Consider the following 72,089-nt stretch of genomic DNA (forward strand, 5'->3'; position numbering starts at 1 on the left):
TGAGTAGCTACTCTTTACTGAGTGCTTTCACTGTGTCAGGCACGGTGATGAGTTCGTTTTATTTTCATTTTATTTTTACTTACTTTATTTTTAAAAAAAGATTATTTATGTATTTGAGAGAGAGGGAGCATGAGCAGGGTGAGGGGAAGAGGGAGAAGCACACTCCCCACTGAGGAGGGACCCTGATATGGGGCTTGATCCCAGGACTCCGGGATCATGACCTGAGCCAAAAGCAGACACTTAACTGACTGAGCCACCCAGGTGCCCCCATTTATTTTTTTTTAAAGACTTATTTATTTGTTTGAGAGAGAGAAAGAGAGAGAGTAGGGGCAGAGGGAGAGAATCTCGAGCAGGATCCACGCTCAGTGGGGCTCGATCCCACGACCTATGAGATCATGACCTGAGCTGAAATCACAAGTCAGATTCTTAACCAACTGAACCACCCAGGTGCTCTGAGAAGTTTGTTTTATACATATTTGTCCTTCTAGGTTAAAAATTCACATGGATGTATTGTGGTTAGTGAAAAACAAACACATTTATTTAAAAGTATTACTGTATTCATAATATTATTTTTTAATCAGTGGATATTGAAAATCCATTACTATCTGCAAAAATTTTTGGATGTAAAAAGGAGGTCTCCATGTTTACAAAGGTGGAGGGGCACCCAGCAATAAATGGAGCTTGGGACAGAACCTCTCTTACTGAGGATTGACATAAGAATAAAAGTGTGATTGACGGAGGGTAAGTTTCAGGAATTCAGATACTGACACGTCAAGCTTATTCTCCGTTTCCGGCCCGGAACTTGAACCTATCACATAGTCTTCATTTTTGCACCCAGTGTTAGTTCCCAGTCCTGGTAGGAGGAGCAGATTTCCCACTGGGGGACCATGGGTCTTTTCTGGAGGCTGCTTTGGGGTATCTGGTGGCTCACTCAGTTTGTGTGGGCTCTTCTGGACATTTAGTGAGGGTTGGGTAGGAGCTAAGAGCCAAGCCAAAAGTGAGTATGAGAGGAAGGAGCACATTTGGGTATCTGCTAATCACCTTGTCCCAGTGGGAAAACAGTCCTGGTCATCCTTGTTGGCCCTCCCTCCTTTCCTCCTTGCCCTTTGCTCGCCCAGGCCTGGGACTCTAGGCCACAGGAAACCACTCAAGCCGTCGTGGACCTAAGTACTCCTGATGCCTTAGTTCTCCGCCACATCCTCCACATCTCCTCATCCTGGTGGAGTCGGAGAGTTTAGGAAAAGGACACATTACATTGTTCCACACAGTGGAAGGCAAGAAGGGAACAGCGTTGACTTTTCTTCCCCATCACCATCACGCTTTCAGAGTCCTGTAAGAGTTCCTTGCAGAAAACAATGATAGATATGACTTTTGGAAAGTTTCTTCATGCAACTATTGAACATGAACAAGGATATTTTTTCCCTCCTTTATGGGTTTTCAAGTGCATTTGAAGTTGAGAAAACACTGAATACATCCAAAAGCAAGTTGAACGCTTTCAGACAGAAGATACTGTTGTCATCTCAAAAAAAGAAATTGCAATGTGATTTGAAGTAAATCTGTTAGAATCATCTTATTTATTTTTTTTTAAAGATTTTATTTATTTATTTTGACAGCGAGACAGCCAGCGAGAGAGGGAACACAGCAGGGGAGTGGGAGAGGGAGAAGCAGGCTCCCAGCGGAGGAGCCCGATGTGGGGCTCGATCCCAGGACTCCGGGATCATGCCCTGGGCCTAAGGCAGACGCTCAACGACTGCGCTACCCAGGCGCCCCAGAATCATCTTATTTTTTTTAAATTTATTTTTACAGTGAGAAATGCCTTTAGCTATGTTACAAAATTTTGGTGAGTCTGCTCAGTCCTTCTACATTGATTGAAGAAATTTGACCTAAATCAGCAATGCTACGTTTAGTGTTTGCTGATCACTGGCCGGTGAGTCGGGACAGCCTCCCACGGTAAACGGAGTTTACAATTACAATAATCAGTGTTTCCTAACATCTCACCAGTGAGGTTTCTGTAACAAACATTCCTAGTTAAGAGTTCTTAGAAACATTAGGATGATATTTTCAATATTAGAGGAAAAGCTCTTTGTTCTTTATAGGAAAGTTCTTTGCTCTTCTCGGTGAACAGATAAGCAAAACCCTTTGTTATCAATATAAAGTACAAAGCACGGATTTTGCTTACATTTTATAGTCATTGGTATATAACTATGCATTAACTGCTTCTCTCATCTACCTATATGCAAATAATAATTAGCATTCATTGAACACTTATTATGCGCCAGGTTCTAGGAACCCTATGAGGTACGTGTTATTTACTATCCCAATTCTTCCAAAAGATCGAAGCAAGAAGTGGAAAAATTTGTTCAAGGTCAGAACTAAAATATGAAAGATCTGAATGCAGATAGTCTGTACCTAGAGCCTGTGTTTCTTATCTCTCTCCTATGCTATAAATTTGTTCCACTAAACAAAAGCTTATTGTTAACCCAGAGTTTTTCGGTCTCAAAAGTCATGGTGTTGATAATTTCTTAACATTTCTGTCAAATTTCTTTCTTTCTTTCTTTCTTTCTTTTCTTTCTTTCTTTCTTTCCTTCTTTCTTTCAGTATTTAGTTTTAACTTGACTTTTAAACGGGGTCAAATCAAGGATGTTTTGGGCTCATAAAAATTCATTTCCACAAAGAGCTGCTGGAAGAAAATATACATCTGTTCACTGAGACATTATTTCAAAACTTCCAGAATATGTGCAGGCTGGGTCTTTTCAACACTTCACTAAAACATAACTCAGTGTGATGAGATCAACAAGGAGCTTACATATTAGTAGGTGACAACAGGGAATAAAAAAAGACGCCATTTTCCTATTAAGCTGTTCTGTACTTGGGCTTGGTGACACCTGCTGATTAATGATCTCCTGCTGGCGTGGCCTATTCAGCAAAAGGACCGACACAGATGTGTACAAACAACGCGGGGAATGGGGACGTCCAATCTCTTTTTGAAATAATGCAGTTTTGGGGTTAGATTTATGATGTTTTTAATTGGCCACAGTGGCTCCTAGGAGGTTTCTAAGAAGGTGGAGAAGGAGTGTTTGCTAGGCCTTGAAAGTCAATTGTTCAGAAATTTCAAAACATATGCTGGTCAATGGGTTTGCTGTCAAAACAGAGAAGATGGATAGAGAGGAGGACATTTCTTTAGAAAGCAGCATGCAGTCCTAGCCTTTGAGTGCCCTTAAGGGAGACCAGTTTGCAAGGCTGGTATTTACTCTTTCATTTGGCTTAGCTGTGGCATTTACACAGTAATGTTTTCAGTTTAACTTGGGAATGTTATTTTAAGTCCTATACATGCTGCATATAAAAGTGTCCAAATGAATTATCTTATGTGTTTACTGTTTTTCAATGTTTGTTTATGTGCCTCTTTGAAAGGACTGCTTGCCAATCACCCCCTTCATTCTTTTCACTGTCAGCAGGGTCCCCTAACAGGGAATATGTCTTCCCTCCCCCCCCATCTCTAGTAACAAATCCTCATATTTCAGGGTGATACCAAATTCCATACTAACCCAAACTATTTCCTTTAGTAAGTATTCAGGATACTGGTTTTTTAGCTGTAGTGTTTTGGTTTCCTGGTCTTAGAAAGAGCACATAACTTTTGGTAGGCCCTGGAGCGGGCGGGGGCGGGGGGGATGTAATACACTTGAAAGCCATTTGTTATTTTTGTAGGAGCGGAGAAGATACTGAATATGGCTGATCTGATCAATAGAGATGTCGTGGCTAAACATTTTGCCATTGACCCAGATATACAAAACAGGACAGCTTTCTTTTCTATAACAACTGAATTTCTAATCCAGCAACCATTTGCCTGGTATCCGAAAACCTATATTAAGCAAATAGAAGGTTTTCACAATTAAATCCTAATTTTTGAAATCTGGTCAGGATTTTCTCCACCAGTTCGAGTCGCCCCCAGCTCCCACCTTCTTGGAATGACAGAAGTTCTGGAGGGTTTAATGATCCTGGCATTGCTTGGGGGCACCCGGCCCCACTGGCATGTGGGTGCAGTGCATTGGGTCATCCGTCCAGGTGCCTGAGTCCCTGTAGGTTTCTGGTTGTTGATCCACATGTTCCATGTCCTTTTTATCATAAAATTGAGGCCACTCCAGATTCACTGAGGCTCTCTGAGTTATTTTCCATGCTTTTTGTGTACGTGTGAAAATTCATCTGCCATAACATCAGTCTAGCAGAAGCAGGCTGTCTTGGGTTCTCTGAGCCCTTTGGCACTACTGCACAGCCATCTCTGGAAACTTACAAGGATATTGTCACCAAGGCGTTCTGATAGGAACTGGTTGTAAGTCTTCTACTCTCAGATTCCTACAAACTTCCTTGGGGCTCCATGACTGCCCCTTCTACCCATTGGCGGGAGATGGGTAAGGAGGTAGGGCACAGAGATTGTCGCCAATGTCTTACTTCTTGCTTTTGTCTCCATCACCCTTAGCAATTTCCACAGATCAGAAAGTTTGCATTAAATCTAGAGCTGCATTTAATTGGTCTTTGTATCAATCTAGATTCCCAGAGATCGTTCTAAGGCATAGATTTTTTTTTAACTCAAAATACATAACCCTAACTCAAACCCCTTTCTTTCATTATACTGTTTCTAGAGAAAGTTTCCAAATTTTATTTTGAAGTTTGAAAGCAAAGAATTTACTTATTCTTTTTTCTTTTGTGCTCATCGTGTTCTCCCTCCTCCAGTACGAGAAGTCAGGACTTCCTGCCTAACACGAAAGGGATCAAAGGGCAAAAGGGGGTTATCAGAAATAAAATACGCATCTGCTCATATGCAAATCTTACTTTGTCACAAAGACAATTAGGATTGGAATTAAGATAACCAGTTTATTAACACCTTTCTATAAGATCAGAGAAAATATCAGTGATTACCTACTGAGAAACCATATGGGGGCACTGGTAAGAGCATGAATTAAGGAGTCAGATGGTTTGGATTCAAATCCTGGGAGGATGTAACCTAGGGCAAGTTATTTAGCCTCCTTCTGCCTCCCTTTCTACAAACTGGGCTGATAACGTGGGTCGTTCTGAGAATTAAATTAGTTAATATACGTAGAACATTCAGAACAGAAACTTTCTATAGTAAACGCTTAACAAATACTAATTATTATTATTATTAGACATTGCCAACGCATGTGTTGAGAACATTTAAAAGTAATTACCTCATATATACACGTGTTCCAAACAACATGCACAGACATTTACTTCCATTTCCAGCTGCTTTGCCCATACTGTCAACTTAACTTTTTTTCCCTCTCTGTTGTTATAACTGATTGGTTGCTTAAGAATCAGAGAGATACACCCTATTTTACCCACATGGAATTGCTCCATGCAAAACGTAGCCACTCAGAGTTGGTCACACAGTGAGGCTGAGGGCATAGACCTCCGGACTGACAAGTCTACCCAGAACTGGTGACCCCGATTGCAAGGAGTTAGGAGTCAACTATAAAGCTAAAGGAAAGCATCTACGCAAGTCCGTCCTTACTTCTGACAACTACACATTTAGGAGTTTCCAAAAACTGCCTTAGGTTCCAGAATTCACTAGAAAAACTCACAGGATTCTTTGAAATGTATGATACTCATGGTTACTTTTATTACCAGAAAAGAATATGTTGAAACATCCAAGGTAAAAGATGCATGGGAAAGTCTGGAAGAGTTCCAATTCGAAGTTTCTGCTGTCCTCAGAGGCAGGTTACCCTCTCAATATCAATATGTGATAAATAGTCACAGAGTATTGCCAACTCAGGAGGCTTCCCTGAGCTTCGGTGTCCCAAATTTCTATTGGGACGTCGTTATGTAGGGATGATTGATTGATTGCCTACGTGGTTGACCTCAGTCTCAGGGTTAATGGATATTGTGTAACCCAAAGCCTCCACCATAAATGATACGCTCGGTCTTTTTGGTGCACGGTCAACTCCTTACCCTGAGACTCTTGGGTGACACCAGTCCCATGCTGAGTCGTCCTGTTAGCAGAAACTAACGGGTGTGATCCAAGAGGCCCACCATTTACGACAGATACTCCTATGATTCGGTAAAATCCAAGAATTTATAAGTTATGTCCCAAGAGCTGGGACGAACTCCCGTCTTCAGGCAAAGCATACTTACTGCACTTACTTCCCACACTTAGTGGAGCGGTAAGCAAATCTCATTGCCAGTGATCCAAGTTTTCCCACCGTCTCTCAGGGCCTGGCCCATTTGGGTCTCTCATCTGAGCCTGGTTCAAGTTTGGAGATGGGCCATCAAATGTTACTGTGTCCACTCTCCATACAAACATACTCTCTGTGGTTTTCCATGTTGACATTTACTTGTAGGTGAATTCTCCTTAAAGTCTTTATTTTTTATCTTCACTCATATTGAACTACAATCTCACTCCCAGAAGCACTGTTTTGTGTGCTTCCAAGCCTCTTTGGGCATTTGAATATTTGAGTTAATGGATGTGTCCCTGCGAGCATCTGTAGTATGCAACAGTCCAGGGCAGAGTAAGATAGATGCCTGGTGGCTCAGATTCATTCATTCATCAGCCATCCCATTCCTTCGTGGCAGGCACTAGTCTGAACATGGGCCATTCACGGAACTGAGAGGTTAATGGGAAAGACAGATATTTATTACACAGATAATCACACAGAAATACATAGAAATTGTTATAAGGCCTATAAAGTCAAATCTGTGTTACTATTTCATAGAAATTACAGGGTTCTTTGAAACAATAAAACAGAGGGAACAAATTTAGATTGGGGGCAGGAAAGTGCTCATCGAGGAAGTGACATTTAATTCAAGATTTAAAGAATGGGTACAGATTAGCTAAGTGACAGGAAACTGATTTGATAGGAGCTGGTAAGAAAGACATGAAGTAAGCTTTAAATTTAGTCTTGGACCTGCCTCCCCACTCCCACCACATGAGGAAAATGTTCCTTAGTTTAAATTGAAATTCAAAGATCCTTTGTATCTGAGATCCTGACTGACTCTGGGGGGTCAGGAAGAAATAGAATGACGATATTTAGTGAGGTGGTGAAGAAACACTGCAAGAAGAGAAGGCTGTAGAAAGTTTTCTGTTTGTCTCATTCCCACATTGGTAGCATTGAAGGCTCTTTGTAATGTTCAGGGGGTTGGTTCCTGTGGAGTCTAGCTTCTGAGATCTACTGTGCATTCATTCCATGACATATCCTGGGCCAACCATCAAAGTCGACTTTGTTCCCATGCATAGCCACAGTTCTGCCCGGGAAAGGAACCGGAAATCCTTGTAAAGTATTATGAACTGTTCCTTGTTGGGAGGAGTCGAGTGTGCCCCGGTGAAACAGTGAAAAAGCTCTTATACTCAACGTGAAGTATGTTGGAATGAAAGCCATGATGGGCCTCGGACTAAACACTGTGAGACGTCTGCGTGATAAATGACAAGAAAGAAAGAGTAATTGGCTTTACTTTGGCTGAGCAGCTGAGGATTTGGGGAGGGATATTAGATGACTCACAGAATCATCATGCAAGTTGGAGAAACTCTGGGCCTGACTTCTAGGAGCGATGACCAGAGCCACTCATCCAGCTGGCCTGGTAAAGAGGCCAACCCCCCTCCCCTCACCTGCTCCAGCAAGAAAAGGGATGTCCCTGCCTAGACTATTCTTCATGTGGCTCTTCTCCCAGTTAAAGGCTCAGGTCCACACTCCAGCTGCAAGGGATCCTGGGAAATTGTTATTAAAAACATTTCTACCTCGGGAAGGCAGAATTCACAGCATGTGGAACTGTCAATGTGGGGATCATGTTTGAACCTTTTTGGAAGCCATTACTGCTAGTTGTTCTTCAAAGTAAAAAAGAATGCCCAAAGAGATAAAACAACAAAGATGATTACAGGAATAAAAGAAAGATGCTAAAGAATTAAAAATTCTCAGTCTAACAAGATAAAGAATGAGAGAAATTATAGAAAGTATTTAATAATTTAATAATGTCACAATAGATAGTATAATGAACTTGATCACGAAAAACTGAGTAAAGCTGAGGTTTGAAGTTGATTTAACTATAAGGGCTTTACATCATACAAAACCACATTCTTACAAGTATCAGCATGGTTTGAATTTATCCTAACTTGATACTTATATAAATGAATTCAGGGGTTAGAAATAAGAACTAGTTTTTTAAAGACAATTGTACTACTGATATCAGAAAAAAACAGGCTTACCGGTAACTGTTCTTGCCAATGCCATCCCTGGGTATCATTTATTTTTATTTATTTATTTTTTAAGATTTTATTTATTTATTTGAGGGAGACAGCATGAGCAGAGAGAGGGAGAAGCAGACTCCCTGCCGAGCAGGGAGCCCAATTGCGGGGCTCCATCCCAGGACCCTGGGAGCATGACCTGAGCCGAAGGCAGATGCTTAATCGACTGAGCCACCCAGGCACCCGGGGTATCATTTATTTTTTTCACTCTTTATCTCAAGCAGACAGGGCTGTTTTCTAAATATTTATATGAAATGATTCTTTTATTGTTTGAAATGACCAACAATCATTAGTGACTAGAGCCAGAGAAAAGGAAACGTATGAAATTCTTCATCAAAGAATTGAGAGATACATAATCAGTTACCTTCCTTCTAAATTCTAGATGCACTTGAAGAGGCAAGTTCCCTCTAATCCTTTTGGATGGCTTTTTCTCTGGCCGTGGGTAGTTCCTTCCTGTCTCAAGAGCACCCTGCTGAATACGTGAGGGGATTTACTGCGGCTCTTCAGGTTACTTCTCTCGGCACACCTCTCTTTTCTCTGGTGTTCTGTCCTATGAACGGTAGCTCTTCCCATCTCAGCTCTGTCTCCTCAACTCAGGGAACCACTGCGTCCTGCCTCACTTTCTCCTCCTTGTGCCATGGTCTGGAGACTCTCTCAAGGCAATACTCTGGGGCAACAGTAGGGCTTACCTCAGTTCTCATCTCTCGGGATCACTCTCATTCATCACTGGTAGATGGTGTCTTAAAAACTGCTGTCTCATCGAATGTGTCTGGGGCTTTTTGGGATTGTTTCAGATGGAAAGGTAAATCTGGTCTCTGTCATTCTGTCTTGGCTAGAAGCAGAAATCCAGGCAACATGATTTTTAGAGGTTGTATCCATTATACAGATGTGCCAAAAAATCAGTTTTTCTGTTGTTGGACATCTAGGTTTCTCCTCTTTCTCCTTTCTTTTAAAAGAAGTTCTCATAATCATTTTAGAAACATAAATCTTTGTACATGATCCAACTTATTACTGCTTCTATTTTTTGATAAAAGTAGAGTGTTGATTATTATCCTAGTTTTCCAGGTGATGAAAGAACTGGAAGTGGTAATGTGGTTTCTCTAAAGTGATGCTCCCAGGTCACTGGGACCAGGATTCCAGGGTTTTGCCTACTAAACCCTGCAAAAAGGTTTTTTCAACAGGAGCCTAGAAATAATTATTCTATTCACTTACTCCTAAAACCACTAATTGGGCTCCTTCTAGGTATCAGATATTAGGCTAGTTACAGGAGACACATCAGCGAGCAAGAAACACATGGCTCTGTCCTTATTTATATTCTCCCTGGGGCAAAAAGACAATCAGCAAGTCAGCAAACAAAGAGGCAACACAGGGAGGCATAGAAAGAAAATCAGAAGGAACAAGTCAGTCACTTGAATGCAATGTAATGTAATTCCACACAATTGTTTTTTTCAGTTTCTACTTTTGGCAAAGTAAAGTGCTAATCATTCTGCAGATATGAAAATGAACAACACATACTCCTGCCATGAAGAAACTTTCATTATCAAATCAGATGACAAAGCCGGGTGGATCAATGAGAACCTTCCTCACTCCCGGCCCTGTGCGAAGCACTAGGGACACAGTAATGACCAAGACATGTGGTTCCTGCCCTCATGGAGCGTGTACTCTTTCAATTCCAGGAACAGCCTGATTCATGGAAATGAGGGTTCAGGTAAGACACATTGGGCCAAACTGATTTCCTCTGAAGAGGGGTCCAATGTTCCCTGGAGTTGGTGCGTGGTAATTGCTCCCCAAGAACCTACTGATTTAGTGACGGAAGACCAGATACAGGAGAGAAAAAGCTGACCAAGCCAGCTTCTTGACGGACCAGTTTCCACCAGTTCATTCATTTGACTACAAGAAGATATTGATTTCTATCAGAAATCATTGGATACAACTGTCAGCTTCGACATCTTTACACTCGAGACTCACTCTGTGCTCATATCTTCCACACAGTGATCAGTGAGGATACTGAGAAAGTTGAGACCCAGGAGTCTGTCTCTGTGGATGATCTTGTCCACTCTAGGAGGCAACTTTCATCCATGTTTGTGTTTTCTCTTTATTGTTACTTGTGGGTTTATTAGATGGAAAAAATCTTTTGGTTCTAGGGAAGGACTAATGGACCATCAAACAGATATGATATTTCTTACAAGAATAGTTGTTTTGGCTTTTCCTCTCTGTTAGGGCCAGCATCTTCCCTCTGTCTCACTGTATAATTTCACTCACTTCCACGCTCTACTTTCTTTCAGCAAAGTGACTTAGGTGTGTCCAGTCCTTCAAGCTGGGAACATGTATCGTGACATGGAGGCTACTGCTGGTCGCCACTGGGACAGCTACACAGGCCAGCACCTATGGATTTTAAAGGGGAAGAGGCACTCCTGAAAGCACATGGGAAGGAGCTGCATGCCTTCCTGCTCTGTCCTGTCTCTTCAGTGGAAGAAAAAGCAGTGTCTTAGGCTTTGTTTTCTTAAGAGCAGAGATGGAGACCAAGGTTTATGTGCAGGGCATCTATTTGGGAAATGATCCCCAGGAGCAGGGGTGCAGGATAAAGGAAGTGGAATTGGAGAGCAAGGAAAGACCACACCTTCAGTGGAGCTGGCTACCATTGTTACACCAGTGCTTGATCCTGCCGGGACCTTCTGAAGAGCCTTATGGAATGTGCTGCAGACTTTTCTATCTGTGGGGGTGGGGATTGGGGTGAAGGTGAAGCCATGTATTTTTTGGTTTTTCCCCATTGTTCAAAAGTAGTCCTGAGAGCATTCATTCCCCTGCACTTCTCGGTTTTGTGATAAGAGTGTCCAGCAGGTTCCTAATGTATCCTACACCTTGATTTCAGAGAAGTCCCCGGTCAGGAAACAAGAGCTACACCGCTCGGGCCAGCTGAGGTGAGACACTGACATGTTGTGCATGCATCCAGCTGGAAGAAGCTTGCAGAAACCTGGTTGTCACCAGAGCGACAACAGAAAAGGTGGGGTTGATGGGCTATGAAGTTATGTTCAAAAGGATCTGATTTAAGCCACTCTTTCCTTTTTCCAAAGTATTTGCTCCTATTTGGTCCCAAACCATGGGTCCTAGCTGTTGCTTATTTTCCTGCAGTCTACGTCTAGGAACCATTTTTGGTTCTTCGACTTCAGCTTCAATTATCCACTCCCCAAGACATCACTGACAAAATCTCACTGTTTCTGCTTTCTACCATCTCAACTGTCAATAAAACCGAAGGTGTTCTAAAAGTTTGTTCACACCTCATGGAATTTCAACATTGGTTCCTTACCAGGAATGGGGACTTGAAATTAGAATTGACTTGATATGGCTACATAATAAGGCTTTGGAAATGGAGCCGGGCCTGAGGCTAGTAGAGATTGTTGGGCTTTTGGAGAACACTGTTGGGTCTCAAGGAGAAATAGAAGAGGAGGAAAGAGGGGAAAAGAAAGAGAAAGAAGAGAGAAAGCATTATTAAGGTCTGGTGGTGCGTGGTAAAAGGCCTTTGATGGATTCCTCCAGGCTGCGTTTGATACTTTTGCTCCTACTGGGGTCCTATTTTGAAAGTTGCCTACTTGTTTAAAGTTGATCCTCTTTTGTGTCTTTTCCCCCAGTTGGCATCCCTGGAGCATGGTCTCAGGGCCATCTTTGTGACTTACTGCCTTTGTCTGAACAACTTGCTATAAAACTCCCTCTTTCCCAGCAGAAATATGTGTAAGATTCATGACCTTAAGACTTCACTGAAGAGATTTAAACATTTTACTGGTAGTTGAAATAGTGGAAGATTTAAACAAATGAAATGAAAATATGTCTGATGGATGATGGTTGACTGTCCTTAACATGGAAATGGGGTTTAGAAGGTGAGTCTTGTGTCTTTCTTTAACAGGAGAAGGGAGCAATATTTCACAACTCGAGAAGACCTGCCAAGTTTGAAAAGAAAGTGGAGAGTCAATTAATGTCAATTAATGTGCCAGGGCAGAGCAAGAGCGATAGCTGAAACTATTCCTAGAAGCAAAAAAATCATATTGCCCCTGGAAACCAAATGGCCTCTGTAAGTGGTATGTGAGGCAGGATTAGAAACCTTTAGCGCTGAAGATCCAGCCTTGTTCCCATTGACTAGCCTGTGCCCATGGAGGGAGTTGTGTTGCTGTCAATGGACTTTAACCTGTAATCCTTCCGGTGTCCAATCCTCTGAAATACAAAGGTTTCATGCTCTCATGATTGAGTTCAGAGCAACCCGGGAAGAATCAGGGACACCTGGAATCATGTAATTCGTAGGACTGCTGGATGGGAGGGTCTTTTTTCTGATCCTTCTGACCGTGGCCAGTTGTCCCTTTTCTCCCTCACCGATCCATATGCTCCTTATGGGATAGGTCAGCTTCGTGAATAGGATCTCCACAAAGAAAGGTCATAAAACTAAGAAAATATATATTGTCCTTCCCAGTAGCAGAAAATGTCCATGATCTCCAGGACTGTAGTATGGAATAGTGTCCCGTGACTTTTTTTTTTTCCCAATACCATAGCCTCTTTGGAAGATGCTCTTATTTATTGCCTGACAGGACCCATTTATCTCAGGTATAGTCTGAATAAATGGAGTTGCAACATTTGTTCATTCTTTTTCTTTGTCTCCTGAGTTTAGATCTTTAGCAAATAACTTCTTCGTCTTCCTTTTTTTTTTTTTAAGGTATTAATACTATCTATATGCTTTCACAAACTCCACAACCATCCTGCCTAAATGAAAAACACTGCTTGTTCATTTGTGCTTTGAATTTGATTCCAAGTCCCAGGGATCACAGAATCTTTGGTCTCATCCTTAGTTGATTTATTTTTAAGTGTTCACACTTGAGGCCAAATGTAGGATCTCAGGCTGGGAGAGGTTGTTAGGGATCATCTAGAATTTCCCAGCATATCACAGACTGTGGTGTTGGGGTGTGTGTAATGTATGAAGTCTCTGACTCGTGACTAACAGACAAATTTAAGGGTCATCCTGTCCATTCTGCAGCTTTCAAGCAGTGATGTTCCTAAACTTTATAATGACAAGACAATCCTATAAATGAATTTTTACATTCTCTGATAGCCTGATTTTTCTACATGAGAGTACACTGTGACTTTTAGGAGAGGGATGAAATAAAGATACTTAATCCAGTCATCTGTTGAAGGGCATTAAGAAGCTGTGGTCCATATATACAATGGAATATTACTCAGCTATCAGAAAGAACGAGTTCTCAACATTTGCTGCAACATGGAAGGCACTGGAGGAGATAATGCTAAGTGAAATAAGTCAAGCAGAGAAAGACAATTATCATATGATTTCTCTCATATATGGAATGTAAGAACTAGGAAGATCGGTAGGAGAAGAAAGGGATAAAGAAAGGGGGGGTAATCAGAAGGGGGAATGAAGCATGAGAGACTATGGACTCTGAGAAACAAACTGAGGGCCTCAGAGGGGAGGGGGCTGGGGGAATGGGATAGACTGGTGATGGGTAGTAAGGAGGGCACATGTTGCATGGTGCACTGGGTGTTATACGCAACTAATGAATCATCGAAATTTACATCGGAAACCGGGGATGTACTGTATGGTGACTAACATAATTTAAAAAATTAAAAAAAATAAAATAAAATTGTTCCTGGAGGTTTAAAATGTAAAAAAAAAAAAAGAAATAAAGATACTTCATTCATAAAACTTATTTCCTGATCAGAACCTTTTTAAAAATCAGAACGGAGAGGGAATTTAATGGTCATAAAATATCACCGAATCTCACATATACAGGCACACAAACGTGCTGCAGGCATCACAAATTTCTGTTTTGAAAAAATGTTTTTAAAAAAAATAAGCATCTAAGTTATCAGTAATCTAATCCAAACCTGGACAGGAGTCAGTGGGAAGGAAAACACAAACTGAAATTTGTGGGTACACACCCATGCCACAGATTTTAAGGATCTTGTTCGGACTTGTGGGCTATGTTCTTAGGGTAAACACTGGCTGGCTGACTTGGCCTTTGTATTGCAAAATTCTAGAAGGCACCATCACATAGAATAAAGCATGAGTGGTGCCCTCCAGAGCAATACAATGGGGCGGTCCCAAGACTCTGGGGTTCTTGCGTCACCTGAGTGACAGACGCCAAGGTAGCTGTCATTGCTTAGGTCATGATTTCTTTACAGATCTTTCCTTCCAACTGCAGGGATTTCAAAGAGGGTAAATATAATGCAGAAGTGCTGCCTTGAATTCAGTTAGACAAAGAGAGGAATGTCATGAGATTTTTGGGAAATGATTGAAAATTCTCCTTTCCCTTCAGTACTTCACTTTGGCTGACACAACGTTAGGCTTTCCAGAGTCATCTTTTAGTTTTTCATACATTTGTTACCCTACCAGAGATTCAGGCCTTGCCTTAATAATGAATGTAACCAGGCCAGATGCTAATTCAACTCAAAAGTCTTAAACCTGAGTTGCTCAAACCTCAGGGCTGATGCTGAAAAATACATTTAAATTGGAAGGAAGAATGTTAGGCAATCCCCCAGAGGTCACTTTTCTGCAAGTGAATCATTTGTATTTATTTACTGATTTAATCCTGAATATCCACTGTTTTATAAATTCGAGATGAGTTTCTATCACTAGTAACAATAAAGTAGCACCTTAAACTACCTGCGTCTTCTGAAAGCATACCGTGTCGTCTACTGTTTTACAAACCAACCGACCAACAGAACAACAAATTGCTGCCTCACCACTGATTCTTCCTCAGTGAGTATTCCACTTCTCTGTTCCTTTCCCAACAAAACTTCGGAAATGAATGATTTTTTTCCTCCTTCTATTTCTTTGCCTTCCATTAGTTCCTCAACCAATTTCAATTCATCTTCCATTCCCACCACTCACTGAAACTGTTCTTGTTAAATGCACTAGAAGCTTCTCGCAGCAAAGCCAATGGTTACCTCTCTGTAATCGCCTTACTCAACCTTTTGGCAGACCAGTACCCTCTCACAGTTAAACATTCCCCTCTCTTGACTCTCCTGGCTTTCTCCTGCCTTATGGCCACTCCTTCCAGGCCCCTGTGCTGCTCTCTCTCTTCTCTGCTCACCTTCTTCCGGAGTGCCCAAGTCTGACCCAAGGTCTCATCCCTTCACTATATTTCTCCCCAGCAAATCTACCTTAAATACCACTTACACGTCAATGACGTCTGAGGCTTTATCTCTATCCCCGACCTCTCTATTACACTCCAAACTAATTTATCTAACTTCTCTAGGACACCCTTACTTGGGTTTCTAATGGGCATCATAAAACCAGCACAGCTAAAACACAAATCTTGATTTCTCTTGGAACCTGTTGCTATTCCAGTCTTTTCAAGAACTCATATCAAGGTGTACTCAGTTGCTTAGGCCACATAGCAAGAAGTCAACTTGGTTCTAGTCCTTTTCCTCTGCCCTACCCCTCATTTAATCTATGAGCAAAACCTGTTAATTTCACTGTCAACTATATCTTATATTTGAATGTTTCTCTTCATCTCCACTGTTCCCATTCTAGTCTAACCCACCATCATTTTTGCATGGATTATTTCAAAAATCTACTAAATGTTCTTGTTTTTTGTTTGTTTGTTTTCCTATTCTTTTTCCTCCTCTCCTCTCTCCTTATCTACTTTCCACACTGGAGCCAAGTAATGTTGTTTAAAAAAGCAAATCAAAGGTAAATGTCACAGGACTATTTGTAGTTCCCCAGTGGCTTCTCAGTATACTTGGTATAAATCCCAAATCCAAGTCACCATGGTTTTTATAAGGCTCCGCCCAACGCCTCTAGGAGTCTCTTGTACTTGCCTCATTTACTATGTTCTGACTTCTCCCTTCTTATTCCTGTACCTGGAATATACGGACCCTTTCTGCATTTGAAGGCTTTTGTATGTTCTTTCCCTATGCCTGGAACATTTTCCCCATATCTTGGTGAAACCTGGTCTTTATTTTCCTTTGAGTTTCAGCCCAAATATCAGCTCAGAGAATTTTTTCCCTGACTACTTGATGCAAGTATTCCCCACTCTGAGTCCATCATAACAGCCTCTTTTATCTTCCTCTGAATACTTACAATATCTGGTTTACCTTGTTCATTGATTCACTGGAATATTGATTCCGCGTGAGTATATATTTTTTTCATTTATTTTATTCACTGCTATACCTTCAGGACTTAGAACACACCTGGTAAATAGTAGGTGCTCAATAAATATTTGTGGAATTATTGAACTTATTTGTTTATTTCTGCATTTTTATATCTCTGTGTATCTTATCGATATAAGCTTCACGGTCAGAGGGATTTTGCTTGTCTTGTTCATTCGCGTGTACCCAATGTCTTGAATAATGTCTGGCCCTTCATAGTCCCTCAATAAATATTTATTAACAAATGAATAAAACAGTATGATGAATATACCCAGCATCTTTGAGAAAACGGTACGTTCCCACTCCCATTCAGGGAAGATGGTTCAACATCACTTTTCTTGGCTTTTTAAGGAAGAGAACCCTCCTTTAATGTTGAGGAAATATTTTATTCTTATCAATTATTTATAGATGTGATAGACTCAGAAAAGCAAGTTGTGTCCTTGGCGACAGTCTCATCCAGGGCAAGGAATGTGGACATATATGAAGTGAACATAACTACGGATGAACGGTGGATAGTACCAGGTTATAAGCTCCTCTGAGACACCTCAGCGTCTCAGACATATTATATACATGCAGCCTAGAAATGCTTTCTACCTAGTTACTCATATATATTTGCTAAATTGGAATTTTAGACTATCAGGGGAAAAAGACAGAATCCTAAACCTGTCCAGAGAGAATAAAAAGATCATAAAAGAGAATGATTCAAAATGGCATTACCCTTCTTAACAGCAATCCTGGATATTAGGAAATCGGGAATGATATATTCAAAATACTGAGGGAGAACTCAGTGCTCCCCACAGTTTTTCTCAAAAAAAAAAAAGCCAATAAAAATACTTTTGCTGTCCCAATACTGGAAATGTTGAGGGCGTTTCACCCTATAATTTTATATTCAGTGAAAATAGCAATCAAGCATGAGGGTAGAATAAAGATATTTTCAAACATGCAAAGACTGACTGAAAAAAAATCTTATGCATGCTTTATTACAGAGGTTTTGGAAATTGTGTTGTAATAAAACAAAGGACTAAACCAAGAAATGAAGATATTTGAGATTCAAGAGGCAAGACAGCAAAAACAGCGAAAGGTCCCAGAACAACTTTTGTGCACCGGGCCTGAAGAACAATCAATGCACACAGGCCAAGGGGTAGATGTCTGGGGACAGGAAATCACTAGGGCAAAAAGAAAAAATGGATAATCAACTTGATGTGTTTGGGGGAAATAATCAACAAGTTTTTAGAACTCTGCTACAGAACTCAGAAAAAAAAAAAAAACCGAGGATAAGAATATAGAAGAAATGAAAAAACGAGGCAATTATTAACTAAAAACAAAGGGTACCAGAAAGGAAATGTAATCGTAATACGCATTTTGGCTGGAGAGTGACAGTATTTACATGGTCATGGTCATGTACATACTGACGACTGATCTAACTCCGTGCTGTATGACTACGTGTGGAAGGGGAGAGTGTGGTGCGTCACCATAAAAGGGAGTAAATAGATAAGGTCTAATATTGATAAATCAACATTTATCAGACATTTGTAAAACGAATGGCTTTTTAGAAAAGTGCAGGTGGTTCTTAAACAACAACAACAGCAAACCCTTTGCTTTTAAAAGAAGAAGACCTCGTCGTGAGTTAATATGTGCAATTCATTTTGCTAAGTAACAAGAACCATGTGAACAGTAATACTTACGCTTCAACAGAAGAATTCCAGTGGGGTGAGGAGTAATAATGGTAGGAATCCTTGGGGAAAGAAAGGTAGAGACCCCGTGATTAAGATCCACTGGGTTTGATATTTCGTTTCATGAATTTCTAGAAATGCAAGTTTCCATGAGGGATCTCCAGGTGAGAAAATTAGAACTGTATTTTCTCCAAAAGATGTCCCCGAGCTTCCCCAGGAGCACTCTTCCCTGTCTAGCTCCACACACAAACCAGGCCCTCATGTCACCCTTCTACCAGGTTTTCTAAAGCCCCTCTCTGTTTTTCTTAATCCAATGTTAAAAGGCTGATGACTACTGGGCATTATGAGGAAATAATTTGGAAACCAAAATTACTATCAGGGGCTTGTTATTTATATCCCATTTATTTCCCCAAAGATTTAAGATATTAACCCCTCAGTGAGTACTAGCAAACTCATGGTCCATCTAAACCTAATACTAATTGTAGTTAGCGCTTAACCTGGTTCTAGCTCTGTGCTGGGACTGTTTTAAGCGCTTTGCCTGTATTACTTCATGTAACTCCCACACATAGGAGTTACGTACACGATTTTCTCTCTTTTGTAGTGGAGGGAAAACTAAGGCACAGAGAAAGAGTAATTTGGCCAAGATCACCCCGTCAGTTAAGTGGCAGAATCAGGGTTTTCGACCTTGGCAATTCAGCTCCAGAGTCTCTACGTTCTACGGCCAGAACGATAGATCATGCGTTATTCCGGTTAAAGTACTTGGAGCTGTGGCTCTGTGGGTTAGAGATGGTGGAGAGGACGAAGAATATTACATTTTCACAAGGTAAAAAATCTGACCTCATCTGTCCAACGAGAGAGACAGACACGTCTCAAAGATGAGAATGAGGGGAAGTGATGTCTTTGAGCTGCAGAGTTTGGGTACGGGCTCCAGGTACCTGGGGAGCACTGTGTCCCACAGCACAGAGGTAGGTGGCAGAGTCCCTGGGCTGGGAGGCTGTGATGTCCAGAGTGCTGTGGAGTTCCTCTGTGTTTATCGTGGCCCTCACTCTTCCCTTCGTCTTCATCTCTAGGCTCAAATATCACAAGGACACGATACCCCCTCCGGGATTCTGTTGCAACCAGTGTAGACTGGTCATTCCTATGGAGTAACTGCAGTTGATAGTGACAGAGTCTCCTTCGTGGGCAGTCAGGTACTGGGGACGGTGCTCCACTCCCGTTTTGCCACTTACCCCTATTCTCAAAGACATCGTCAAACACAGAACAGCACTGTTATTGCAATACTTCCACAAAATTCTTTCCTTTACACATTTCCCAGTGGGTACTCCAGGTTAGCCGCTTGGAGCCCCTTATGCCCCTCCTCAGAATTTTGAAAAATAAGAGCTTCGGGGTGGCTCAGTCAGTTAAGTGTCTGCCTTTGGCTCAGGTCATGATCCCGGGGTCCTGGGATCAAGTCCTGCATCAGGCTCCCTGCTCAGTGGGGAGCCTGCTTCTCCCTCTGCCCCTCTCCCCTGCTTGTGCGCCCACACGCACGTGCTCTCTCTCTCTCTGTCAAAATAAATAAAATCTTAAAAAAATAAAGAATTTTGAAAAAATATCCACTTAGTCTTCCTGTGCCCATATCCCGGAACTCCCCAACTTACAGCTTAACTGAAGCCACAGAGTAGCCAACAAAACTTGCTGGGTCTTCACCATTATTCCTGCAGCTAAGTCTCACACGGTATCTCTCTTACAGGGTTTGGAATATATGTTAGTTGGTCAAAGGAGTGTTTTGTTATTATAACTTCTGTACGTTTACTTTAGAAATCAAATGGGATCCCCAGCCCATCAGAGACAGCACAAATGCACGGGTTTGCACTATTTATAGGGCTGGCTGCACAATGAACAGTTCCAGATCTTTTAAATAAAATGCCCACATTGCCACCTAGTGCCACGATGTGCAGCCATTTGTTATGTAGGTCAAATACTCGGGGGGAAACCAAGACAAATCTAGAACCAAAGTTAGCATCAGCCAACTAGGAGTCCCAGGGGGTGGGGTAGGGTGGGGAAGAGACATCTGATGATTCTTTGGTTTCAGCTGGTGGTTCCAGATCAACCAGAGTAGATGACAAGCTGTCCATGCCACATTGTACTGTTCTAAAAACCCAAGGACAGTTCTGTTCTATTGTTTAAAGGTATTCCTTATAAATATCTCTGGTTTCTTCACCTGACATCCCTGTTTCTCCATATCATAGGATTGTAGACTTCTTTCCTAGTCTTCTTTTCTTTTTTTGTCCATGCCTCTCCAAAGATGTTTCAAACGTTGTTGCCCTGCCAGAGTATTACTTTATTCATCTGGGTTCCACTCATCTATGAGTGTTCCCTATGATCGTTTCAGTGGTTTTATCACCATGTTGAATTATTTTGAGTTTGTAGTCATTTTCTAATTTTGGGACTCCTTTCCAGCCCCTCCATCGGAGGTGTCCCTTAAGGAACACATCCAGAGGTCACATTTGTACCAAGTGACCTCCTTTCCCTGGCTATTGCTTACTGGATCTGAGTAAACATGGGGCTTATTAATTTGAGACTAGGTATACTAACAGTTGTTAGATAGCGTTAGTCATTAGAGCTGTAAAATCCTATGGGGTTTGAACCAGGGTTATCCCTTGGCAAAGCTGGGTTATGTTCAAACTCGGGTTATTGAGGAGTAGAAACTAACAGGCTTACCATGAAATCTGGTCTCCTAAGAGGAGAACCGATTATATATTCAGAGAGAAGTCGGTTCAGAAAGAATAGCCAATCGACGATGCTCTTCTTGTAAGGCTCGGCTGTACTTGTCACAAATAGATTTTACGAGACTCCTCTGTATCCTTTGAGCAAATCTCCTTTTCCTCCAGCTAGTTTGAGCGAGTAACACGCCCACATCATTTTCACAAAGAATACTGTAAAATCATGGTCCCCCGTAGTATCTCTCGGAATTGAGTTTTATAAAACTACATGCAGAAATACAGAGTTATCCCCATTAAATTCCATTTTGGCTGTTTCAGTTCATCTAATATGACCTAATATATTAACTACCTACCTCAATATTGTGCTAGTTGCACATTTGATGGACATACCTTATGAGAATTCACATAAAATGAATACGAACAGGTCAAGATGAAAGATCAAATCATGTGATACAACAATAAAGATGGTTCTTTCCATTGCATCTTTATCTAGGCCATTCCTTCAGCCCAGGACCACGGACTGTAGCATTATGCAGAGGGGCAGTGCAAAAAGTGAGTCAGATTTGGAGAGCCAAATAGACCTCAGTTTGAGTCTCAGCCCTGCCACTTACCAGATACTGGGTCTTGAGAAGTAATCTCAATGCTCCAGTCCTCAGTTTCCTGTAAAATGGGGATAACAACCCACAAACTTGTGGTTTGTGGTGAGGATCGCAGGTAATACTGGGAGTTAACAAAGTCCAGCAGTTAAGAGTGCAGGCTTTGGGCTAAACTCCCTGTACTGTACGCCAGCTCTCTTCTTACTAAGTGTTCATGGGCGAGTTAGGTCATTTCTGTGAACCTCAGTTTCCTTGGGACTAATGATTGTACCTGCTTCCTGGGGTTGTAGTGAAGATGAAATGAAAGAATACATATGATGCATTTAAAACAAAACTTCATACCTATTAGGCACTTGATAAATGCTAGCTATTATTATTATTGATAGTACCATAGGACCTGTGATAAATATATCATTCAACAAGTGACATATGATATTACTTATTTTCCTAATGATATAATGAGAAACAAACTAATCAAGTGACTTGCAAACATTTGAGACAATTTTAGACTAGAGAAGTACCTTGGATTTAGCAGGCTTGTTTAAAAAATATCTCTAGTGAACTCATTCTAGCTCATTCTAGCTCCTGCTGGTTACTGCATTATTTTCTAAGAACACACACATTATCTGTTAATAATATGCTTGAAAGCGTTGCTGGATATCAATCCATTTCTTCCATGTTTTATGCATTTGGTATTTCCTTCATTCCCCTTAGGCTTTTAAAGATATGGCCCAATATCTCTCAAATTATGCCTGAAAATTCTTTTTGTGTTTTGGAAATTAATTTAAATGATCCAGAAGACTTGATTATATTGAAAGCATCTATGTCTTCATATCTTCTCACTTATACTTTCCTATTAGTTCTTTCCAGTTCAAAAATTATTCTGCTTGATGGAATAATTTCCCTTTCCCCTCACCTCCTTTTTCAATGAAAGAACCGCTATGCCCCTGGAATTAGATGGAGTTGCAGCTGATTTTGCTTTTCTTCGTGTTCTAACAATGTTCCAACAGGACTGTCTACGAGAGAGAGAACAGGGCTCCTCAGCTTGGGGGTCCCAGCCCGACTACCTCCCTCAGCCAGGCCCCTGAGGTTTTTGTACCCCGCCACGCCCTTGGCACTGTGTGTATCTCTCAGAAGACAGTACATGGCCGAGTCTGATACCTGGACTGTGGATTTTGTAATAGGGGAGTTTTTGTCTTTAATATTTCTGGCTCCAAAGTTCTTGCTGTTTTCCATTGTCTCTTTCTGAAGAAATTGCAGAGCTTTGTTGGGGTATTGGACATACCAGAAAAGAGTAGGTACCGTGTGGATGTGTATATGCAATTCTTAGTCACAGATTCTCCTTCCGAGACAGTAATCTGGTCTGTCTGTTGGACTGAATTGCCACTGGTTCCTCCTGCAAGGAAAAGAAAAAAAGGTGTGTGTTTCATGAATTTGGCCAGAGTTACAACTTTTGGAGAAAGTTTTCGGTATTTTGAAATAATAAATAACATTTCAGTAAGGTGTACTTACCAAACATTAAGATCAGAATTAGTCCAGAGAAGAGTTCATGTTAGTGTGTCTGGTCTACTGGAGGGAAGGATCGCTGTTGAAATGAAGAAACAGAGATCACCGCTGTGCTCAGAATTCAGGCAGAAGTGATGACTGTCTTGGTAAACAGCGCCCCCATGTGACAAGTTAACGAACAGGTTATAAAATAATCTTTCGGATTCAAAAATCGGCTCTTTGTCCTCACTACTTTTATTATTTTTTAAAGATTTTATTTATTTATTTGAGAAAGAGGGAGAGAGGACAAGCAGGGGGAGGAGCAGAGGGAGAGGGAGAAGCAGACTCTCCGCTGAGCAGGGAATCCTGACTGGGGCTGCTTCCCAGGACGCTGAGATCCTGACCTGAGCGGAAGGCAGACGCCCAACCAACTGAGCCACCAGGTGCCCCGCTGTCCTCATTCTTAAGGAACCTATAGGGTATAAACTGGCTCTTTGGTGCAAAAGGGAGCTAATGCATCCTTAATAAATCTGGTGTTTCTAGGACACATATTCTATGGGAGAGTAACTTCCACCAGAACTTAGACAAACTTCAATATTTTAGATAAAGTGGCTTCCATTTTTTCCCCAGTTTTTATAAACAATGCCATGATAAATATATGCTTACATAAACTTTGTTCGCACATCCCATTATTCCCTTAAAATATGGCGTACTGGAAATACATTTTGACCAGGTGCTCAACATTGAGGTGTTAAAAGTCACTATTCGGCCAAAGCTACAGGTTAGTCTGAATATCAACAAAGTAGAATTAACTTCAGTAATACAAGAAGTGAAGCAAAATTTTATTCAAAATTTAATTATTATTATAATTGTATTATTAAAGGTCTTAGCATCCAAATTTTAAAACTTAGCACTACAGTAGAGGAAGAATAACTTTTTAGGATCATCTATTGTTTGCTCCTGTTATCACTCTATTTCACATTTGCAAAACTTTGTATTGAAAATGTAGTAATGCAAGTCATTTTTTGGCTCGCTCTTTTAGGAGAGGGTCATGCCAATGGCACGTTCATCCCCTTTGCACCTGGACTTGACTGATGCAGCCTCACTGAAGGTGTCCTTCCTACAAAGTGGTTTGTTCACTTGACGTTGCTCTGGTTTTCTTGCTCGTTTCCCCCCCCCCCCCGCCCCCGTTTTTTCTTCCTCGGCCCTGGTGTCATTTAATCTAGTTTCTCAGAACTGGAAAAATTGTGCTTTGGGTATACAAGCCTGCACTGAGACTAGATGTGATTGGGCTTAAGAATTGAGTATTGGTAGCGTTTATTTCTGATTATAGAGTGGGCGACTCAAGGCAAGTGGTGCCCATTTGGGGAGAGGTTGGGGAGGTTCTTGGAATAACAGAGAAGGAATGAAAAGAAATTCCATGATCGTGTGTGTGTGCGTGTGTGTGTATGTGTGTGTGTGTAATCTCCACTATTTTGATAGGTGAAAAAATGAATCACATTGTAATTTTTTGTTTCTTTGGTGGCTAAGGAATTTGTAAACCTCTTTATAAATTGACTGGCCATTTGTACTTCTTTTTGTGAAGTACATTTCTACTCTCCCTCCAGGGATATTAATTGTTTTTTTAAAAATCATTGAAGTATAGTTGACATTCAATGTTATATTAGTTTCAGGTGTACAACACAGCAATGCCATCATAAAACATTATTACAATATTATTGATTATATTCCCTATGCTGTACTTTTCATCTTAATGTTTTTATTATTGATTTATAAGGACATTTTAATTACAAGGATATTATCAGAAAAGCTCACGGTACACATTTTAAAATAATGTATGGCAAAGAAACTTCCTTCAGTGCATAGCTAGGCTTGTAGTTTCGATCAATGAGCTAACATTAAACAACAATTTGTTTCCTGCCTGACCTGGGCAGGATTTTGAAAATCTTTCCCTTCCCCATTCCCAAAAAGCAGTCTCACAATGGTTCTTTCCCAGGATAGCCAGTCATGAGATTTGTCTGCCTTCCTGGAAATGCCCCCACGCTACTGGGCTCTGTCCCAAGGGAAAAGGAAGCTGCTCACCCAAGGCTTCGCACACCTAGCCGCTGCCATATTCCCTTGGGATTTACACTTGGCTGCTCCTCTGGTCCCTCTCACTGTGTCATTAGGAACACAAAGTACATGGTTCTGCCTGTTCCTTGGATGTAGGATTTCTGTATCTAGAAGGTTTTACCCCTAACCTGATGGACCTAAAAATCTTTGTGATCTCTCTCTTCATTTTCCCTGTTGCATCAGAGAAGGCACTGTAAAGCCTCTTGGGATATTGGCCATACCCAAAGAGGAAGAGGAAATCACTGGCTTTGTACGCGCCGCTCATGTCAGGTGTATCCCTTAAGAGAGTGTCACATGGCCCTTTGTCTGGGTCACTGAGTCTTCAATGGTTCTTCCTAAAAGAACCAAACCTTTTTTTCCTTTTCTTTTTAAACAAAGCTTTTATGAGACTGAGTGGAAACAGCATTGAATTCAATTAATAAAATAAGAGGTAAGAGAAATGACAGAACCATCCAGAGTTTTAAACTGTCATTTTGCTCACCAGAGAGTAATAAATTCTCAGGCATCAAGGTGGAAGCACAGATCTGGCTGCTCCAAGGGAGCCTGCAGTTTCTCCTTGGAAAAAGGATCATGTGTTGGTTGGATCCCAAGCCCTGCCTTGTCTTGGACGTGCCGCACGGCACAAGGGAGGGTCAAGGCTGCTAACCTGTAGCAGGGATGTTGTGCATCCCTCCTTTTGACCTTGAGGACTTGTTCTTTCGAGTAGTGGTTTCTCTTTCAGATGTGAGACCCACTACATCTCCTGGGTCCTTAGAGGTATGAGCGTAGAAGCACTTGTGACGCCATGTAGGAATCTTCCTTATCTTAGACATGCCAAGGCAAGCAAGTGTGTCTGCCCTGGAGGACGGAAGAAAACAAACTAAAACAGAGTGGGCACTCTACCATGGGCAGACAGCAAATGTTAAACATTTCTCATAATTCTTGCTGAATTAGTGACTCGCAGAGGGAAGTTCTGGTTTGTGAGACACACGCTGTCCTCTCTGCGTGTAGTTAAATCAATAGAAATGAATAATAATGACGATAGCTAGTGTTTCCTGAGGCATACGAAGGGCTGGGCGTTGAACCAGAGGCTTTGTGTACATTAATCTATATGGCTATAAAAGTAGATGTTGGTACTATTGTCATTCCCGCTTTACAGGTGAGAGAACTGATGATCAGAGAGGCTAAATAAATTGTCCAAGGTCACCCACGGCTCCACACTAGGTCTGCCTCTCCATCATTCCCTGAGCCCATGGGCCTTGTGTATCTGTCCCTGTTCATTCAATAGATATTCACTAGGCTTCAAACAGAAGTTCAATATCGGTCAAATAAATGAATGATTCAATCAACGAGGAATGAATGAATATTTGCTCTCAGAGCGTGGGAGTTTAACTAGAATATATGCCCTCTCTAAGCGTTACTTGTTTACATTTTTGCTCCTTGCTCTAGAAGAGAAGACAACCAAGGCTTTCAGCAAAAAGCTGCAGGTCAGCTCTGTTAAATGATTTTTATTTAGTTATTTAATTTTTTAAAAAGATTTTATTTATTTATTTGAGATAGAGACAGAGACAGTGACAGAAAGCATGAACTGGGAAAAGAGGGAGAAGCAGGATTCTAGTCAGTCTTCAGATGCCAAGAGAGCAGGGCATCTCACCAGCTCAGAGGTATCCGGAAGAGGTGATGTGCCACACCAAATGGCCCAGTTAATTTGCCTTCACTGTGGCTTCCATGGGGCTGAACTATCATCAAATTAACGCAAGGTCTTCCCCATCCTCCTGTCTGTATCATCTGTATCTGGACAATTTGCTTGGCTAATAGAAATTCAAGCTAAAGCCCAGGACCGGCTTCCTGGGTGTGAAACCTGCATAGCCTCGTAGGACCCCACGCTCGGCAGACCCCACGCTTACTTAGTCTAACGCTCTGCTGCTGCCATCTTGAAATTCTTGGTAAGTTTGAACAAGGGGCCCTGCATTTTCCCTTTGCACTGGGCCCAGTCCTGCTAGAGGCCTGGATCTCCTGGGAGCTCGGGGACCGAGCATTCTTCTCCATCGTGGATCACTCGCCCCTGCTCAGTGTAACGAGCCAGCAGAGATGCTTATTCCCAGGCATTTTTACTCTCCCTCTGCTTCATAATACCTTCTGTTTCATATCACCTTCATCATCACAGGACAATTTTCTAAGGTCCGTAATGTGCCCGAATTTGAGGAGGGGGTCTGACACAACAGAACGAAACTCCAATATGTGTCCCTGGGGAGATGTGTTGGCAACAAGCTTTCTGGTATCTGGGATCAGGTCTCCTTCTTACCCTCTTCCCTCCAGCTCACAGGCCGTCCACTGTCAAGGACTCCTAGCAAGGCTATCAAATGCATCTCTGCTTCTCCAGCAGCAGGAGCAGAAACGACAGCTGCTCCCGAACCAGCTTTTCTGGTGGAAGAAACCTCTGAGAAGCCTCTGAGCTCAGGAGCACAGCACGCACCACGGGTTCTGATGTTTAAACAACAATCTTCCCTGCTTTCATCTCGCCTGCCTGTAGTCTGTTCTCCGACAGCAGCCACACTGAGACTGTTCCAGGCAAGTCAGATCGTATTGTTCCTTTCCCAAAACTCTCCTGTGGCTCCTCATTTCGCCCAGTCCTTGAACACATTGGGCACTTCTCACTTAAAATTGGACTCTTTCCTCTGCCTGGAAAGCTCTTGCTCAGATATCCTTAAGGCTCTGTCCCTTATCTTCCCTACATCGGTGTTTGCTCAAATGTTAGCCTCTCAGTGAGCCTACTTCTGACCACCTTATCTACAATTACAAGGCGAGCTCCCCTCCCGAGACCCCACCCTTGCATTCCCTCTCCCCTGTACCATGCTTGATGCTTGTCTCCAGAGACTTATCTTTTTTTTTTTTTTAAAGATTTTATTTATTTATTTGACAGAGAGAGGGACAGCCAGCGAGAGAGGGAACACAAGCAGGGGGAGTGGGAGAGGAAGAAGCAGGCTCATAGCGGAGGAGCCCGATATGAGGCTCGATCCCATAATGCCAGGATCACGCCCTGAGCCGAAGGCAGACGCTCAACCACTGTGCCACCCAGGCGCCCCCTCCACAGACTTATCTTTTAATATACTATAGAACTTACTTTTTATGTTTAATGAATATTAGAATGAGATCTCCCGGGACGCCTGGGTGGCTCAGTGAGTTAAGCATTGGACTCTTGATTTCAGCTCAGGTCGTGAACTCTGGGTCCTGAGGTCGAGCCCCACATCAGGCTTTGTGCTCAGTGAGGATTCTGCTTGTCCCTCTCCCTCTGCTCCTTCCCCCCTCGCTCGCTCTCTCTCTCAAACAAATACATAAAATCTTCGAAAAAGAAAGAATGAAATCTCCATAAATTTGATATTGTTGAGCGTTTCGTTAACAGGTATGTGGCAAGTGCCTAGAAGAAAGCCTGGTAGAGAGTGGACATTTCATAAAACACTTGCTGAACACATTATTTAATCTGAGAACAAACATACTTCCCATATGACAAAGGCACTGGACACATTGTCCCCGAGGCCACACACATTCTTTCTACATTCATACCAACTCTGTGCCAGGCACTGTGCTTGTGGATTTCACGGACTGAGAGGTAAAGGGAACTGACTCCTTGCAGGGTAGCCTTCCAGAGGGAAAGTTGGCTTGAAGAGCTCCAGACCTGTGCTTAAGTCAATCAATTTCGGAAGAGTGTTGGGGTGATAGATCGGGACTGAAGGCCAGTTTCCATCACTTTCTATTGCTGTAATTACAGAGTCTGGAGCCCAACCCCTATGCTGGGGTAAGGCCTGGTGCATACCGATAAGGCAGCTTCAAGTCTGCATGGCTCAAGACTGGGATCTTGTTCTTAGAGTCTGGCCCTGCTAGAGTGCCGTGTGGTGTCCCAGGATGTGAGGGTGTGTGCTGCCCCTGGGGAAACCACAGACCTGCCCCTTCTCTTATCTTTGTGACTTTCCTTCAATAAACACTGTTCTGGAAGGTCTGGTATTTTTACTGTTTACTTGACATATATTCCGTCTCATTTTAAATGTCATAAAAACTTTGCAAGTGGTTATTATTTTTCCACATATTTTGATGAGAAAAACGAGGCTTAGGTATATTATGTAACCTGCCTAAGGGCACTGAGCTCATGATAGAAGAGTGTGAATACCAACAAATTCCTTCTGACATCAAGTCTGGTGTTCGTGCTATTGTATTATTAGACTCTCCAATTCTATATGCAGTGGGATAAGAGTTTCAAATATCATCTGACATATTCTCCTTCTTTAAAATTCATTTTTTCCCCTGTAACCCTTTTGCCATAAATTCTGGGGATGAATTTTATTGATCCAGGAAAGGGAGATTGCAAAAGAATCCAATGAGACCAAAGATTCAAATTCTTGACTTTGGTTTTCAAAACAGACTTTAAAAGTCTTAGGAGGAGAAGATATCCTAAAAATGAAAGCATTTTTGAGTTGCAAGAGCCAGGCACCTGATCATTTCTCATTTTGAAAATTTATATGTCAAGGGCAAAGCCTGATGTTTCAGGGCACATTTCTTTTCTTTTCTTTTTCTCTTTTTTTTTTTTTTTTGAGAGGGCGAGAGAGAGAGAGAGAGAGAGAGAGAGAGAGAGAGAGGAGGGAGTGGAGGGGCAGAGGGAGAGAGAGAATCCTACGGCAGGCTCCACGACCAGCGCTGAGCCCTATACAGGGCTTGATCTCAGCCCTGAGGTCATGACCTGGGCTGAAATCAAAGAGTCAGATGCTTAACCAATGCAGCCATGCAGGTGCCCCTGGGGCAATTTTTATCACTTTTATCAGGATCTAGAACCCTGAGCTAGCAAAGCTGGTGCTAAAACACACACACACACACACACACACACACACACACACACACACACACACACGACAGTAGCTAATCCAATGCAAAGGGAGCTTTTTCTGCTTTCTGTCTGGGATTCTGAGAGGACCCAGCTCTGTAAAATGACACATCCAACACAGTTCAGTCTCAGTAGAGTAGAAATATGGTCAATTTAAATACTGGCTTTCAAAAATATCTGAAATATTTTGCTTGCCTGAGGGAGTTCATGGAAGGTAGCTGGGAACTGAGAATTGTCGTGTTCAGCCAAGGGGACCTCATTAAGGAAGGTACATGGTGCACAGACCAAGTGAGGATGTGGCTGAATCTCAGAGGATCAACAACTCCAGAAAGAAGGGAGTTGGGAGTCAAGATAGCTGGGAGAGACTGAAGAGCTTGCCCACGGAGTCTTAGAGAAATTTCCAGAAGCTGCCACGTGACACTTACACTTACACATTTCATTGACCAGAACTTTTGTTTATGGTCATATCTAGCTTCAAGGAAGTGTGGACAATACAGATTTTATTCTAAGGCAGAATAAATGAGGGAAAGAATGGATATTGAGGGGAAAGTAGCAGGCTGTATTTATTACACAGGATGAAGAAGAAATAGATGATTCTGGGCATTATGCTAAACAGACAGACTTAATATAAGTCATAAACCATATTCGCCAAAAACATGGAAGCTCAATAAATGAAACAAAAGCAATTTGCAAGAAGTTGATAAAATAAGTAGATTTCAACGCCCTCTTTAGGAATGTGACAGATTCCATAGAAAACAAAACAAGGGCATAAAAGAATTTAATGATACAATCAAAAAAGTGGAGTACATAGCTATCCATGCGTATATAAATTCATAGCTTTCAAATAAAATTAATTATGGTTATGTACTTGGCCTCAAAGTAAACCCCCAAATTTTTTGAAAAGTAGAGCTTTTATAGGCATATTCTCTGATCATAATCCAATTAACATAAAAATAGAAAAAAGCAAAAAATGTTAACTCTTGAAATGAAGAAATGGATTTCTGGATAAACCTTGGAGCAAAGTCAAAATTAAAATTAACTGCAGATGCCAAAAACAAAGAAAAAGAATAGTTCACACCAAAACCTATGAGACAGAGTGGAAGAATGTAAGGCATAAGTAGCATAATTGAGAAAAGCTTCTCCTTTCCTAATCCGTAGAATGAGCAGACTCGGTAACTGGTGCATCAGATCCGGACGAAGCTCTGAGTGTTTTAGGGATCTTGTAAGTAAAAGCTCTGGTCATTGGCAGTAACTGCTGGAAGGTGGGATTAACATCATCAGAAACCTTTATGGCGATCCCTCCAGGGCGAACATACTCGCTTTTGTACACTCTGGTGTGTTGGTGATATTTTCAGCTCTCATAATATTTTCTTATGACACCATCACACCCTTAAAATCAACTGGTTTGGTTTTGACCACCTGGATTTGTATCTTTTAGGATAACGTGTAATGATATATTTTTAGTGAAACTAGGTGACCTGAGGAAAAGAAAATAAAAATCTGTGTATTCATAAATTGTGTAGGGTCAATAAGGGCGGTGAGAAGAACTTAGTTTTTTATGTTTTAAATGTCAAATTAATGGCTATCTTTAAAATGTCGGATCGTATTCATCTGTTTTGGGGTTTGCTTATATTCTTCACCCTGAAAAGACTCAAAAGTTAATTTCAGAATCCGATTCCTCTATACTAAGGAGGAGATAGAAGAATTCAAGTGAGTATTTGTTCCTTCAGTAAACTCAATTGGATTGAGCAGTGATTTTTTTTTCTCTTCTGTCACGAATGGCTTCCTTGTGAAACTGTTATCAACATCAAAATCAACGTGTGGTGACGATGCTGAATGTTACAGAAAGGTTGTAGGAATTCTGAGAGAAAACCGTTGTCTGATTACATAATGATGCAGGGAGTGAGTTCATAAATGCAAAATAAAAGTTTCCTCATGAGAAGTCACCAAAAAGGAAGCTCGCTTTGGTAGCCGTTCAGGAAACTTGAAATTCAAGACACATTACGAATATTTATACATACAAGGTCAACGTTCTTTCAGCCTAATTCCCAAGAGTGGAGCCTCTGCTTGACTCAGAGGAAGATGGGACTAAGTTAGTTCTTCAAGTCCTATTTCATTGGGTCTAAAGATGGAAGTTCTTATAGTCAGTGCTGCAGGGTCTGGGTGGTGTGAGGAGCTCCTGGTCTGCACACTGCTGGAACCGACCTTTCTTATCCCGCCAGCAAGTTGCTGTGGATGCTGATTAGCTTGTGAAGGTCCTGGGGCTATTTGGAGAAATACAATTTTTCTTTTCTTTTCTTTTTTTTAAATGTGCTGTTGCTTAAGAGATTCTAAATATTGAAATGTTAAGGTCAGCTTTTACATTGTACTGTTATTTCTGGAATATTTTCACCTAAAAGCCGGACCGAATCAAGGTTATTATTTCCCTAGGGGTTCTGGAGGAAAATCTGAAGAAACTGAGGGTACTGATTAAGCCTTTTCCATCTCTCTGGTAGACCAGGAAAACTTGTTTTCAATGATTTCTATATAAAGCTCATTTTTAAAAAAAGATTTGATTTACTTATTTTAGAGAAAAAGGGAGAGAGAGAGAGAATCTGAAGCAGACGCTACTTGAGCATGGAGCCTGATGTGGGACTCGATCTCATGACCCTGAGATCAGGACCCTGAGATCGTGACCTGAGCGGAAAACCAAGAATCCCGTGCTTAACTGACTGAGCCACGCAGGTGCCCCTAAGGCTCATTCTTATAGGATGATTTTCCTGACAGTGAAATTTCTTCTCATTTAGACAGAAAAGGGCAAAGTTTAAGTAGATTTTACAATTTAGCAAAATAAAAAAACAAACAAAAATGGGGGGAGAAGAAGAGGGAACTAGCAGGTAAGAAGAAAAAAATAGGTTCTTCAGACTGGCAAGGATATACTCAGTCTCGAGGCAAATCCAGGTAAGATCCCAGAGTTAAGTGTTTCCTAGATGCCACCCGCAACTTATGTAGGAGGCGGTGTATACAGTAGGCAGCTTGGGACCGTGGGAAAGGTGGGTCGCAATTGCTTGTGATCGAAGGGCAAAGAAACAACCAAATTTAGATAGAATTGTTGAAGTACAGTTCTGTTGACTGGTGGCTTCAGGGAGCGTCTTATTTTTCCAAAATCACTCCTGGGACTGAGAAAGCTGCTCAGTTATTGACCCCATCTTATAGATGTGGGAACAGCGGAGGACAGAAAATAAATTCCCCGTTCAGAGGCAGTCACTGCTGGTGTTTACAGACACCTTCACTGTTTTCCCCAGCTTCGGCTGGTCCGAGGCGAGACAGCACCGTGCTCAGGGCTCTTATATAAATTCCTTCTATTCTCCATCCCCCACCCCTTCCCCAATGAAAAAGGGGAAAAGTTATTTAAAAATCTGATTTGCTTTAATAGAACTACGTTATGGATGACTCTCTTACTCAACCCCTTCCTTTTAAAAGTTACCAGATTAGCTGGTAGTGTTCTCTCCTGACTTTATTTCACAGACGTCTATTTAAAATGCTGCTGGAGTAATTTTGACAGATCATAGTGTTCTGTTTCCGGTGCCGTGTTTACTTTTGTTCCAAGACCCACGGTGACGCATGCGCGGTAAGTGATTTGTGCTGAATCATCTCTGACTTTATTCCTTTTCTCATAGTGTCTATAAGATCCTTGAGTGGAATGGGACTGGTCCCTGTATCCTTGCAACTCACAGCACAATTGAAGCCACCGTGTCAGTTCTGGGGCTTTCATATTTATGATTTTGGGATGATTAGAAAACTTTCTAGCCAAAAATTCCTTCTCTTGTAGCATATTTCCTCTTATTCGCCCAGTCAATAAGCTGGGTCTCCACTCAGAATTTATCAACCTGGTGGGGTCTCTGGTTCGCACAAAAAAATCATGTTCTTTTGGTATAAAACTCCAAAGAGAAAGCAGGAAAAAGAATAGAAAAAAAGGATACATTGATGCCTTTGGACCAAGCAGTCCTGTTGTGTTGTCTTAAAATTTTTATTCAAGGACTATAACTTCAAATGTACAATATAAATAAATCTCTATTTTTATATGTGTGGCCATGCATTGCTCCTTATACATTCCCGAATGATGAAGAAAATGGATCGCAGGTTACAGATACGAACACTATTGCTCCTACAATGACCGAGAAGTAACATTCCTGACCTTTTACGGCCTGTGAAGGTTTTACTGATGTTCACCTAAGTGTCATGGGATCTATCATCCTACAAGCAGAGGAATGTGATTTGAGCTCGAGTTTTAGATAGTAACCAACCCAGCCCACTAACAAGTGTTGGGTACAACAGAGAAGAGGGGCCAGAACAAACCACCAGACTCAGGACATAGACTCTGTGGGCAGAGGAAGGAGCAGAGCTGGGGAACGGTGCCACCTTTCCTGGGCGGCAAGAAAGGCAAGCATGGATATTTTGCAAAATAATTAGAGGGAAGAAAGCCTTGAAAATAATAAAGAATTGGTATTATGACTTTGAGAAAGTGTGTAAACAAACACTAGAAACATTCTGAAATTTCTTAAGGGTGACCTCTCATTGCAAACTATTTTGGGACAAGAGTGTTATAAGACAAGTAGAGTCATAACAGGACCTAGAAAAAGATAAACTAGGTTCTATCAAAGTAGATACTACTTCCTTTGCCAATAAACTAATGTGTTTTCACCAATCCCCCAACAGGGAGATTAGAAGTTAATGTGTAATTTTATGTCATTGTATTGAATTGTGTCACAAAAGCATATAGAAGGGCGCCTACTAGTGGTAATGTTTGAGTTAGTTCTATTATTCAGTAATAAAATCCCCCAAAACCATTGTATATTCACTGAGGCCAGCATCCCTTAGAAAAGGAAGTATTGATGCTATGGAATCATTACAGATAGTCCTCTGAGAAAACTGGCATAGGTCACCTTGGAGAATCTCATTTGGGGAATAAATCCCCCTGGAGTCACTGAAGGTAGCCTTGGTTGGAGAGCAGCTGCAGAACCCTCAGGGGTTATTAGGAATATCTTTCCTTAAGAGGATCAGCACATAACCCTACAGTCACTCTAGAGAAAGTGAGTGAAATCAGACCCATAGGGGCTAAGACATGCAAAACAAAAGATACTTACCACTTAGCTATGGTTCTCCACGGAAGATGGAAAAGGGGATGTTGTTTGAACCCACCACATGAATGCCAGGATTACTCTGCACCAAGCATTCTTTGGTTTTCCAGGGTTTGGGTGATGGTAGTTGTCTGTGAAGATGAGTGCAGGGGTCTGCAACCAAGGCACGAGGCCCAGGGAGGCTGACACTGAAGGAGCGCGATCGCTCCTTCACAAGAAACAAGGCACGAGTCCATGGGGAGGGGGCCACTGAGTGCGCATGGGAGTGGGCCTAGCCCTTTCTGCACTGCCTAAGCCTGTCCATTCGTACAGGTCAGGGGCAGGTGTGGGGAAAGCCTCAAGAGGGAGATAACGAACTTGCTGCTTATGTGGCAGGTTGTTGCTCTAACAATTAGCTGGAAAAATAAGAGACCTGAGGGTATTTGTACCCTGGGCTTATAGGCTACGTATATGCATAACGTTTTCGTTAAATGGCATGATGTCTGCTTTTTCCAATTAGCCTTTTTATTTTCTTTTAAGGTCCTCCAATAAGAATTTCTCCATGCATTGGGATAAATAAATATCTGAATTACATGGATATTTTCTGATGACTGTAGTCAGTACTTTGGGAGGAAAAACTAGGTAAGGACCTCCTTATAGAATATTCTTTTATAAAGCATTTATTTATTTTCTTCATCCATTGGTAAATGTTGTATGTTATGTTCATATCTAAAACAAATAATGAGTCCATGTTTCATAGGAATTACATGTGACGGCTGCATAACATGAAATCATTCTGTATGGACGGCTGGCGTATTTTGATTATGAGGCAGTAAAGGATGAGACTTCATAATCTCAAAAAAGACACACTTAAGATATTTTCCTCCCCATTTTCTTTTCAAGAAAATTTTCACAGTAAAGAAATAAGAGTGAAAAACACCACCTTTTCTCATTCATTTTAGAATTTCCCTGCAGGAAGAGATAGAGTGACCGATAAGTAAGCCTCGTAACTATGGTCCTTGCAGCAGGGGTGGCCAGAGCTGCAGCTCAGGTTTGGTACAGACTGACAACATCAGGGACACCAAGCATGCATGGTACCAAAGTAGGTGGCAGAGAGGCCACCTGGGAGGCCGAGGCATGCAGGGTGCTGCCATGGCCTTTGGTATCAAGTGAAGCTGGGAATCATCCTCCTGCTTCACTGCTCCTTTTGATGCCAATAAAAACAGATTCCAGGCTCTTCTCCAGATCTCATCTTCTCCAGATCTTCTCCTGCAGTCTATCTAAAGTAGCCCTTGAGTAATTGCACCCAGATGGTACAGTCTTTTCCCTCCTGAATGTTTAGGGACAGAAACTTTGCTCTGTTTTCACCTCTGCATTTAACCCCATCCAAAGAGAACATTTCAGGAGGAAGAGTATAACTATCCCTATGATCCATTTCCTCTCCAAGAGAACCTCGTATGAGTCACACTGAACCTTGTCTCCATCCATGAACATTGTATGACAATTCCATTACCCCCATGGTTCCTTCTCCAATAAACCCTCAGCTCATAGTCTAGATGAAGCCACAGAGTCGCTACTAGTAGCTTTTTCTTTCTTTCTTTCTTTCTTTCTTTCTTTCTTTCTTTCTTTCTTTCTTTCTTTCTTTCTTTCTTTCTTTCTTTCCTGTCCAGTTCAGTGAAGATTCAGAGGTAGGTGCCTTGAAAGTTAGCTAGGGATCTCCAAATATGGCAGTTTTTTCTTTTTTCTCCACAGAAGCATCATTTCAGCAGATGTTCCTACCACTTAGAATCACCTCATGCAATTCACTCAGTTCTTCCTTTAAAAAAATACTCTGGACAGAACTTGGCGTGTGTGTGTGTGTCTGTGTGTGTGTGTTGCTACGTGCTTGCATATGGAACAGTGTCCCTTTCGGGATGTAAGAGAAATTACTGAAAAAGTAACCCACAGAATTAGTGTGTATACAAGTAGAATTTGCTTTTTGTAAGCCAGCAAGGTGTTTCTCAAAATTTCTTAGCAAATTAATCCTTAAAAACTGGTTGATTTGGTCAAGTGACAGAAATGTAACACCAGTAAGCTTAGGCGTGTGTGACTTTGGCAGAGGTACATATGGGTTTCATGTGTCCAAGGTGCCAGGGAACTGAATCCTGCAAGGATTCTTCTTTCATTCCACAGAATGAGCTTTATTCACTAAGACCACACTGCAAACCTACTCTAGCTAGAGTTCATCTCACAGCATAGCCACTAAGGGAGGACAGAGGATCCTTCTTTCCCATCCCAAATTAAAAAATTCTAGGGTGGGGTTTTGCTTACATTAGTCTGAGTCAGGTTTTCCTCCCTACATTCCCTGCAATGCTTCTCTCTCTTTCTGTGTCAAACATTGTGCATTCTTCTAGTCTCAACTCCTCCAAAATGGCTGCACCAAGTTCCTGCGGCCTTCTACAATCTCTCTCCCTTCTGAATTTATATAAAGCCTATATTCCCCACCCCCAACCCCTGCAAAAAATTCATCCCTTTCACTTTTAACTTTTGTTCTATGCATGTTTTTTTAATCTTCCTAACTTACGACTCCATTAAGACCAAGACTAGATCTTGTGAAATTGTTTAATACTCCCGTCCCATCATTTATCACATTACCTGACCCTTGGTGGGTGCTTTGTATATGCCTTTGACTACAATGTGATTGAACGGTTCTACCAGTTGTGGAGAGTTCATGCAGGAAAGGGAATTTCAGTGGGAACTTGCCTGAGACAATAGAGGATTGAGTTTAGGATTTTTAAAGATGGAGGGAGTGTATTATGAAGCTGTCCCACATTGACTTCCATGAAGGTAATGGGTGAAAAATCACTGCCCCCAAATCCTAAACAGAAGCCTGTTACACAGAGAATCACAAGACGAGGCATTAGCTTAGTAGTTAGACAACCGGGTTGGAATCCCACCCCATCCACACCAGCTGCATGATCTTAAGCTTAACATTTATCTCCTATAAATCCTGCTTTCCTCTTCTGTAAAATGTAGATGTTCTGAGGAGTAAATGAGATTGTTCATTCACTTAGCACAGTGCTTGGAGTAGAGTGCAGCTTGATATATACTCGTTATTATTATTATTATCATATGTTGTCTTTTTTCCACAACTTGTGTAAGAGATATTTGAGGACTTGAAGAGGCTGTGATGGTGTTCTCCAAGAGCTAACAAGAGTCAGAAAAGGTACACTGCTCCTAGGAGGGCAAAATGAATCAGAAGTAGCCACTCACGTGTAGGGGAGTCCTAAAGAAATGAAACCTTCCCACCCTCCCAATCTCAGCCCCCTCCCCCAGTTGAGTCCACACAGTTGAGACAACACTGTTGTGGTGGGTATCTACTGTTTTGTTCGCTTAGAACAGTAACTCCCTCCTAGTAGAAGATAAACTCTAAGCACGTGGTCCTAATGGAGGCTGCCATCTTACTTACGTAGCCACCTGAGACAACCGCCGAATGACCCAGGGGTGGCCACATGATGCAGCTAAACCAATCACATCACCATACACTCTGCAGTCACAGCAGAAAGAGAGAGGGGCATTGCGGAGAATGTAGGGAGGTAGGGGTGAGGAGGAAGTGTTTGTGAAAAAGTGACAAGAATGGTCTAACATAGAAAACAGAGCCTGGGAAGTAGCCTCTGGGAATGAGGGTGGGTTGGTAAAGTGAGGAGCCGATGGTGGAGGTTGCTGAAGCTAGTCAAAAGGCCTTAAGTTTGTGTAAAAAACTATTACGAGATTTCGAATAGTGAAGTGATATAATGAAAAGATATCTTTAAAAGAAGGGTGTGGCAGTGGTACAGAGGGTCGTTGGGAGTCGGTAGGGTGGGGCGGAGGACAAGAAAGACCAATAACGGGGAACATACCTTTCAGCTTGGTGGGAGGAATTATATGTGTGGTAACTGTGTGCTGAGTGTGTGGGGAACGTAGAAGAGACAGATTTCAGGATTTTTTCCTTATGATTCAATGCAGACTTTGGAATTATAAAATAATATAAATTTTTAGAAAGTTAGAAGTTCGAATGAAAAAGTTATATACTTCTAAAAATTACCCATTTCATCAATATCTATTTACACACAGTAGTGATGATTTTAAAAATTCCTTCCTGAGATGGTGTTATATCATTTTTCTCATTCTTAATGTGTATTTGTGTTTTCTCGCTTTTTTCTTAACAGATTTTCTAGAACTCTTGGCTTAATAAATTCTAATTTTTGTTTTGCTTTTCAATTAGTTCCTACTTTTATTATTAGAATTTTCCCTTCTTCATTTTGGCTTATTTTGCTTATTATCTTTTTTTTTATTTGACTCCATTATTTGACTGTTTATTAATAAATGTATTCAAGACTGCACATTTTCTTATGGGTTTTGCTTTGAACAAATGCACAGATTTTTATATGTAGTGTTATCATTAGTGTTAATTTTTAATGACCTGCAGCTTTGACTTTTAGTTCTTTGAACTGGAAATTATTTAGAATACCATAAGTGGTTAATTCCCTTCCTAGTCATTCATTGACTATCTTTTAATTATTAATTTCTAGTTTTATTGCATTGTGTTCAGAGGATATAGGTTTTATGAATCTTTCCTATTGCTTCTTTGAGTCATAATACATGTTCATGTTTTGGTAAATATTCCGTAGCCATATATATATATATATATATATATATATATATATATATATATATATATCTCAAGGTTATTTTTCATCTCCCTCTTTCTCTTTCTCTCTCTGAGAAATAGATGTTAAAATATCCCATGCTTAGCCTATTGTCAAATTATTCTTATATTTCCAACAAATTCTGCTTTATCATTTTCTGATGCAATCCTGTTTTTGAATAAAAGTGGACTCATTCATGAGTTCATCCATCCATTTATGAATTCAACAAATCACTATTGAGAATCTTCCGGATCCCAAGTGGAGCTCTTTGTCTAAGACAACGAACAAGACAGACTCCATCCCTGATTTGTGAAATGTGCAGCCTCGTTGAGAAGGTGACATGACCAAACTGGGTGATTGCCACTAAGCCTGGAGGATGTGTGACAGGAGAAGTACAGGGAGCCACGGGAGGTTAAGCAGGTGATTATACCTGAGTCGGGGGTCTAGGAAGGACCTCCCTAAAGAGGTAACATTAATAGACACATTTTAGGATCTGAAAGCAGACAGCATCAGTCAGGGTTCTAGCAGGAAACTCGTACACACAAAAATTGCAAAATGTGAGGAGAGTTTAACGAGGCACCAGTTATAAAAGTATAAGCAGGGTGTAGGAAACACATAAGGGATAGTGCTATAGTCTGGGAAGAGGATCAGTCCAGACCTTAAATGGATCAGAGAGAGTGATTACTGGAGTCTGGAGCTAGAGGCTGTTTGGACAGACATCTTAAAGAGCTGACCTTATGATAGAGGGTCAATGTCAGTCTATGTGAATCTCACAAGGAAGATGGTGGGGGACTAGATATCCTGACCTTATGTTTCCCTTCCCCCTTCTCTCTGCAGGTGCTCCCCTTGGGCCCAGACCGACTAAAGAGCAGCAGACAAGAGAGCCGTGTTGATGCAGTCCCTACAGGTTAGCCAGCTGGGGTGCAGAGCAGGATGGAGAGGGGGATGAAGAGAGAACCTGGAAGGGCAAACAGGCGATATGAAACCCACAGTCCAATGTGGGGGAAGCTGAGAAGTGGAAGATGAGGCCAGAGAAAGAAGCTCAGAGCAAGGAAGGTTTGTGAACCTTAGTAATGATTTTAGATTTTGTCCTGTGGGCGATGGGCAGTCATTGGTTAATTTTTAGCAGGAGTGAAATGATCACATTTGTGTGTTTATACAATAATTGGCTATACTGAAGAAAATAACTTGGAGGGAATGATGATTTCCTTCACTGTGATGAGGACCCTGGAAGAGGAGGAGGACCTATAAACCGGTGAGATGATGAGCTTAATTTGGGGCCTATTGAGGTTGGAGCATCTAGACGAGAAGGGTCTCGGCTACAGACACCGATTTGTCCGTGTAGACCAGCCAATAGGTATTTGGGGTTTAGGAGTTGATGAGATGGCCTAGAATCTGTGTGTAGTGTAGGGGCAGAACATTTTCCCTTCCAGGTTCTTTGGCTGGCCTAATCATTAAATTTTTAAGACAGATTAATAGGAGAAAGGCAAATTGAAGCCAGTGTGTATGGGAGCCTCAGAGATGGGAGACTCAAGGGCAAGTGCAGCAGTTGCGGCTTACGTGCTATCCTGAGCTAAAGGGATAGGGGCGCAGAGCTTTAACAGGGAGAAGGGGTGGGCATTCACAGGACGATACGAAGAGCAGATGTTTCAAAATTCGATGTTCGCCCTGCCATAGAAATAGGTTTTTCAAGATAAGAGTTGTCTCTGGTAATTCCTCTCCTTCCGTACCAGGCCCCCTATCTGAATTCTTTTAGTTGTTTAAGGGAGAAGGTAAAAGTTTTTCTTAAGTCTCCTGGATCTTGATTGACTTCAGCTCAAAATAATCTGCATGCTAATGTGACACGTTTTGAAGTGGCATATTTTGCTCCCCTTCAGTAGTGGGATTAGGAACCCCACAATTGGAGAAACTGGTAGAGAAGGTACAGCCTTCAAAGGAAGAAGAAAGTAGGGATGGCTAGGAAGGTAGGAGAAAAACCTGGAGAATTTTGAGAAATCATGCTTTTGAATTATTTAATGAGCAGTGTACTCCTAATATGTCCTTGCTGAGTCAGGGTGGGCTTCTGTATCCAGGATATCAGGATAACATGAGCGAGGTCATTTCAGGCATGAGACAACTCATGCTGACATTTGGTAGACTTTCTTCATCTCCAGGAGTAACTCTGGCCTAGAATTCTGAAACCCTTTAAGGAAGATATGAATTTGAGTTTTCTTCTTGCAAAATTTCCATGTCTGCTGATTCTGCTTTTGTGAAGCTGGTGTTCAAAGCCAGAAAGTGCGATGCAATTGTAGAGAAAAGTATATATACAGTCTGCGGGATTTGACACTCTTACTGTAAATGAATCATCTACTTTTGTTGACCTTCGTTGCTAAATTCAGACTACTGAAAAATAATTAGGAATGTTTCAAGACATTTGGTCCATTAGACTTCCTCTGACAAAGAAATCTTTAAATGTCAGGATATCAAATTAAATTTTTAAAAAAAGGCCAGCTACCTTCCCATCCAACCTAGATGTCTATGGAACCAAGACTTTATAGTTTAGGTATTAGGAAGTAATTATCTGATTCAGAACTAGAACGGCCTTAAATGTGCTAAAAAAATAAAAGAGTGAGCCTCTGTCCAAGTTTTAGTAAAGTTCTTGGTGAGAGAACATTAATAATAAAAATAGCTGATTCCGTGAGTGCTTACAGGGAAAAAGATATAACTGTACAGACAGCAAAATAAAGTATTGGCAGAGTTGATACAACAATTCGAGGTTAATTTTTCTTCCAGGCTATGAACTCATAACACCTCTTCTATTTCTGTGGGTTAACCTCCAATACACAGGAGTATAAACCATATGAGCCTTTCTCAGTTATGGATTGCTAGGTAAATACGCTGTGACAACAAGGTTCCGTTCCCCAAGAGTGTCAGGTAAGTTCTTACTGGAAAATGCTCTTGCATGATAGAGAAAAAGAGATCTAGCACTCATCATTTTTTTTCCACCCAAGAGGGGACAACTTCCTCTTTCACAATTTTATTAATGAATGACCATGGCATTTAAAACTGCTTTTCCCTAGGGGCGCCTGGGTGGCACAGCGGTTAAGCGTCTGCCTTCGGCTCAGGGCGTGATCCCGGCGTTATGGGATCGAGCCCCACATCAGGCTCCTCCACTAGGAGCCTGCTTCTTCCTCTCCCACTCCCCCTGCTTGTGTTCCCTCTCTCGTTGGCTGTCTCTATCTCTGTCTAATAAATAAATAAAATCTTTAAAAAAAAATAAATAAAACTGCTTTTCCCAAGATAAAGATACATGTGTGTTTTGTGTTGAGGAGGCAGATTATGCACAGAGACTGATCTGCTTTGCCAGCAATGTATTTAATAGATGTCCACTGTGGGAATTTCACATGCCAAGAGTGTGCAGGAAAATATTTCTTAATAAACCAATAAATAATATACTCCAAATCAATGATCGATTAATCACCCTATTGTTCCAGGCGAGCGGAAATGAAAGGAATCAAGTCCCTATTTAGTTAAGCGTACGTTTATAGGAGTTGGTACTTGGGAGAGGTGGCCTAGCCAGCCAAGAGCTGATGTCCAGCTGTGAGCCCCAAAGTAAAAGTCTCCTGTTGCTAGAGCATGTTGCTAGGGAATGACGGAGTTGGTGTTGAGGGACAAGATGATGTTCTTCCTGGGGCTGCCGTATGGCTTTCCCCATGGCTGGTAAATAAGTCTTTACTTTGGCAGAAGTTAATTGCCCCAAGGCTTTCAGAGACCTCTTTAGAACAGCAGAGTCCCCTTGCCCAGACTGAACACTCTCAGAGACGCCTCACAAACTCTTGGTAATTATATATATGTTTTTAAAGATTCTATTTATTATTTATTTGAGAGAGGGAGTGAGAGAGAGAGAGAGAGCACGAGCAGGCAGAGGGAGAGGGAGACGCAGACTCCCCGCTGAGCAGGGAGCCCAGTGTGGAGCTCTATCTGCGGACCCTGAGATCATGACCTTTCATGACTTCATCATGAACTAGTGGAGTAAAACCACTTCACGTAAGTCACGAACAAATGGATTTGAAATCCTATCAAACCAATACGCACAGTGTCAGTGTACAGAATGACCTGTGTCATGCAAGGGCTCAGCCCTATCGTTTTCCTACTCATCAGTAGCTAGTCTTTCAATCCAGAAATGTCAAACAGATTTTAGGAAATTGATCAGATTTATTGAAACTTAAGACTCTTTCCTTCCAATTTCCTGTGGATTTTCCTCAAACCTCATTACTGAATGAAGGCTTACTGAGAATGAGTCAGTAATATTGAGAGCAGTCTAATGCAGTGATCGTCAAACTAAGGAACAGAGACGTATCTTAAGGGAATCAACTTCTAGACCCTCAACTTCTCCGTGTATGCTTTTCTAAAAACGATCTGCCTGAGACCTCGACTGTGTCTCTCACTTCACAACTGGGCTTCTCCGGCTTTACCCGAGCAGGACTCTTTCTTTGCAGCGTTGTTCTGCAGTTTGAGAATCTCAGGAGCATTAAGGAAAGGAGTACTTTTTGTGTGTGTCGGGGAAACCTCCTTCAATCAAACAATTATAGATCCCTGTCATTTTATTAAGAAATGCATTTTCAAAGACATTTTTGTCTTTTATGTTAAAAATCTTTTTTAAATTCTAGTATATTTAAGTAGTTTTCATCAGATATGCGTTATTAATCATTGTATTTACAATTCAACGGAGGAAAAAATAACAATTAGAGCATTATGGTCTAATGCTATGGTCTTAATTTAGAGCATTAAATTTAAAAAATTTCAATCTCATACATGTTTTTGTTGCAGAAATTTTGAGTCAATAAAAGGCTTTTAATGAAAAATATATTATAGTCAATCTGCAGAAGTTGAATGGAAATATGATTTTGAGGAAAGAAAGGAGCAATATAAAATCTTCAATTGTTAATGAAGAGTTTTTTCATGAATTTTAATTGGATGTTTATGGGTAGCAAATCACTTCTGTGTTAAGATTTCATCGCATATATTTAAAAGCTATTATATGATTTTATTTGAAAATGTCAATATTTATAATACAGGGAAATTTATAACCTCCACGAGTATTTAAACATTTAAAGTAATGATAAAATATTTTAGGAGTCATCTTAAAAATGTGTGGTTGTGTAGTTTCCCAAAGTTTGACTGCCATTAACCTAATGTTCTGGTTGGCCTACAGACAGGAACATGCTTTGATGGCATGCAGAATTACCATCAATGGATATTGATGTAGGAAAGATGTTAAGGGTTCCAGGCCGACAGCCAAGGAAGAATTCTTGAGACATCTTTGGTGCAAAAAGGTGGTTTTATTAAAGCACAGGGACAGGACCTGTGGGCGGAAAGAGCTTCACTAGGCTCATGAGCAGGGGCCCATGATATATTTTCAAGTTGAGAGGGGGTTAGGGATAGTGTAAGTCTCGAAGGAATTTTGGAAGCAAGGTTTCCAGGACCTTGAGGGGGCTACCTATTGGTGGGAAAAGGTCATTTACTACGTCTAATAAAACCCCAGTCATGAGACCCTTCAGATGTATATTGGTGGCTGGTGATTGCCAACACGTGTCTTGGGTGGTTTAGAGAAAAAGGAAATTTCTAAAGGAATTTTTATATGTTAAAACAGACTTATATAACATATAACCCCCTGCGGTCGGGGGTCGGGATAGCACAGCCTTTTGGTCTTAGCAAAGTATTAACATGGAGGAAGTTGAGTCCCTAGAGGAATGTCACTCTGCCTGTTTCAAGGACTTGTCAGTGGGCTGTAGGGAGTAAGGAAATGTAATAATTTCTCTTCTGCCTTGGTTTCCCACGTCAGATATGTATGTGTAATCCGTTAGCCCTTCCTTAAATTTGTATCTTCTACAGACTGGTGGAAAACATCACGGAAATTCATGCAACTTCTTGAACGTTTCTCCTTTAATGTGAATCTGAATGAAGTAAGACAGAACAAGGGACTTTTAGATCTGACGGCACTCATCCTTCTCAATTTGCAGACATTCTGTGCAAGAAACGATCAAGCTGTCATTCTGAGATACTGTCTCTGTAGTATCTAAGGTTATCTGCCTTAGCCTCCCCATGAAGCAGAAAGTGTTTCCTCCTGCCATGAGACCATAACTTCTGCTTAAAACGACTGATGCCTGGTATTGCAGAGAATAAAGAAGCCAAAGAGAAGTGCCGACCTAAGAACAAGAGCCCAAGTGTAGAGGGGAGTGCATTAAAGCTCCATGCTGCTGCCTTTTTTGTTTACCATCACGCAGGTGACAAGTGGTAGCAAAGCACATTAGTAAGAAGCAGATTATCCATCGGGATTAATTTATGCAATCTCCATTCCTAAAGGTTCTACTTTGGCCAAGTTCTTAGGCAAAGACTAAGATTAGTATAGACACATGTTATATTTGTGACTTATAATAAGATATATATATTTGGTTTTTATCCCCATTTTTGGGCACAGAGCACCTAAAACTCTTGGAATTTCATTTGGTGAACAGGATAGAGGGGTCTTTGGTTATGTTAATGAGGCTACTTTGGGAGAGCACTTAAGGATGGGGGCTGGTGGCGGTGGAGGAGCCAACCACAGGATGGACATTTAATTCAAAGAGTAAATGGGTGACAGACTAAGGGGTCCCCATCAGGACTCTGTTCTAACATTATGACTCTCTCCTCCCAACCTGTGTCCGTTCTGATATTCATACCAAATCCAAACAGGTTACTAGGTATTAGGCTAAAAGTGTTTAATATCATCCCTGCCTGGAAGGAAACACCGATGTGGGAAATGAAAGCAGAAGAACAATTATTAAATTTCCTTACTACTTACAGCTCATTGACAAGTCCTTGAAACAGGCAGAGTGACCTTCCTCCAGGGATTTAGCTGCCTCAAAGTTAATACTTTGCTGAGGGCAAAAGGCAAAATCTTAACCCAACCCCGAGGATCCTGTAAGTCTATTTTAACACATAAAAATTCCTTTGGAAACTTCCTTTATCTCTGCCCTCCAAGGTTTGTGTTGATAATCATCCTCCAAGCATATGACCAACCCATATACGTATGAAGAGTCTTGTGCTTGAGTTTTTACTAAACAGTAATAAATGACATTTCCTAGCAATAGCTAGCCCGCTCAGCATCCTGGAAACCTTGTTTCCAAAATACCTGGGAGGTTTGCACTGTCCGTAACCCCCTCTCAACTCGAAAGTATAAAATGGGCCACTCATGACCCCAGTGCAGCTCTTTCTGCCCATGGGTCCTGTCCCCATGCTTTCACAAAACCACCTTTTTAAGATGACTCCAGAATTCCTTCTTGGCCATTGGCTTTGAGAACCTAACATCTTTCCTACATCAAACACAATATGTACAATATCATACTGATGTGGGTTTGGAATATCAGTGAGGTTCAGTGGGGTGGAGTCTGGAGCCAACGACCAAGAAAGAATTCTTTTTTTTTTTAATTTTTTTATTATATTATGTTAGTCACCATACAGTACATCCCTGGTTTCCGATGCAAAGCTCGATGATTCATTAGTTGCGTATAACACCCAGTGCAACATGCAACACGTGCCCTCCTTACTGCCCATCACCAGTCTATCCCATTCCCCCACCTCCCTCCCCTCTGAAGCCTTCAGTTTGTTTCTCAGAGTCCATAGTCTCTCATGCTTCATTCCCCCTTCTGATTACCCCCCCTTCAAGAAAGAATTCTTGAGACGTCTTTGGTGCAAAATGGTGGTTTATTAAAGCACGGGGACAGGACCTGTGGGCAGAAAGAGCTGCTGCCCCAGCTTGTGAAGGGTGGCTGATGATAGACTATGGGGTTGGGGGAGGTAAGGAAACAGGGAGGTTGAGAAAGTACTTTCACATGTTGTTGAAGATCGCAGGATACCGGAGGCCTTGCCATTGTCAAGTTCACTTGTTAGAGGGTTGTTTTTCCCTCCAGCAAGACATTAGCATTAAGATGGTTGGGGGCTTCCTGCGGGAACATCACGTATCCCACCCAGGAGTGGGGGGGTGGGAGGTTGCGGGGTGTCAGCTTGTGCTTTGTCTTCAGCCAGCCTTCTGCTCCCTCATCAATACTATAACACATAGTCTACTAGGTGAGAGAAAGCTGACACAGGATAATGAAGAAACATGAAGAAAAGATTTTTAAGGTTTGAATTAAGGATATTGAGATAGGGAGACTACCCTGGAACACCTGGGAGGCCCAATGTACTCACAAGGGTCTTTGTAAAAAGGAAGCAGGAGTGTCAAGCAGAGGTCAAAATGACGTGACTGCTGGTTTTGAAGACAGAAACAGCTGTGAGCCAGGAGTGTGGCAGCCTCTGGAAGTGAGAAAAAGCTCGAGGGTTCCCCTCCCCTCCCCCACTCTACCCTGAGATTCCAGAAGGAATGCAAGAGTCAACACCCTGATTTTAGTTCAGTGTGACTTCTGACTTCGAGAAGATGAGAAAATAAATGTCTATTGTTCAAGCCCCTAAATGTGTGGTTATTTGTTTTAGCCGCAGTACAAACTGAATGCAGCAGGCTAGAAGTCTGAGGCTGCGGTGACTGTTTCTGGCATCAGCTGGCCAAAGCCTACTTCCGAATAAAGCCAAAACAAGGAAGAGCCAGTGAGAGGCTAGTTCTGAGTGACATCATCCGGGCATTTGGATCCAGACTTCTCGAAGCCCGGGTTCTTCCATTTATGTAGCCAACAAGCTTTTTGTTTGTTTGTGTTTTGCTTCAGTGACTTTGACTTGTGGCTCTTTCTTCCTTGTAAACAGATTTATGTACAAATATTTTTCTTTACTATCTCAATTTTTCTTCTAATCACCCTGGTTTGGTAGCAATATACTTATGCTCACCTGCAAAAGTGACTGATTGAGTAGAGTAAGGTGTATCCCAAAGATGTAGACTTTTATAGCCATGGGAACTCATGCAGTGGAAAAACTGTTTATTTACGTGGGAAAGTATTCAAGAATACATTAGGTTTTCACTAGAGGAAAAAAATCGGAAAGCAGTGTTCACAGCAACACCCTGTCATATGAAAAACAGTTCAAAAAGTTACAAAAGGGGTTTCCTATGAATATTTGGAAAGGTTAAAAGAGTTTTTTGACTACATTCTTCATTGAGGGACACAACCTGACTCTTGGAACGCTTAGTAACACCTGTGCCCCAAACTGTGTTTTTAAACTTAAAATGCTATTGAAAAATACATTGGAGAAGTTTAGAATATTGAAATTCCCCAGTCAAATAATTATAAGCTAGTATGAAGGCACGAATTCTCTATGTAAAAATGCAATCATGGTAATGCTGTTAATTCGACTTTTAACCTCGCCAACAAAGATACATGAAATTAGGTAGTATGCAATTACGACCTAGAAGAAGTGAGGACGGGTTACAAGTGTAGGCACATTGTAGCACTATTATCATGCATTTCTTTCTTTCTCATAATCCATCTATGTATCTATGAAATTAATAAGATTGAGGGGCTGTAGCATTTGCCATTCTCTGGGGAGGCAGAGGGTCCAGTGATTAATGAGCCATACACACAATGTGTGATTCTAAGCAAGTTAGCCTCTTTGAAGTTTAATTTCTTCATACAAAATGGGGTTATCAGTAATACCCACAGCATAGTTTTGTTGAAACTACTAATGAAATAATTCATATTCTGCACTTATCAGAACGTGGGGCACATAGACATAGGCAGTAAGTATTAGCTACTACTAATATTATTATTATCAATATAGTATTGTCAATTACTATTCAATATTGATAGTAATATTACTATTACTAACCATAGTAATTTTCTGTATAGCATGTAGTGTCTGTTTCCTCTGAGTTAGCCCAGAATCAACTTTTATTTTATCCTGTTTAATGAGGAAATGAGGAAAATGCCATCAATTAATTAACGTCATTCAAAAAAAGTAATAAAAAAATCATATCTGTGAATTAAGGAATGTTGTAGGTACTGTTGCTGTTGAAATGAATAAAACTCAGTCTCTGATAGCTAAAGCTTGTGCTTCCGTGGGGGTACAGTAAAAAATACAGGTTTAAGTCCTATAAAGTATTAGGTTTGCCACATTAGGTGTGTGTCCCTAGATGACTATTAATTAATTCAACCGAGAGGAGCTCTGTGAAGGCCCTGGCACCAACAAGGGAAAGAAGACACAAACTTTCCGGCACCCGGGTGACTCAGTCGGTTAAGCATCTGCCTTCGGCTCATGTCAAGATCCTGGGGTCCTGGGATCGAGCCCCACATCAGGCTCCCTGCTCAGGGGGGAGTCTGCTTCTCCCTCTGCCCCTCACCCCGCTTGTGCTCTCTCTTGGATCTCTGTCTCTCTCTCTCAAATAAATAAATAAAATCTTAAAAAAAAAAAAAAGGGAAGAAGCACGCTTTGATATGACTTGACAACTAGCCTGAATCCGTAAATCTTGATGACTACTTGGACCTGAGGGCTACAGGGGAGGGTAAACTCGAATGGCCCAGAGTTATCTGACTTGTGTGAGACGTGATACTTTCACTGAGTTTCCAGGCGTGTGAGCCAGGGCTGAGCTGTGGTGTTCTGGCAGTTGAGACCGGAAGGAGTGTGATTAGAGTAAGTGGTCAGAGTGGATGGAATTTGGGGAACACGGGAGCCCTCGGGCTCCAGCATGTGAAACTAAAGGCTGGTGTTCCAGACAACTCCAAGTTGTTCAACGGGACTATGAGTGGGGTGCTGAGCCATGGGTCCCTGGCCTAAGGCAGCCAGTAGAGAAGCTGTCAAGAAGACCGTGGAGAAGGCACGAGAAATCCCAAAGTTCCTCTGCATGCCACCAGCTCTGGCCCCAGTTTCAGTCTGGGTACTGAGTGCCTCATGCTCGGACTGATAGCTAAGGGGTGACAAGGCATTCCTGTGAATGCTTGGTGCTAGTTGTTATTCAGCAATCTGACTTTGGCTCCCCTTGGCCTCTCCCAGATCTAGTAACTTCCGCCGCTCCTTCTAAACACACCTCCATCCTCAGCTCCAGAACGCACTCAGTGGACTGAATGTTTCAGCCATGGAGTGAGTATCTTATCCAACTCTCTCCCACTCACTCAAGGTGGGCGGATGGAATCAAGTACTCTGCGGGGGGTCTTAATAGTAAACGCTATGTCTTGAGGGAATTACAGACATAAAAAGAAATGCTGGCATTACTTTTTCCATCCTACTGGGGTTTTTTTCCTTTAGCAAAAGCAAGATGGACTCCTCTCCAGGTCCAGACCCCCCCCCCCCACACACACAATGTCTCATGGCATGTGGAATGGTGACTGTGGTGATTTGGGACTTGATTCTTCTAAATGGTCCACTTCCTCCCGCGTGGCCTCATCAGAGGCACTGATAGCATTACCAGAAGTTAACCTTTTCGTAAGCGTTTGCTGATGAGTGTTGGCAGCGTGTGAAATTCTATTTGACAGTGGTTTGTTCTCTTTCCTCATTTTCTTAGGTGGGACCAGTGGTGCATTAAAGACATTTAAGAAATACGGGGTGAAATTAGGTTCAAATCAGGGAGAATGGCTGATAGAGCAATTGGGAAACAATGAGATAGACATGATGTAGTTTTTCGCAGTTCTGTAATTAGAAAGAAAGAACGTGTTACACATGCAAAAGAATCAGATAGCCTCGGCTTGGAGGTGGAGGATGGAGAAATTCTCCAAACTCAACAGCGGCAGGTTTTTTTACTGTGTGCCTGAATCCTGAGAGAGGCAGAGGAGGAAAAATAATGAAAAAATAATAAGATTTGTGGGGAAAATAGGAAATGTAATCTCGGATAGGCTGCCTTCGGTATGATCCGATGTTCGGGTGGATAGCAAAACGAGTAACATACACTGTGAAAAGGTTAAGGCACGATTCTAGAATGTAGCTGGGGTTCTAGATATGCGAGTCCCTGGATAGAATGTCTGACCTGTCCTGTGTAACACACCGGGCCATCGGGGTTGAATGAAGCCAATGCCCATGAAGGGGCTCTGCGAACCCTTAACACTCGTGTACGTTCATTATTTCTATGACTATTTTGAGAACTATGGCTTATGGACATCCTTTCTGCGTTTCCTTCAGTCCTATAGAATAGTATTTTTTTTCTCCGGAGAAGTCAATGACTTCCTCTCTATGTTCCTGGTACCCCCCTAACCCCCCACCACACCCCCACCTCCGCACCTACACTGAGGTCTGAGGTTTCTGTAAGTCTCTCCCTGCTGCTCCTGTCACTGTGCCCTCAATGAGAGCACAGAAATACATCGCAGCATCCTCCAGCCAGGACTCCAAGATCCTGAGACTGAAGGATTTTTTTGCTTTCTGGAAGTCCACAGAAAAGCGATCCTTCATTGCATTCTCTTGCTTAAAAGCTTCTTGGCGAATAATGAGAATCAACTCCCCGTTGGGGGGCTGTTTGTACCAGAACAAATAATCAGTGTTACTAGTGTCATACGTGCAATGCAGGGTCACAGCCTCTCTCTCCCGCACAGACATGTCTGGTTGAGTCTGAGTGACCTTCTGGGTCGTGCTGGATGCTGTGGGAAAGAGGAGAGCGTATCTTACACCAGGCAGATAGGTCAGGCAGACTCACAAGCTGATCCCTTCCCCCAACCACCTTTCCTCTTCTTGATCAAACTTCAGGCAACATCCATCAGCTTCTTTGCCCCCAGTTGCCAGAATCAACAAGGAGGTGAGATGCCTGTGTTCCTAATCTTTCTCCCTAATCCCCAGTCCTGTTGGATAATAGTAAAAGCAAAAAGCTGTGCCTTCCTTACCAAGATAGGTGCAAACCACCAGTGCCCACAGCAAACTGGGGCAAGCCATGCCGGTAGCTCTCTTCTGCAGGGTGAAGAATGCCCCTGTTCTGATCAGAATCTTGAGTATCATCTGTGCTCGGTGACATCACTGCTCCACCACAGGAAATGGTATGTCAGGCGAGCTGTTGGTTATGTCTTGCTCAAAGTTTATCAATGCTTTTTGTCTTCTGCTTCAGAGAATAGAAGTTTGGTTATAGTGCCACATGAAAAGAGATGTCAGAAGTGCAGTTTGTTCTGAGATAAAAATCAAGAAGAGTAGGAGCTGCTAAATTGCTTTTGTGATGACCTAATCTAGGAGAGGAGGATGGAGTGGGTGGGGAAAAGACAGGCAAAGCTAATGTAACGACTTCAGCTTTCTCTGTCAGCTTGCTTCCTCTCTCTCTCTTTTCTTTTTTAAAGTCTTGAAGCCTTTATCATAATGGTCTCTGGGTTGCCATAACTCAGGTCTTGGTTATATTATTCTTTGACCAATCCTGTATTTTCATTATTCCTCCAAACTTCTAAAGAGTGATAAAGACAACAGCAGCGCTCGGATGGTCAGTGTTCTTTGCTCGAAGACTTCTTTTTCTCCTTCTTCTCCTCCTCCTTTTCCTTCACCTTCTTCTCCTTCTGCTTCTTCCTCTTCTTTTTTAAGAATACCTGGCGTAGGGGGCCCCTGAGTGGCTCAGTCGGTTGAGCAGCTGACTCTTGGTTTCGGCTCAGGTCATGGATCTCAGAGCCCCAGGATCGAGCCCCATGTTGGGCTCCAAGCTCAGTGGGGAATCTGCTTGGGATTCTCTCTCTCCCTCTCCCTCTGCCCCTCCCTGCTGCGTTCCCACACACGTTCTCTCTCTCTCTGTAAAATAAATAAATCTTAAAAAAAAAAGAATACCTGCGTTAGGTGGTGTCAAGGAGCTCCACAACGCTACAACACCTGTGGCAAATGTTCCCGTAAGGACTTTCGTGCACATGGCTTGTGTGAATGAAGGATCAGAACAGTTGATATACGACTTATTTGGGAACACTCTGTTGCACACCTGACAGTGTTTCACTGCCATGTCATCTTTCCTCATGCACGCATTCTCCTATGAGGAGGCAATTGAACAAAAATGAAAACTCACGATGCAAGGAGCCACTCATTTGCGTTAATTTTCACTTCCTATTGAATTTTGTCATCCAGTCTTAGAAAAGGCCATCTCTGTGGTCCAGCTTTATGTAAACTCTTCCTCTGCATAAAAGAAGGGGGAAGAAAGAGAAGGCAAAAGCTGTCTTGCTGTCTAGGGAATGGTAGCCTTCACTCCCCCAACCTGTTTATTATTTCCACTCGGGAAATGTAGTAAACAGTAGGCACCCGGCCACAGACACCACGTGTAACTTCAGAAAACTTATTTTTTTTAAATATTTTATTTATTTATTAGAGAGAGAGAGAATGAGCCAGTTGGGGGGGGGAAGGGCAGAGGGGGAGCAGACTCCCCACTGAATGGGGGGCCCAATGCAGGGCTTGATCCCAGGGATGCGGGGCTCGATCTCAGGGCTCTGGAATCATGACCTGAGCTGAAGGCAGATGCTTAACTGACTGAGCCACCCGGGTGCTCCCAGGAAACTTCCTACAGTACAGCCTGGTGAACTGCTGTAGATGGCCCAGCTCTTCTTCCTGTTTGTTTAGTGTTGAAATTTCTGCCATGCCTACCATTTTTTGGTCAGGGACCCATAACATTGGTAAAAACGTGATTATTTTACAATTTCTCCCTTCTCTTCCGTCTTTTTAGAAAACTCTAGATGATGGACTGTCTTTTCTCGCCATGTCAGTCCCACTGAAGCTATGAATTCACAAATGAGGCTCTCAGGAGGGAATGTTTTCTGCCTCTTGCCCCCATTCTCTGTGCACGTTGATGTTTGGGAATCCCAAGCCAGAGGCCTCTCTTGTTGTGTTTTAGATCTTTTCCTGCTCCTCTGGGCCCCACCAGTCAGAATTTTAGTACTTCTGGCCATCAGCTGGTCAGTCTCCAGCTGCCACAGCTGATCTGGCTGTTGAACTCTGAGGATTGAATAGGATAATGCATAAGCAAGAACTTTCCAGTGGGCAAATATGGGGCTGGGCAGAAGGCTGCCTTTTTCTTTTTCCTCTTTTTTTTTTTTTTAATAGGTATTATGTCCGGATGATCCCTATTTTTGTTTTTGGGGTTTTTGCTTGTTTGAAGCAAGAACAATGATTAGGTTGGGTTGTTTAGGAAATCTGTAGAAGGTGGTGAGCAATGTCAGAGTATAGGATATTAAACAGAAAGGAAGGGCGAAGAGAATAGAAGAAGAGGTTAAAAAACAAAAAGCAGTGCCCCGTCTGGGGCATCTGAGAAGGTCTACTGTGCCCCCTCGGGATAGCAACAGTATCTGGCAACTACTGTCATTGACTTCTCTCGAGTTAGCTAGTGAGACTATATGAAAGTCAGCTGGTTAGACTATAACAAGTAAGAGCTAGGAGAAAAGTATGGGGACATCACACGCCGACTCCTGTGTTGTCATGGGATGAATTTTACAGAGGCAGAAACTAAGGCACAGTGACAATTCACGGCCCAAGTGGGAGCAGCTGCTCCAGACGTCAAGACGCTCCCTCTTGCTTGGGTGGAGCTTGACGGAAGAACACCGAGGGTCTCAGCCCTGATCACCTCCGACATCACATGTTTAGTGTTCTCAGGACCTCGCTTCCTTATTTAAAAATACGGTGAACAAAGAACTTGTAAAATAATATTTTTTATAAGTTTTATGTGTATTTGTTATACTCATTTACAGTTTTCTTTTGTCGGAGATGACGATGGGAACTGTTTACTAGCTCCCGAGGGGTGGTCCCATTGCAGGGATGAGGCCCAGTGCACTTGGGTGCTCTCTGGGGACCATGGGTTTCCTTCGTGGCTGAGTCTCTCGAGCGGGCAGTCTGGATGTGCAGGGAGCCATGGAGCTGGGACTAACACGGGAGGAGGCTGCCAATCATCCTTGTGCTCCAAAGCCCTGTTCAACCAGAACAAAAACCAAGGCATCAGATTTATTATAGATGCTTTCCATACTATACCCATGGATCTGAAATACTATGCAAATAATTACAGTAAATATTAAAATTCTTTCCTTCTTGGATGGTCCGTTTTAGGAAGAACTTTTTTTTTTTCATTTGATGGTTAATTTTCTTAAAAAGAAAAGGTTAGGGGCGCCTGGGTGGCTCACTCATTGGGCGTCTGCCTTCGGCTCGGGGCCTGATACCAGGGTCCTGGGATCGAGCCCCACATCAGGCTCCTCCACTGGGAGCCTGCTTCTTCCTCTCCCACTCCCCCTGCTTGTGTTCCCTCTCTCACTGGCTCTCTCTCTCTCTGTCAAGTAAATAAATAAAATCTTTAAAAAAAAAAAGAAAATGTTAAAGAGTGGATTAAAAAATTTATTTGTTCTTTGAGTCCCTACTCTGAAAGATAGAGACTAGTTCTTGGAAACTTCTGGGTCGTCTGGGTTCCTGATGACGTAAATTCTCCCAGCTCACATCCCATCTGAAGCCACCAGATCATAAATGTAGCTTCTAGAAGCTCTTTTATGCTTTGGCCTTTGTAAGCCCATGGAGGATTTGATTCCAGAATGTGGAAATCTAACTTAGACTGTTCAGATAAAGAAGGGTTTGCTCCAGTTTTTTGGTGTGTGTGAGGGACTTAGAAGCTGGAACATGGGACAGGTTTTTGTAAAAAACTCTTGTCAAAGAATGCCAGCAGTGCCCTCTTCAGGCCAAAGAAATAATAACTGAGGCAATTCCTACGATTTACTCCTCTTCCCCGAAAGAACTTGGTTTAGTCAAGAAATCTGTTCTGGAAGTAATCTGTTCATATAAATTTCAGAATTTTGTTTACACTCAATGAAGAGAACTTAATATTTAGAATGTATCTTATTCTTCTTTATCACTGCTTTTAAAAATCCTACCTTTTATCCTGTCTTACCTTTTCAAAGAAACCTTCTGGTCCTAGGTTAGAACATACTGGTTTTTCCCCTTAATATTTTGTCATGATCATATGATAATTATGAAATACATTTTAAGCATAATATTTTGCTTTACCTAACACTGACAATGTGCCTGACACTGTGCCAAGAGCACCAAAGCATGGTAAAGTATACAAGGCAAAATTCTGTCCTCATAGAGACTATATTTGGGAGAAGAAAGATTGGTACCTTGAAACAATAGCAAATGCTTTAAGAAGGTAAGTCATTAACAGTCAGATTGTTTGGTTCAGATTCAATGTCTAATTGTATGACATTAGAAGAGAAGGAATTCGAGGATTCTCTGTTAGAGATGAGCCCTTGGGGGAGATAGAGCCCTGAAGTGTGCTTATATAGGACTGCCATGATTTGACCAGCTTGAAATATACATAAAAGTGAGATTTTGGTGAGTGGAACAAGCAGAGAAGAAATTCAAGAGCTTGAAGTGTTTATGGGTCAATAAGGAGGGTAGATGGACTAGAATAGAGCTACGCTGGGTAAGAGTGGGAATGAGGTTTAAGAGGGTGAGCAGACACAGGGAAGAGGATAACGACACGGGAGTTAAGATTTGGTGCGTAGAGTTTTTGTGCAATGAAAAGACAGGATCACACGTCTGCAGAGGTTGGAGTTTCATGAACGTGATCTGCTTCACCATCTTTTGAAAAGATAAGGTGATATCGTCTATGTTTCCAATTAATCACTCAAGTATACCCACCTGCTGTTATTAGCAATCAGCCCAGGAAAATTTGCTTTGAACTCTCTTCTGTTCTTTCTCTATTAAATTTTCAAAGAGTATGTTAATTTTGTCTTCCCCCTAAATAGAGCCTGAAGCAAGGACTTGGGTGAAGGTAGTTTATTTAGGAAGAGATCTGAGGAAGCAGGAATGAGAAAATTGGTAGCATAAGATTGGGGCTTGATTCTGCCAGGTTCTTCTGGGAAGCATACAGGATGCCTCTCAGGGACTGTCTGCTGCAAGGCAGGAAGCTAAGGCCTGCCTGGATCCTCTCTCCCCACGGGTTGGGCCTTGCCAGCAGGGGTGGTAATTCTCCTATCCTTCCAGGCTACACTTGCCCATGGCCAGAGTGAGCTCCTGGGGAGTCAGAGAAGGCTCTGGGGTAGGAAGTAAAAAATTACACAGTGCATGTGTCATGTTGGGTGTTATCAGCTTGAGATGAGTCTGAGTGTCCAGAAAATTATCTACATACCTATTTGATAAAATCAGTGCTGGGCATTAGGACGTGACCGTAAAGCACATGAGATTTTTGTTACAATGCTCTCTCTGCACCACTCAGATGGGTGCTTGCCCTTGTATTATTTTCACTGTGTCACTGAGTCTTCAAGGTCATGGCTGGATGAAATCCATCTAAAACACTTAATACAGGGGGTTTGCACGACATGACCTCCAGGTCCCACTTCTTTAACTGGTACCAAGGCTATAATTGAAAATCTCTTCCCTCCTCCACCACATTCTCTAGATTTCCCTGCCATTGAATAGCACTTCTGTGGACCTACGTTGCTGGCCTGATAGGGTGACCAGACCTTCATTGCGGAGGGGTCCCAGTTCTTGATCACTCTGTCCTCTTCAGGCCACAACTGCCACCTGCTGTTTTTATTGGGCATGAAATACCCACTGCAAAACACTTTGATTCCAGACATACCCCTCCTTGTCCTCACTGGGCAATAACAACCCGATGCTTCGCGATAATCAGGGTCGATTACCCCTCCTTTCTTTGCCTGCTGGACCATTGGTACAAGGAGTTCAAAGTGGCCTCTGCTGCGGCCACAGCTGCACATTCAGTGGAACTTTCCCGAATCCTCTGGTGGAGGTCTTCTTCCCTTGGGTCCTGGGACCTCTAATCCAGCAGAGCCTAGGACTGTGGGAAAGCAAAACACAAATTCTGGAAATGAGTTACAGGGCGTGATAGTAGAAGAGTTTAGACTACTTTCTTTTCTTCATTTCTAAGTTTGTGTATTTTAGCTAAGGTGCCAGCACCATATATCAGTCACTGGTTTAACGAATATTATCGCTTCCAGAAATATAGCATTCCAACTGCTAAGGGTGATGCCGTTGAGCTGGCTTCCTAACTGAGCCTTTAATAGGCCATTTGATCATCCTCTAAAGTCATCTGACCAGGGTACCATGGGTCTAGGTCTTCTTTTAGGTCCATGGTAGGACCAGTGGATCCCTTCCCTGGTTATGCCTTCAATTGTCACACCCTTCGTGTTCTTCTTCTTCTTCTTCTTCTTCTTCTTCTTCTTCTTCTTCTTCTTCTTCTTCTTTTTTTAAATAAGATTTTATTTATTTACTTGAAAGAAAGAGAGGGAGCACAAGCAGGATACGGAGCAGAGGGAGAAGCAGACTCCCCGCTGAGCAGGGAGCCCGATGTGCGGCCTGATGTGCGGCTTGATGCGGGGCTTGGTCCCAGCACGCCGGGATCGTGACGGGAGTCAAAGGCAGATGCTTAACTGACTGAGCTATCTAGGCGCCTCCACCCTTCACGTTCTAGAATGCGTACCTTGTTCAGAGAGATCCAGTTTTGGACTTGGAAGGGCAATTAAAAGAACACACAGCAATTAGCAAAATGGAAAGTGTTAAGAATTTTGGAGGTATGAGCTCCCAGGTAAATTATAAAGATTTGCTGGACAGAGAATATGCTTAGGAAGTCTGATCTGTCACATACACCAGCCAAAGCGATGAGGGTTACGTGTGAAGGTACTTCGTAAAACAGGAAAGCACTACCCATATTTCTATTTTTGCTGTTATTTTAAAGATTATAGTTTGCAGACATCCATCTCCTTGTGTTTCTTCTATTCAGAAAGAAGGAGCTTTTATTTCAAGAGAAGTCAATGATTTCCTCTCTATGTTCCTGGTTCCCCCCCAAACCCCCACCCCACCCCCACCTCCGCACCTACACTGAGGTCTGAGGTTTCTGTAAGCCTCTCCCTGCTGCTCCTGTCACTGTGCCCTCAATGAGAGCACAGAAATACATCGCAGCATCCTCCAGCCAGGACTCCGAGATCCTGAGACTGAAGGATTTTTTTTGCTTTCTGGAAGTCCACAGAAAAGCGATCCTTCGTTGCATTCTCTTGCTTAAGAGCTTCTTGGCGAATAATGAGAATCAACTCCCCGCTGGTGGGCTGTTTGTACCAGAACAAATAATCAGTGTTACTAGTGTCATACGTGCAATGCAGGGTCACAGTCTCTGTCTCCTGCACAGACGTGTCTGGTTGAGTCTGAGTGACCTTCTGGGCCATGCTGGATGCTGTGGGAAAGAGGAGAGGGTATCTTACACCAGGCAGATAAGTCAGGCAGACTCACAAGCTGATCCCACCCCCCAACCACCTTTCCTCTTGATCCGAACCCCAGGCAGCACGTATCAGCTTTCTGCCTTTCCATCCCTGGGCTCTGCGATGCTGATGTTCCCGCGCTAGGATGCTCTCCTTCCCAGGACTGTTAGATCACACCATACACGAAGGCCCGCACCTTCCTTACCAAGACAGGTGGACAGCACGACTGCCCACAGCAGGCTGACGAGCGGCATGCTGACAGCTCTCGCCTGCGGGGTGAAGAAGCTTCTCGAGCTCCGATCTGGGCTCTCCCCTGCGCTTCAGAGCAGGAAATGATCTGGCAGGTGGGTGGCTGATTTTATCTCACAAAGGAAATTTTGCCTAATACGTTTAGGTATTTCAAGTGAAAATGTAAAATGTTTTCTGAGTTCTATTCTGGGATGAAAATAAAGGAGAAGGGAGCTGGCAAATTTATTTCTGATGTGCCCCAATCTTGGAGAGGAGAGTGGGACCAGGGGTGGCAGGCAGAAGTGGCAGGGTTTCCTTGGCAACAATGGCAAACTCTGTAATTTTTCTTTTTTTTCTTCAAAACCAAAAATGACACAACAAGAATGATAAATATGAACAATTAATTATGAGTGATAAGAATATTGCTGTTATATGAATGTATTCAATTTTTTATATTTCTACAATTTCTTCACAGAAACAATGAGACAAAGATGGATGTTTGTAACTGAAAAGAGCACTGACTAGACTCAGAAGTGCAACATGTCGTGTCTAACCGTGCTCCTATTTTCCATGGATTCTTTAAAAAATAAGCCCTTGTTCATGCTGTACCAGGAAACTCCACATCAATGGCTGTGGGAGTTCTCACAGCACTGAGTCGTCACACAACCCGTGTGAGGAATTGTCCTCCTCACGTTCCATCTTGAGGAAAAGTTGTGAACAAAGAATGTTTACAAAACTATACTATGATCCCTTAGAATTTTGCTTTTTCAAAGGGAGTGACTGAGATACTCATGTAATTCCAGTGTTGGGGTCCCCAAGCCCGAGTGTGAATGGGGTCCTGTCGCAGAGGAGGAAGTGTCTGAGGAGCTGGGTTCTCTGTGGTGCAGAGGTAGGTGGCTGAGTCCCTCCACTCAGAGACATGTGCAGGGAGTCATGACAACTGGGACCAGCCCTGAGTGAGGCTGTGAAAATCTCTTGTGCCCCCAAACCCAATTTGATAGCCATGGAAGTACTTTTTCTAGATCATCGCCATCCTTGTCCCCTGATTTGAATTCCTGTATTCTGGCTTTGGATCCCTGAAAGTCAGCTCCAAAACAAGGATTTGTGTATAAGTAGTTTATCTGCAGGTCATTCCAGGAAATGTTGCTAGGAAGTGAATCGGGAAGGGAAGGAAGCCAATACGGGATGCTGTCAACAAGCTACTTGTGACTGTTGCCAGTTGCAGCTGATTCTAGCTAGTAACTCTGGAAGCCAGCACAGAACGCCCTTTGGCATCATTCCAAGTGAGGCATGAAGGAGCTGGAGAATTCACCTGTGAACTCATTGTCCATCCCTGAGGGAGGGCTGCTGTGAGGGCATTAACTCTGCGGCACACCTGGCTAGCCCTGCACACTGGCCGCGTGTGTTCCCATGGCCAGAAGAGAGTTCTCAGAGTTGCCGTGTTTTTCACTGTGTAGGGGTGACTGTCAAGGGGATGTGAGTAGAACACCAACAACGTCTGTACAGCCCATCCCTCGCACTGCTGAGATCCACTTATGCTCTATGTCAAATCCACTCGGATCACCAGTTCCTTAAAAAAAAAAAAAGATTCACAGAAAGATCAATGAGACAAATTGTAATTGCAATAGTTGATTTCATGGCTGTAATTCATATTTATTATCTCTCTCGATCTACGTTCTATACCACTCAGTCTTGATCTTCCCAAACTTTGGCTAATACATCTACTGGTCTAAGTTTCTAGCTCAGTGAGATAACCAAGATCTCTATCCCTGGAGGGTCTAAGGCCCTCATTATTCTTCCCTTGTCAGGTCATAGTTGCCACCATTGCTTATTTAGAGTAATCTCTGCCACGAATGCACTGAAAGCCATCCCAGTGAATCCTCTGGGATTCAGCCATATTTTCCCAGCTCCCATTAGGTAGCAACCACCCTGTAGCCTCATGACGATCAAACTAGATTGCCGCTGCCAGTGTAGTAATTCCTTTCTTGGCCTTCCGGTCTTCTGGCGTGAGGACCTCCAAATGACCAAGTGCTATATGTAATTTTGGATGAGGTGAAAACTTTCTGTGTTTCCCTAGTAGCCGCACCCCCCTTTTCCTTTCCCTTCAAAGCGAAACAGGTCCTCTCGTCAGAACAGTGGGAGAACAGGAAGCATCAGCATACAAGTCAGTCACTGAAAGTGAGAGTTGGCCGGGGAGACGGTCCTATTTCTACCCCTCGGCTCCTAGACCCGTGTATTTTACCTAATAGGGACGCAGCATCATAAGGAATAGCTCTCCAAGCTCTCCGAGCACCGTCCCTAACTGGGGATTTACCTGACCTGTAAGTGATCATTCCGGTGTGGTTTGTAGATAATACTGGAGAAGCGTCAGTATCCCCAGTGGTCACATGTCCGTTGTCACACCTCTTTGCCATTACGTGGATTTGTTGATGCAAAGGGATGTGAAACCCTATAATCATCGTGATAATCACCCAGCCCCTCTGAGCCCTCAGTTCACGCTGCTCTGTGTGGCAGTGTGGAGGGAAGGCAGATCATGCCCAGAGTGCATGTTAACCCGGATAAGAGAAGATTTCTGCTACCTCTGGGGCAGAAGTGGTCCAGTGTAATCAACGTGGCAAAACCAGTGGCTGGTTGGTCTCCTCGAGACGTGATTGCATATTGAACGCTCAGTGCTGTGTCTGCGGCTGACAGGTTGGGTATTTGGCAGCAAAGGAGCCAAATCCAATGTAGTGAGAGAAAACCCGTGCTTCCGGGCTCATGGAGAACTTCTGTCGCTTTGGTTAATCTGTTCACAGGCCCACTTAAGCATTGAAATAGACTGAAGACGGGCTGGTGACGTCCTCTGGATGGATCGTTTTGTCCACGTGGTTCTTGGGCACTTCCTTGTAGTGGATGCTCTGTGGTGGGTGTTGCTGGGAGACACAATGATCCAAACACTGTGTTTACACTCACGGCTCCTTGTTTCGTGGTCACCCCAAGTGTGACTCGCCCTCCTCCCATTCACCTGCTCAGGGTTCTGACCCTAGAGAAGAGCAGATGCTGGGCGCTTTTCAGAGACTTACAACTTCTGGTTATACCCCCTTTGACTCTTCCCTGGACAGCCAGGTGGACTTCTGTCCTTTTTTTGGGAGGAACCAGATTTTCAATCATACCGCGCTATCTTTACACTCTGCCCTTTATAAACTTTATACTGTTTTCCCTCAGCTTTTGGTACTAGATCGTCTAAGCCAGTCTTTTCAGAACGTCAGAGTCTATTTTCTTTCACTACTGAATTTGACGGTCATGACTTTTAAGATTTTGTATTTCGGTGTATTTGTAAAAGTCTACAAAGGAACTCAAGGGCAAAAATTTTATTCTGTTCTCTCTTTGTTCTTTCATTCTCTCTCTACTTTCTGATATGGAGCCTCAGGATTTTGGACTAGTTTTAACAGAGTAAAGACTGATTCACACTGAGAAACAAAATACATTAGATGGTATTTGAAAACATCATCCCTCTGCCCATGATCTTCAAATGAAATATTTGGCATGAGGTTATAAAAAGCCCCTGGTGTTTCCCTTTGCTCAAAGTTAAAGCCTGTGCCCCGGAGCCCTTGTGGAAGGGGGTGCAGTGCGGAGCAAGGTTTGGGCGCAGGGCACGGGTGCCTGAACAGCACTGTGCTACCCGCCGCACACAGGACCGTGCTCGAGTCGTGGAGGTGAGACTCGTTCATGCGCAGGGAAAAGTGCTGCTCCTCACTGTTAAGACTGGCTGTGAAACTCCCACTGATCTTCTCCTTCTTGTTTGATCGCACTTCTATCAGGACATGGGGGCTTTTCCCAGGATCCTGCCTCAACCATTGGAAGAAGCCCAAAGTGTTGTCTCTGTAGCTGCAGTTCACTGTGAAGCTCCTGCCTTCCCAAACTTTCAGGTGGGCAGGGCTCTGCTCTATTGGTGGTTGTCCATTTGACCCTGTTCAGGAGGAGGGAGAAGATTTTCATACACGAGAAACTGTTTGTTCGGTTTCTTTAAAGAATTCTCCCTCAGGGACCCCTGAGGTCCCTGCAGATTTCATTCCCAGAGCGGCACCCTCTCCCTCCCTTGGCCCTTCCCCTCCTCTCACTCACAGGTTAGCTGGACACACAGGAGTATCAGTGAAGCTCTCACGGGAATCTCCATTCCTGCTTCTTCCTGAAGTCTCTGAGGATTCAGTTTCGAGGCCTGGAACTGACCGTATTCAGTGGGAGGGGTTCACTGTTCTAGATTCTTCTGCTTCTTTTGGTTTGGAAGCTTAGGTGATCTTCATTCTGTTCTCACAACCAATCAAAATCTGACCTGTCATGTCAAACTCAGCATTGAATATCCTCTTTCCTGCTTCTCCCATCACACAGTTCTAGTTCCCAGCCAGTCACTTCTGCCCGTGGAAGCACTGCCCCCATGTGGTCTCCATTTTTTTATTAAAATTTTTTTTTCATTTTTTTCCTGAATACAATGTAACTTGTTATGGTAGATCAAAGAAAGATGGACCATACAGAGAGGGAAAAGCAAACAAAAAAGAAAGAAAACAAAACATGGTGTCAAAATGTTTTCCGGTCATGGCTGTCCGAATATTCTTTGTCCCTGGAACTCTCTTCCTCCCATTCCTCACCTTTAATGAAAATCTATGAAGTTCTTTGCCTGTATGACTCCTAACTACATTCTGAGGGGTATAAATCAAAGGCTGAGAAAAGATCTGATCCTTTCCCTCCGTCAGTTAGGGTCTGCCATGGCTTTGTTATATCTTTCAATCTGGACAGGTTTAAATTAGCTGAAAAAGTTAGACCTTTTCCAAATTCCCTCTGAAAATATAAAGGAGGGAAATATAATATCTTTTCTTGTAATATATTCTCGGATGTGAGAAAGCAACCTGGTATCTGACTCCCACTGAAAATTCTCCTGTGTGTCCAGCTAACCTGTGAGTGAGGGGGAGGGGAAGGGCCAAGGGAGGGAGAGGGTGCCGCTCTGGAAATGAAATCTGCAGGGACCTCAGGGGTCCCTCCAGGGTTTATTCCAAGGAATGCAAAATAAATAAGGAAACTTCTTCATTTTTAAAGACTTTATTCATTCATTTGAGAGAGAGAGAGAAAGAGAGAGAGATTGAGGGCATGAGCAGGGGGAGGGGCTAAGGGAGAAGCAGACTCCTCACTGAGCAGGGAGCCTGACTTGGGGCTTGGTCCCAGGACCCTGAGATCATGACCTGAGCCAAAGGCAGACACTTAAGTGACTGAGCCACCCAGGTATTCAATAAGGAAAATTCTTTAAAAAATGTGCCTTTGCAAAAATCTGAGTGTTTCTTATATTTCGACCTGGGCACCTGTGCAAATTCCAGTAATTTTTCATATTGGTTTTTACATATTAGCTATCTGAAACCTTGTTTTCTGGTTTCCTATATTTACAGAGAGGATTAGGGACTGGAAGAAGAGAGATTAAGGAGGAAAGTTCTCTTCTATTCTTTGCACCCAGTCCTCACTCTGATGACTCTAGGTACCTACCACTTAAACACATTTCCTCAGTGGTATTCCCGGGATGAAGCGCTGGCCCAGACACACCTACCCCCACCCTCCCCTCCTTCACTTCCTACTGTGCTCCTGAGGTGAGCGGCTGAGAGTTGCTGATTGAGTAAAGAGCTGTGATCTTCTCTGATGTTAATTGTGGATATTAGTCTTTCATTCTTCACGTATGAAATTATGCCAACAGGGAGACTGTCTCTTCCAGCTTCTTCCTGAAGTACAGTATAATTGTAACTCAGACTGGAATTAGCCCCCTCTCAGAGATGCAGAGTCAAAGGTGAGCTGTGCTCTACCTTCCCCTGTCCTCTGATTTCTGGAATCAAATCTGGAACTACAGAAATGCTAGCAAAACTTCTAGGTGGTTTTCTTAAGAGTGTCTCTCTATTGATAAGGATACTTAGCAGGAATGTTCTCAAAGGTGGGAATTTAGTTTGGGAAGAATAGAAGGAATTGTTTCAGGTGTTTGGAAGAAGTAACAATTATAGGAGAGTTTCCTTGGAATTTTTTTTTCTTTCTTGTTGCAGGTATGATGATTTCAACATTCCAGGTAGGTACCAACAGGAATGTGTCTAGTTAAAGAGGATTGACAATTTTCCCGAGCAATGGTAGACAGGTTGAGTGCCTGCTACCAGAAGTTCATGCAACTTAACCTAGGAGTGTTGTTTAATAAAATGTTACAAAATAAAATATTCGAATTGTGCAGTTGGGGAGACTGGAAAAACACATATAAAGTTAACTAACTCTAGGGGGCAGTGTGGGCTAGGCCTCAGCGCTCAACAACACTGTAGGCAAAGAACAGGAGTCAAGTACTTGGAGTTATGAATGAGTACCTTAATAACTGGCATACAAGCTAGGAAGCAAAATCATAGGAACATCTCCATTGATGCAGAAAAGGCATGTGACAAAATACAACACACATTCATGTTAAAAACACCGGAAAAAAAACAAAAAAAAAAGAAGGAATTACTAACGAATTCTTCAACATAAAATAAAAGGATATGCCCAAACCAGCACCTACTTACGTGGAAATGCTAGAAACTTCCCTATGAAAGTTAAGAGAAAGACAAAGTCCACTATCTTTACCACTATTTAACATCGTGTTGGAGCCACTAGGTAATGTGGTCAGCTCAGAGAAAAAGATTTAGAAGCGTAAGAATTGGAAAGAAAGAAGTAAAATATCGCCTGCATGTTTGCAGATGAAATGATTGTATGTTCAGAATACCTCAAAGAGAAGGGAAAAAACCACTACCGAAAGACAGGTTATAATATAAACAACCACTTAAGTACAGCATTCATACACAAAACCAAAAAACAGTTAGGGGAACATGTGGAAGAGAAGAGCACATCTTCCATTGCATAAAAGTAAAAAAGAAAGAGAAAGGAAGGAAAATTCTTAAGTGCAAACTAAGAGGAGGCAGATGGGTCAACTAAGTGGAATGGCGGGTCAATAGAGGCCCAACTGTACTTGGATATTCAGTATATGTTGGACAGCATCTCAAATCGTGTGTGTGTGATGGGGGGGGGGTGACTCCTCCGTATGTTGTACTAACTTGTATCTCTTCTAGACACTTCTACGAGATTGTGATAGAGTCCCATTTTAGACCAGTAGTCTTCAAACTGGGGTTCATGTATTTTCAGAGTTGTATGAAGACGTCCCATGGGTTATGTAGGCATAGAGAATTCTAAAGGAATCCAACTGTGTATATGATTTTCTTAAACCTGGTCTCCCTGGAACATGATTGAGACTCCGACGTCATGCTGCTGCTGCTTTCCCATTTCCCTTTCCACTTTACCCTTCCCTTAAAAAAAAAAAAAAAGTATACGTTTCAACCATCCTGAATCTTATTACTATGGTGTATTACTCCAGAGTGCCCAAATCTGCAAAGTACCGCACGAGGAGAGAATTCATTGGCTTCTTCAGAGGGGGAATTCTTAACAGCTAAGCAAGAACTATAACAAGACAGGGATATATTTCAATTAGGCAACAACCTCAAGACAAGATCCTTTGCATCTATCATCTATCATCTATCTATCATCTATCTATCTATCTATCTATCTATCTATCTATCTATCTATCTATCATCTATCTATCTATCTATCTATCTATCATCTATCTATCTATCTATCATCTTAGAATTAGCATTTAGAAATGAATTGGTTGTTGCAGGGAAAAGAGAAACTTTCCCCTTTCTTCCCTTCTAGGTTTTTTGGCTGGTCTAATAATTACTTGACCTAAGACAGATTAACAGAAGAAAAACATTTATTTGTACACAGAGGAGCTCAAAGATATATGAGTCTCAAAGAAGTGAACAAAACAGGTGGCTTTTCTATCTTTTATTTAAAGAAACAATACATTTGTCAAGAATTGACAAGACAAAAGGGTTTGGGCTTGACGTAGTAAATTAGGAAAGAAGTAGCAAGTTTTGTTTAGGCGGCCTTCTCGGCCTTCAATTCCCTATCTCCAGCAATAAGGACAGCTTTTACCCTCCAGGTGGAGGAAGGGTACCCCTTCACATGAGGAACTGATTTCCTGCTTTCAGGGGGACAGAGGAGGGTCAGAGTGTCCTTCTTGAACCGGCTGTTTCTTAAGTGACTTTAATTCAAAGGAATCAATATGCCATAGTGGCATAATTTAGGGTGGCTTGCCCCTGAACCCCACTATTGTCCCTGGAACCCAGCATATAACATCATTATTTGAATTGAAAATGAAATCAGACTTTTTCTGATAGGCAATAAATTTTGTGGGGCCAGTTCGTTTAACAACATGCGATATGAAGAAAGAGAAGAGTTAAAGAAGCCTCCAAGGGGTTTGGCTCTGATCACTAGGTACATTATACCGCCTTTTTTTTTTTTTTTTTTTTTTTTTTGCTATGGACAAGAGCAAGGGAAGGGTCTTTGGGAGGGAATCAGGCACTATGTTTTGGATATGTTAAATATCGGATGCCAATTAGACATCCAGTATAGATGCTTTGCATATTACAGTATGTATGAGCCTGGCTTTCAACAGAGAGGGCTGGGTTGGAGATGTAAATTTGTGAATCAACAGTGCAAAAGTCAGTGCTAATTAAAGCCATATTTCTAGGTGAGATCATAGGGGAGGTAGAGCCTTACCTTCTCCCACTTAGGGTCTCCAGGTGGGCCTGAAAATTAAGTTTAAATAAGTAGATTAACAGGGGAAAAGCATGTGGATTTTATTCAATAATTTCTACATGTACAGGGAAGCCTTCGTGGAAAAATGGGGACCCCAAGAAGTAGCCAGGACTAAGTACTTACATGCTGAGTTGACCTGAGTGGCAACTGCGGACAAGGAACTAGAACATATGGGTAGATGAAAGGGGAAGATGAGAGTGATTTTAACAAGGTCTGTTTGCACAGCTCTGGTGTTCCGGATGCTTCCTTTCTGGGATGGGGAGGGCGTCTTTTGTACGGGAGTCTCACTGCCTGCTATCAGGAAGAAAAAGAGGTGTGTTTGCTGAGGGGATCGTCAGAGAACCCTTCTTGCTCCTGCCGTTTTCTAAGCACTTCAGCTCAAAATACCAATACATCAAAGTGGCATGTTTTTGGGTGGCATGTCTTGAACCCCTTCAAGATTATTTAAATAGAGGATGAATGTTAGAGCTCCTGGCTGGCTCAGTCAGTTAAGTGTCTGCCTTTGGTTCAGGTCATGATCTCAGGGTCCTGGGATCAAGCCCCACATTGGGCTCCCTGCTCAGCGGGGAGTCTGCTTCTCCCTCTCCCTCTATCCCTCCCCCCCAACTCATGCTGTCTTTCGCTCACTCTCAAATAAATAAATAAAATCTTTGAAAAAAACAAAGACGATGAATGTAGAGAAAGCACATGTTTGAGAACTGAACCCCGAGACAGTGCAACGTGGAGAGGCAAGCAAGATGGGGGGAGGTCTGGAGAAGGGGACTGGGCAGCAGTGGTTTGTGAGGTGGAAGGAGAACGAGGAGAACACGGAGTCCCAGAATTTGGGCAAAGATGGGGTTCAGGGAGAGAGTAGCCGCAATGTCACATTTTTCTGAGATTCAGTAAGATAAGGAATTGTAACGGATCATTGGATTTGTTGATCGGAAACTCATTTGGGACCTTAGCAAGAGTAATTTCAGTGAAGTGGTAGGAACGAAATCTGACTGGAGTGGGTTCAAGTGTAAAGGGGGTAGGGTGTAGAGATCACAAATTTGGAAAACTTTTTAAAGGAGTTTTCTTATTAAGAAAGACAAGGAACAAAAAGGGTGCTAACTGTTTTTACCCATTGAACCACTAAGTCCAGTTCTAGGCTGCTGTTCTAATGAAATGATGAAAAATTTAAATTAAAATTTAGATTTAAGGGGTGCCTAGCTGGTTCAGTCGGTGGAACATGTGACTCTTGATCTTGGGGTTGAGAGTTTGATCCCCATGTTGGGTGTAGAGATTGCTTAATGAATGAATGAATGAATGAATAAAATTTAGATGTAAGATGGTTACCATAATGCTATTTTAAATGATTTAAAATTGGAAATAAAGAACCAAAATATCCCCAAACAGGAAAGTTCTAAAGTTAAGTGTGGCATGCCTATGGTGTTAATAAAAGAACATAAAAAGAACATAGAAAAAGAACATACAATTGTTCCTACCATATGACAATAACGTGCAAAAAAGTCAAAGAGAAACAAGTAAAAATGAGTGCTTATCTGTGTGGCAGAGTTGAGAATGTTTTCAGTATTTTTCCAATCAGAAATTTGTAAACATACTTAGGATTAACATGACTCATATTCCTTATAATGAAGATAAGCCAATGATTATCTGCCTTCACATAATTCTGATTATTTTGACTAGAAACTGCTTCCATGCACCATAAATTCAGGTCATAAAATAGTGCAAAAGTTTCCCCTCCTGCTTTGGCTGTATTAATTATGGATCTTTTGGTTGTAAATGACAGAATCTTGACTCATGCTGGCTTGTTCCCCAAAGACAGGATTTTGACTCTTGCAGCTCCAGGCAGAGCTGGGTCTGCAGGCTCAGAGGCTGCTCTCAGAAACCTGTCTTTCTTCTTCTCTCAGCCTGGCTTGCTCTCTTAGACTAAGATGTGAACGATGCTCTCACACGTACGGTGAAGAACTCGCACAACTCAGAAATACGGAGGCCCTACCAGGCAGAAAAACATGGAAGGCACAGATGCCCACTTCAAGAAATCTGCCTGCAAAGCAGTTATACTAATTTATTTCTCGCATCTTTGTGTTTACCCTCTTTTCCACACTGGTCTCTGGTTTTGAGATGCTGTGAACCTATTCTGATAATAAATCTTGAGTGTGCCCTTTTGGACAAATCTTCTCTGTCCATGGCCGATGCCCATTTCTCCTCTCTTCCTTCCACATTGTCCTTGGTCTCTGCCACCACTCAAGATCCAAAATGAGTCTATTATAGCGTCGCCCAACATTCTGCAGCGAGAAAATCTTCCCTGGACACGAACAGATGTTCCTAAGTGAGTGGGATTATTCTAACTCTACTGATTGCTTTTCCAGGATGGATTGTAGATATTGACGAAAATAAGTGGTGCAAACTTTGACTGAAAGCTTCCTTCATCCAGCACCGAATAATATTATAGAAACCCTTCTATTTGATGACGTGGCTTTCTCTTTCTCACTGTGGTCGGTTTCTAATTTTAAAGAATGCTTTTCTCTTCTGAATGATGTGGAAATAAGATAGAACCACCGAAAGGCAGAACAACGTGTTAGTTTTACTATAGTGTTGATGTCTACTTTTAAAGTGTTTACTTGATTCTCAAAACCTGCACCAATTAGTTGAAAAACAGCTACAAGTTCCCTAAAAACTTAGCATATTGCTGCCTGAAGAACCATTTCTGTTTTATGTACACCAAACCATAGTTTTCTAAAAGTAAACCAAATTAGACACCAAACATGTTCGTGATGATAAAAGAAAGACACAGAGGGGTAAATTAGAATTTAGCCCTAACGTCTAAGGACTTTCTGCCCGGTTTATCCTTATGGCAATTTAATCCCCTGAACAGCAAGAAAGTAGATGGGAACGCAGCTAAACCACACCCATACAGGTTCAAAGGAGGGTAAAATCTCATGTGAATTCAGGAGTTATTTTCGATGAAAATCATGCAAGGGTTTTTGCAGCCAGACAAGGAAGAGAGCAAAGTATAAAGCGAAGCAGAATGTAGCTATGTTTTACGTGTTTGGTCTGTATTATTTGATTTAAAGTTTGTTCTTTATGAGGTTACGAATGGGGAGAAGTGGTTAATCTCCCCCTTCCCGCAAACGAAACTCAGGCTGGAAAGTGATCATAAAATTGAAAAACATTTGGGAAAGCGTTTAGATTTTTCCTTTTCTCCAATATGGGCTATTAGTTGCTGGCTGAATTGCTCAGGAAAAAAGAAATTTATCTGTTCCTAGAATCAATTATTATGGAGATCCAGCATTTCCATACATTTAGAAATGTGCTTACAACAGTAAATCGTTGATGTTATTTAACAGTTTAAATGTAGATGAACAGCTCATTCTGAAAAACAATTTCAAGTTATTCCTTAATTTTGTTTATGGTAAAGACGGATAATCTCATGATTTCTCTTTGTCTGAAAGGAAAGCCCATTCTGTGTGGTCTCTTGGACTAAGAGTTGCCTCAAGCTATCATTTTATATTACCTCACAGTACTATCCAATAAAAATTGTCCTTTTTAGTAATATTAAAAGCCTTT

The sequence above is a fragment of the Ursus americanus genome, chromosome 35 (assembly GCF_024610735.1).
Source record: "Ursus americanus isolate L20-20 chromosome 35, mUrsAme1.1.p, whole genome shotgun sequence".
NCBI lineage: Eukaryota > Metazoa > Chordata > Mammalia > Carnivora > Ursidae > Ursus > Ursus americanus.